Source organism: Solanum dulcamara, chromosome 2, assembly GCF_947179165.1.
Source record: "Solanum dulcamara chromosome 2, daSolDulc1.2, whole genome shotgun sequence".
Lineage (NCBI taxonomy): Eukaryota > Viridiplantae > Streptophyta > Magnoliopsida > Solanales > Solanaceae > Solanum > Solanum dulcamara.
Genome location: NC_077238.1, coordinates 78756234 through 78828322, shown reverse-complemented (window position 1 = coordinate 78828322; position 72089 = coordinate 78756234). Strand labels below are relative to the sequence as shown.

The window sequence follows — 72089 nt, the reverse complement described above, 5'->3', positions numbered from 1 at the left end:
ATTTTTTATTATTTTATTATAAAAAGAGCCTCCTGAGTATAGCCTAGCTTTCTCTTTTCTTATTCTTTTACTTCTGTAATTTTGGTGCTTGTTTAGTTGAGTTGTTAGTGTTTTGAAATATATATATTGTTAATATGTATTAAGCTTATGCTTTAGAATATGGAAACTTGTTCCATTTGTTTAGATTAACTGAAGCTTTACTTGCGCTCAAACACAACTACAAGTTTCAAAAATCTTAAACTTTAATATCTATGACCAAACGGAGTTTAGATTCATCGTATTATATCATATCTATACTATATTAAAAACAAAGGATATTAGAAATGTTGATTAAATTTTTTGTTCTTCATTAAACTCTAATTTATTTATTTTTGTGTGTGTTAGCTCATGAATTTTTGGTAGTATGACTTTCGATTAATTTTTTGTAAAATTTTACGGGACCCTTCGTATTGTAATGGGAGAACAGTACGTATCGCCTCGAAATGATCAACGCCACTCTCATACCATTTAGGACTTCTCAACAAGAATAAGGCTATTTTTTTAATTTTTTACGTGTGTTAGCCCATAATTTTTTGATAATATGTCTTTTGCTAAAAAAAAATTACAAATAGTTTACAGGACCCTCCATAATGACTTGGAGGAACAGTACGTATAGAATCGGCAAGATCCATGTCACATTCTTAGTATTTAGGAGTCACTTAGTAGAAATTAGGCGATTTATTTATCTTTCGTGTCTGTTAGCTCAAGATTTTTTTGGTGATGTGATTTTTGGTTAATTTTTTTGCAAAAAAATTGTGGGACCCTTCGAAATGACCTGAAGAAACACTACTTGTAGCCTCGCCATGATCAACACCACATTCATAATATTTAAGGCTACTCAATAGAGATTAGGCAATTTATCAATTTTTGTATGTACTAGCCTATGAATTTTTGGTGATATGAATTTTGGTCATTTTTTTGCAAAAAATTTACGGGATCCTCTAGAATGACCTGAGGGAACAGTATGTGTGGCCTCGACATGATCTATGTCACCTTTATAGCATTTAGGGGCTACTCAACAAAAAATAGGTGATTTTCTCTAATTTTTGTGTATATTGCCCATGAATTTTTGGGTAATATGCCTTTTGAATAATTTTTTTGTAAAATCTTTACGAGATCCCCCATAATAACCTAGGAGAACAGTATGTGTAGCCTCGGTATGATCCATGCAACTTTCATAGTATTTAAGGACGATTCAACAAGAATTAAGCGATTTTCTCCATTTTACGTAGGTGATAGCCATCAATTTTTTGGTGATATGACATTTAGTCAATTTTTTGCAAAACCTTTAAGAGACCTTCAGTAATGAACTGGAGGAACAGTACATGTAGCCTCAGATTGGTCCACACTATTTTCATAGCATTTAGGGACGAATTGAAAGATCTTACTAGCCAGAGGAGGTGATTTTCTCTAATTTTTGTGTATATTAGCCTATGAATTTTTGGGTAATATGTCTTTTGAACATTTTTTTTGTAAAATCTTTACGAGATCCCCCATAATAACCTAGGGGAACATTATGTGTAGCCTCGTATGATCCGTGCAACTTTCATAGTATTTAAGGACGATTCAACAAGAATTAAGCAATTTTCTCCATTTTACGTGAGTGATAGCCCATCAATTTTTTGGTGATATAACATTTAGTCAATTTTTTGCAAAACCTTTAAGAGACCTTCCATAATGAACTGGAGAAACAATACGTGTAGCCTCGAATTGGTCCACGCCATTTTCATAACATTTAGGGCCCACTCAACTAGAATTAGACGATTTTCTCAATAACTTGTGTGTTAGCCTTTGAAATTTTTTTGTGATATGACTTTTGCAAAATCTTTAATGACTTGAGGGAATAGTACACATAGCCTCGACATGATACACGTCACTTTCATAACATTTAGAGGTCACTCAATAGGAATTTGGTGATTTTTCTAATTTTTTTGTATGTGTTAGACTATGAATTTTTTGGTAATATGTCTTTCAGTAAATTTCTTTGCAAAACCTTTATGGGACCCTACGTGTGTCCTCGAAATGATCCACGCCACTTTCATAGCATTTAGAGGTCACTCAACAAAAATTGGGCGATTTTCTTAGTTTTTCATATGTGTTAGCCCATTAATTTTTTGGTGATATGTCTCTCGATCATTTTTTTTGCAAAACCTTTATGAGACCCTCTGCAATGACTTAGGAGAACAGTACGTGTAGCCTCAAAATGATCCGCGCCACTTTCATAGCATTGAGGGGTCACTTAAGAAGAATTAGACAATTTTCTCTATTTTTTGTATGTGTTAGCTAATGAATTTTTTGGTGATATGACTTTGGTCAATATTTTTTCAAAATATTTATGAGACTCTTCATAATGAAACGGAAGAACAGTACATCTAGATGCGACATTCACGCTACTTTCATATCATTTAGGGGCCATTCAACATGAAGAAGATTGTCTCAGTTTTTCATGTGTGTTATCCCATTAATTTTTGGTGATATGGATTTCAATCAATTTTCTTTGCAAAACCTTTACGGAACCCTTCATAATTATCAGGGGGAATAATACGTATAGTTTCGCCATGATGCACTTCAATTTCATAGAATTTAGGGGTTCCTCAACAAGAATTAAGCGATTTTCTTAGTTTTTTGTGTATGTTAACCCATAAATTTTTTGGTGATATGAATTTTAGTTAATTTTTTGTAAAACATTTTCGTGACCCTCTGTAATGAAGAAGGAGAATAATATGTGTAGCCTCAACGTGATCCATGCCACTTTCATAGTATTTTGGGCCACTCAAAAGGAATTAGGCTATTTTCTTAGTGTTGAGTGTGTGTTAGCCTATTAAATTTTTTGTTATATAACTTTCAATTAATTTTTTTGCAAAATCTTTATGGGATCTTACGAATTGAACCGGAGGAACAATTCATGTAGTCTCGACATGATCCATGAAATTTTCATAGAATTTAGACGCTATTCAATATGAAGTAGGTGATTTTCTCATTTTTTTCGTGTGTGTTAGCCCAAGCGAAATTAGGCAATTTTCTTATTTTTCGTGTGTTAACTCATTAATATTTTGGTAATATGACTTTCTGTCAATTTTTTTCTAAAGTCTTTATGGTACGTTCTGTAAGTACCCGGGGGAGAAGTATGTGTAGCCTCAACACAATCCACGGTGCATTCATGGTAATTAGTGGGTCGCATAAGTGGAATTAAGCGATTTTTTTATTTTTCATGTATGTTAGCCCATTAATATTTTATTGATATGACTTTCAGTTAATTTTTTTAAATCATTATGGGATCCTTTTTAAGTATCAGGGGGTCACTACGTGTAGCCTCGGCACGATTCATGTCATTTTATAGGATTTACGGGCCGTACAAGCGGAATAAGATAATTTTCTTATTTTTCGTATGTGTTAACCCATTAATTGTTTAGTGATATAACCTTCAGTCAATTTTTTTCAAAATTTTTATGAGACCCTCCTTAAATACTCGAGGGAGCAGTACATGTAGCTTCAGAACAATCCACGATGTATTCATAGCATTTAGGGGTCGCACAAGCTACATTAAGCAATTTTATCATTTTGCGTGTGTATTATCTCATTAATATTTTGGTGATTTGATTTTTGATCTAAAGAAGAATTCATGAAAATTCGAACTGAACCACTGTCACCTAAAAAATTTGTGGGCTAACACACAAGAAAATTTGGAAAAATCACGTAATTCCTATTGCGTGGCCCCTAAAATGCTCCCAAACACCGTATAAGCCTCGCCGGGGCTATTAGAGTCGTTTCTCAGGTAGTTACGAACGTTACTAAAGAAGGATTCAAAAAATTCAATCCAGACCCCCGGCACCTGAAAAATCTATTGGCTAACACACACAAAAAATGGGCAAAATCACATAATTTCTGTTGCGTCGCCTCTAAAATGCTCCTAAATGCTATAGGAACCCCACCGGGGCTACTGGAGTCATTCCCCATGTCGTTACGGACGCTACTAAAGAAGAATCCAAGAAAAACTTGACCCGGACCCCGGCACCTAACAAATCTGTGGCCTAACACACATTAAAAACTGACAAAATCACCCAATTCCTCTTGCGTCGCCTCTAAAATGCTTCTAAACGCCGTAGAAGCTCCGCCAGGGCTACAGGATAAAGAAGAATCAAAGAAAATTAAACTTAAACCCCCGGCACCTAAAAAATCCATTGGCTAACACACATAAAAACCTGACAAAATTGCCCAATACTTGTTGTGTCGCACCTAAAATCCTCATAAATACCATAGAAGCCCCGCCGAGGCTACTAGAGTCATTATTCATATTGTTATGGACGGTACTAAAAAAGAATCTAAAGAAATTTAATCCGAACCCCCAACACCTAAAATATTTGTGGGCTAAAACACATGAAAAACTAGCAAAATTGTCTAATTCCTATTGCCTCGTACCTAAAGTGCTCCTAAATATCGTAGAAGCCCCGTCGGGGCTACTGGAGTCGTTCCTCAGGTCGTTATGGATACTACTAAAGAAGAATCCAATAAAATTCAGCCCGGACCCCTGGCACCTAAAAAATCCATGGGTGTTACACACAAAAAATTGACTAAATCGCTTAATTCCTATTGCGTCGCCCCTAAAATTCTCCTAAACTGACCAAGTCATTACGAATGCTACTAAAGAAGAATCCAAGAAAGTTCAACCCGAACAGCCAGCAGCAAAAATATCTAGGGGCTACCATACACGAAAAACTAATAAAATCGTCTAATTCATGTTGCGTCACCCCTAAAATGCCCCTAAATGCCGTCGAATCTCCGCCGGGGCTAATAAAGTTGTTCCCTAAATCGTTACGAATGCTACTAAAGAAGAATCCAAAAACATTTGACCCTGACCCCGGCACCTAAAAAATTTGGGGCTAACACACACGAAAAAGTAACAAAATTGCCTAATTCTTGTTCGTCACCCAAAAATTCTCCTAAACGCCCTAGAAGTCTCACTTGGGCTACTAGAGTCGTTCTTCAGGTCGTTACGGATGTTAATAAAGAAGAATCCAAAAAAATCTCCTCGGACCCCCGGCATCTAAAATATTCATGGGCTTATACACACGAAAAATTAGCAAAATCGCTTAATTCCTGTTGCATTGCTCCTAAAATGCTCCTAAACGCCGTAAAAGCCATGCCGGGGCTACTAGAATCATTTTCTAGATCATTACGGAAGCTACTAAAGATAAATCCAAGAAAATTTGACCAGAACTCCCGTCACCTAAATAATTTGTGGGCTAATACACAGAAAAAACTAGAAAAATTGAATAATTCCTGTTGCCTCGTGCCTAAAGTGCTCCTAAACTTCGTAGATGCCCCACCGGGGCTATTGGAGTCGTTACGGAAGCTACTAAAGAAGAATACAAGAAAATTCAGCCCGGACCCCCGGCACCTAAAATATCAATGGGTGTTACACACGAAAAACTGACAAAATCGCTTAATTCATATTGCGTCACCCCTAAAATTCTCCTAAATATCGTAGAATCTCCGCTAGGGCTACTGAAGTTGTTCCCCAAGTCATTACGAACACTACTAAAGAAGAATCTAAGAAAGTTCAACCCGAACAGCCAGCAGAAAAATATCTGTGGGCTACCATACACGAAAAAACCGATAAAATCGTCTAATTCCTGTTGCGTCACCCTTAAAATGTTCCTAAACACCGTAGAATTCCTGTCGGGGCTACTAAAGTCGTTCCCGAGATCATTACGAATTCTACTAAAGAAGAATTCAAAAAAATTGACTCGGACCCCGGCACCTAAAAAATTTGGGGCTAACACATACAAAAAAGTAGCAAAATCGCCTAATTCCTGTTCGTCGCCCAAAAATTCTCCTAAACGCCTTAGAATTTTCACTAGGGCTGCTGGAGTCGTTCTTCAAGTCGTTACGGATGTTAATAAAGAAGAATCCAAAAAAATCCACTCGGACCCCAGCACCTAAAATATTCATTGGCTTATACACATGAAAAACAAGCAAAATCATCTAATTCTTGTTGCGTTGCTTCTAAAATGCTCCTAAATGCCGTAGAAGCCACGCCGGGCTATTGGAATCATTTCCTATATCGTTACAGAAGCTACTAAAGATGAATCCAAGAAAATTTGACCTGAACCCCCGGTACCTAAAAAATCCGCGGGCTAATACACAGAAAAACTAGCAAAATTGAATAATTCCTATTGCCTCACGCCTAAAGTGCTCCTAAACTTCGTAGATGCCCCGCCGGGGCTATTGGAGTCGTTTTCTAGGTCATTTCAGATGCTACTAAAATATAATCCAAGAAAATTCAACCTGGACCCCTGACACCTAAAAAATCTATGGGTGTTACACACGAAAAACTGACAAAATCAACTAATTCATGTTGCATCGCCCCTAAAATGCTCTTAAATGTCGTAGAATCCCCGTCGGGGCTACTATAGTCATTTACATGTTCATTACGGACGCTACTAAAGAAGTATCTAAAAAAATTAGACCTAGACCCCCGACAGCTAAAAAATTTGTGGGCTATCACATATAAAAAATTAGCAAAATTACTTAATTCTTATTGCGTCAGACCTAAAATGTTCCTAAACGTCGTAGAAGCCCCGCCAGAGCTATTGGAGTTGTTTTCCACGTCGTTATGGATCTACTAAAAATGAATCAAAGCAAAATTCGACCCAGACCACAGCACCTAAAAAAATCGTAGGCTAACACACACGAAAAACTGGCAAAATCGCTTAGTTTCTATTGCATCACCTCTAAAAAGCTTCTAACCACCGTAGAAGCCCTACCGAGCCTACTGGAGTCGTCCAGAGGTCGTTATGGACACTACTAAGAAGGAATCCAAGAAAATTTATCCTGAGCCTCTGGCACCAAAAAAATCTGTGGGCTAACACACACGAAAAATTGACAAAATCGCCTAATTCTATTTGCGTTTTCTCTAAAATGCTCCTAAACGATGTAGAATCCCCATCAGGGCTACTAGAGTCGTTTCCCAAATCTTAACTAAGGAGGAATCAAAGAAAATTCAACCCATACCTCCAGTACCTAAAAAAATCTGTGCGCTAACACACATGAAAAATTGGCAAAATTGTCTTATTCATGTTGCGTCGCCCCTAAAATGCTCTTAAACAATGTAGAAGCCCCGCTGAGGGTACGGGATAAAGAAGAATCAAAAAATATTCGATCCGAAGCCCCGTCATCTAAAAAATTAATGGGCTAACATACACAAAAAATTTGCAAAATCATTTATTTCTGTTGCTTTGCCCCTAAACTGATCCTTAATGCAGTAGAAGCCCCGTCGAGGCTACTGGAGATGTTTATCAGGTCGTTACGGACGCTACTAGAGAGGAATCTAAGAAAATTCGATCCGGACAATCGACTATTAAAAAATTCGTGGCTTAGGACACATGAAAAACTAGCAAAATCGCTTAAATCCTGTTGCGTCGCCTCTAATATACTCTTAAAAGCCGTAAAGGCCCCCATCGGGGCTATTAGAGTCGTTCTCAGATCGTTACGAATGCTATTAAAAAAGAATTCAAAAAAATTCGACTCGAAACCCGGTACCTAAAAATTTCGTGAACTAACACACATTAAAAAACTGGTAAAATTGCCTAATTCCTGTTATGTCACCCCTAAAATGCTCCTAAATGCCGTAGAATCCCCGTCAGGCTACTGAAGTCATTTCCTAGGTCATTACGGACGCTACTAAAAAAGAATCCAAGAAAATTCGATCTGTACAGTTGACACCTAAAAAATCCGTAGACTAACACACATGAAAAACTAGCTAAATCGCCTAATTCTTGTTGTCATGCCTGTAAAATACTCCTAAACGCCGTAGAAGCTCCGTCGGGGCTACTAGAGTCGTTCCCCAGGTCGATACGGATACTACTAAAGAACTATCCAAGTAAGTTCGACCCGAACCTCTGGTAGATAAAAATCCACGTGTTAACATACACCAAAGATTGGCAAAATCGTCTAATCCTATTCCGTTGTACCTAAAATTCTCCTAAACACCATAGAATTGGAGTCATTTCCCAGGTCATTATAGACGCTACTAAAAAAAATTCAAAAAATTTGACCAGGGCCCCCGACACTTAAAATATTAATGGACTAATACACACGAAAAATTAGCAAAATTGCTTAATTCTTGTTCGTCGCCCCTAAAATGCTCCAAAATGTTGTAAAAGTCCTTTTGGGGAATTTGGAGTCATTACGGATGATACTATAGAAGAATCCAAAAAATTCGACGCGGACTCTCGACACCTAAAACATTTATGGGCTAACACATACGAAAAATTGACAAAATCACATAATTTTTGTTGCATCACCCCTCAAATGATCCTAAATGCCGTAGAAGCCCCATCGGGGCTACTAAAGTTGTTTTATAGGTCGTTACAGACGCTACTAAACAAGAATCCAACAAAATTTAATGGGCTAACACACACGAAAAACTAGCAAAATCGTTTCATTTCTATTGTATCGCCCCTAAAATATTCCTTAACGTCGTAGAATCCCCACCGTGGCTACTGGAGTCATTCCTAGGTCATTACGAATTCTACTAAAAATGAATCCAAGAAAATTCCACCCGAATCTCTGGCACCTAAAATATTCATAGGTTAACACACATAAAAATCTGGCAAAGTCACTTAATTGTTGTTGCGTTGCCCCTAAATTGTTTTATAAAGCCGTAGAAGCCCCGCTGAGGCTACTGGATAGAGAAGAATCAAAAAAAATTGACCCGAACATCGTCACCTAAAAAAATTATGGCTAATACAGATGAAAAACTGGCCAAATCAACTAACTCCAATTGTGTCGCCCCTAAAATGTTCCTAAATGCCCTAGAAGCCCTGGTAGGACTACTGGAATCGTTCCCCAGGTCGTAACGGACGCTAATAAAGAGAAACCAAAGAAAATTCAACCTAGACAGTTGGCACCTAAAAAATCTGTTGGTTAACACACACAAAAATCTGGCTAAATCGCCTTATTTCTATTGCGTCGCTTCTAAAGTGCTTCTAAATGTCGTAGAAGCCCCGTCATAGCTATTAGAATCGTTCTCAAATCATTACAAATACTACTAAAGAATAATCTAACAAAATTTGAATCGGGCCCCGGCCTCTAAAAAAATCATGGGCTAACACACACGAAAAAAGACAAAATCACCTAATCCTGTTGCGTCGCCTTTAAAATGCTCCTAAACACCCTAAAAGCCCCGCCGGAGCTTCTTGAGTCGTTCCTCAGGTCATTACGAACGCTACTAAAGAAGAATCCAAAAAAAATTCAATCCGAACCGCCGACACCTAAAAAATCCATTGGTTACACACACAAAAATCTGGTAAAATCACAGAATTTCTGTTGCATCATCACGAAAATGCTCTTAAACGCCATAAAATCCCCACCGAGGCTATTGGAGTCGGTCCCCAAATTGTTATGGACACTAATAAAAAGAATCCAAAAAAATTCGATCCAAACACCTGGCACCTAAAAACTCTATGAGTTAACATACATGAAAAACTAGCAAAATCGCTTAATTCCTATGCGTCGCCGCTAAAATGCTCCTAAATGCCATAGAAGTTTCGCCAGGGATATTAGAGTCATTTCCCGGATTGTTACAGATACACTATAGAAGAATCCTAGAAAATTTACCCAAACCCCAGCACCTAAAAAAATCTGTGGGCGTTAACACACGAAAAATTTGTAAAATCGTCTAATTTTTGTTGTGTTGCCCCTAAAATGCTCCTGAAACCCGTAGAAGCCCCGTTAGGGCTACTGGAGTTGTTATTCGGGTCGTTATAGACGCTACTAAAGAAGAATCCAAGAAAATTTGACCCAGACACTATGCACCTAAAAAATTAATAGGCTAACACACGAAAATCTGGCAAAATCACTTAATTTTACGACGCCTCATCGGGGTTACTGAAGTCATTTCCAAATCGTTACGAATACTACTAAAGAATAATCCAACAAAATTCAATCCGGACTCCTAGAACCTAAAAAATTCGTTGGCTAACACAAATAAAAAACTGAAAAAATTGCTTAATTTCTATTGCATCGCCCTAAAATGCTCCTAAACGATGTAGATTCCCTGTTGTGGCTACTGTAATTGTTCACAGGTCATTACGAATGCTAATAAAGAAGAATCCAAGAAAATTTGATTCGGACCCCCGGCACCTAAAACATACGTAGGCTAACACATACGAAGAATTGGCAAATTCTTCTAATCCTTGTTGTGTCGCCCCTAAATCGCCCCTAGACCTCCGGCAACAAAACAATATGTAGCTATCCCACTCAAACAAATAGCAAAATCGCCTAATTCCTGTTTCGTCGCTCCTAAAATGCTCTAAAACACTAAAAAGTCCCGTCGGAGCTGCAAAAGTCGTTCCCTAGGTTGTTACGGATGCTACTAGAGAAGAATCCAAGAAAATTAGATCCAGACCTCCGGTATTTACAAAATCCGTGGGCTAACAGATACAAAAAACTAGCAAAATCGACTAATTCCTGTTGCGTCGCCCCTAAAATGCTATTAGACACCGTAGAAGCCCTGCCGGGGCTAATGGAGTTGGTACCCAAGTCGTTACAGATGCTACTAAAGAACAATCCAAAAAAATTTCACTCGGACCCCCTACACCTAAAAAATCTATGAGCTAACATATATGAAAAACTGGCAAAATTGCCTAATTTCTGTCGCATCACCTCTAAAAGATCCTAAACACTATAGAAGCCCCGCGGGGGCTACTAGGGTCTTTTTCAGGTTGTTACGAACACTACTAAATAAAAATTTAAAAAATTCGACCCGAACCATCGGTACCTAAAATTTATGGACTAACCTACACAAAAAACTGGCAAATCTACCTAATTCTTGCTGCGTCATTACTAAAATGCTCCTAAACGCCATAAAAGCCCAATCGGGGCTACTGAAGTCGTTCTCCAGGTACCTAAATTCTCTTAAATGCCATAGAAACCTCGTTGGGGCTATTGGAGTCGTTCTCTAGGTTGATACGGACGCTATGAAATAAGAATCCAAGAAAATTCAATCTGAAACCTCGGCTCCTAAAAAATCCGTGCGCTAACGCACACGAAAAACTGATAAAACCGCCTAATTTCTTTTGCGTCGCCCCTAAAATGCTCCTAAATTCCGTAGAAGCCCCTCCAGGTAGAATTAGTCAATTTTTTATTTTTCGTGTATGTTAGGTCATGAATATTTTGGTCAATTTTTTTGAAACTTTTATGGGACTCTCCGTAAGTATCAAGGAGAGAAATATGTGTAGGCTCGACACGATCCACGGCATATTCATAGCATTTAAGAGTTACACAAGCAGAATTAGGCGATTTTCTAATTTTTCATTTGTTTTAGCCCATTAATATTTTGGTGATATGACTTTCGATCATTTTTTTCAAACTTTTATGGGATCCTCCGTAAGTATCCAATGGAGTAGTACGTGTAACATTGGCATGATCAATGACGTATTTATAGCATTTAGGGGTCACATATGATTTTAAGACAATAAATATAGATATACACTTAATATATATGACTATACACATGTTATACATATAGAGTGTGATTGAAAAGAAGGAAAACAGTCAGATCTAGAGAATTTATTTATAATCTAGCAAAACAATATAAATTTTCGTAGATCTAATCTTATATAGTTTTATATAATGAGATACATACCGTAAAATTTATGTTGGATTATATATCTTTGAAACCTTTTTGGAACCCTCTATAAGTACCCGTGGGAGTAGTTCGTGTAGCCTCAATACGATCTACGGCGTATTAATAGCATTTAAGGATCGCACAAGCGGAATTAGAAGACTTTCTCATTTTTCATTGATGTTAACTCTTGAATATTTTTGTGATATGGCTTTCAGCCGCCTTTTTTATGTAACCTTTATGGGATCCTATGTAAGTACCCGAAGGAGAAGTACGTCTAGTCTCGGTACGATCCACGATATATTCATAAAATTTAGAGTTGCACAAGTTGAATTAGACATTTTTTCTCATTTTTTATGTGTATTAGCCCATTAATATTTTGGTGATATAACATTTCAAAAGTTTTATGGGATACTTCATAAGCACCCGGTGGAGCAGAACCTTTAGCCTCGGCACGATCCACAGAGTATTCATAGCACTTAGGGGCCGCACAAGCAAAATTAGGGAATTTTATCTTTTTTGTGTGTGTTCACCGAAGAATATTTTGGTGATATGGCCAATGATCAAATTTTTTCAAAATCATTATGGTATCCTCCGTAAGTACACGGGAGAGTAGTACTTTAGCCTTGGCAAGATCCATAGTGTATTCATACAATTTACGGGTTACACAAGCGGAATTAAGCGATTTTCATAATTTTGTGTGTTAGCCCATTAATATTTTTTTGATATGATTCTCAAACAGTTTTTAAAATATTTATGGGACCCTCCATAAGTACCTAAGGAAGCAGTATGTGTAGCATCAGCACGATCTACTACATATTCATAGCATATAAGGAACGCAAAAGCAGAATTAGGTTAATTATTTTTCAAAACCTTTATTAAACCATTCGTAAGTACATTGTGGAGCAATACATGTGACCTCGACAAGATCCACGGCGTATTCATAGCATTTAGAAGCCGCAAAAGCACTAGGCGATTTTCTCATTTTTCGTGTATGTTAGGTCATGAATAATTTGATATGACTTTTGGTCAAATTTTTTTCGAAACTTTTATGGTACCCTCCATAAGTACCCAGGGGAAAAGTAAGGGTAGCCTAGACACAATCCACGGCATATTCATAGCATTTAGGGGTCGCACAAGCAAAATTGATAATTTTTTTCATTTTTTGTGTCTGTTAGCCCATAAATATTTTTGTGATATGACTTTCGATCAATATTTTTCCAAAACCTTCATAGGACACTTTGTAAATACTAGGAGAGCATTACATGTATTCTCGGCACGATCCATGACATATTCACAACATTTAAGGGTCGGATAAGCGGATTTAGATGAATTTCTCAGTTTTCGTGTGGGTTAACCCCACATAAATATTTTGGTGATATGGTTTACAGTTAATTTTTTTGAAACCTTTATGGAACCGTATAAGTACTCATAGGAGCGGTACATGTAGCCTCGATATGATCTATGGCGTATTCATAGTAGTTAGGTGTCGCACACGAGGAATTCAACGATTTTCTCATTTTTAGTGTATGTTAGCCCATAATATTTTAGTGATATATTTTTCAATTAATTTTTTTCTGAAACCTTTATGGAACTCTCTGTAAGTACCCGAAGGAGCATTATATTTAGCCTCGACGATATCCACGGCATATTCATAGCATTTAGGGGATGCACAAGCGAAATTAAAATTTTTCACATTTTTTAGTGTGTGTTTGCAAATAAATATTTTGGTGATATGGCTTTCGATTAATTTTTTTCTGAAATCTTTATCGGACCTCTGTATGTATCCGAGTGAGCAGTATGTTTAGTTTCGGTACGATCCACGGCGTATTAATAGAATTTAGGGGCCTCATAAGTAAAATTAGGCAATTTTCTTATTTTTCATGTGTGTTAGCTAATGAATATTTTGGTGATATAACTTTTAGTCAATTTTTTTCTGAAATATTTATGGGACCTTCCGTAAGTAGTCGGGGGAGCATGACGTGTAGTCTCGATATGATCCACAGTGTATTCATTGCATTTAGAGTCACACAAGCGGAATTAATCGATTTTCTCATTTTTTGTGTCTTAGCCAATGAATATTTTGGTGATATGGATTTCAATCAATATTTTTTCTAAAACCTTTATGGAAACCTACGTAAATATTGAAAGAGAAGTACGTGTAGCCTCGGTATGATTCACGGTGTATTCATAGTATTTAGGGTTGCACAAGCAAAATTAGGCAATTTTTTCATTTTTCGTGTGTATTAGTCCATGTATATTTTAGTGATATCAATTTCGGTTAATTTTTTTCTGAAACATTTATGGCACCATTTATAAGTACCTGGGGCAGAAGTACGTGTAGCATCGACACAATCTATGATATATTCATTGCATTTAGGGGATACAAGCGAAATTAAACGATTTTCACATTTTTCATATGGGTTAGCCATAAATATTTTGGTGATATAACAATCAATCAATTTTTTTCGAAACCTTTATGCGTCCCTCCGTAAGTACCTGAAGGAGCAATACATATAACCTCGATATGATCCACGACGTATTCATAGTATTTACGAGTCGCACAATTAGGCGATTTTCTTATTTTTTGTCTATGTTATACCATTAGTATTTTAATAATAGGATTTTCGGTCAATTTTTTTCCGAACCTTTTTATAGGAAGCTTTGTACATACCTGGTAGAACTGTACGTGAAGCCTCGACATGATCCAAGGCGTATTCCTAGAATTTAAGAGTTGCACAAGCAGAATTAGGTAATTTTTTCATTTTTTATATATGTTAGTCCATGAATATTTTGGCGATATGGCTTTCGTTCAATTTTTTCCGAAATCTTTATTGAAACCTCCGTATGTAACTAGGGAAATAGTATGTATAGGCTTGGCATGATCCACTGCCTATTCATTGCATTTAGGGTCTCACAAGCGGATTTATGCGATTTTCTCATTTTTCGTGTGTGTTAGCCCATGAATATTTTGGTAATATGGATTTCGTTTATTTTTTTTCGAACCTTAATAGGATCCTCTATAGTACCCAGGAGAGCAGTAAATGTAGTCTTGGAATGATACACAGTAAATTTATAGCATTTAGGGATCATACAAGCAGAATTAAGCGATTTTTCTCATTTTTTGTATGTGTTAGCCCAATACTCTGGTGATATTACTTTCGATCAATTTGTTCTAAAACCTTCTTGGGACCCTATATAAATACCCAGGGGAGCAGTACGTTTAGGTTTGACATGATTCGCGATGAATTAATAGCATTTAAGGATTGCACTAGCGAAATTAGGCGATTGTCTCATTTTTCGTGTGTATTAGTCCATTAATATTTTGGTGATATGAATTTTATTCAATTTTTTTCTTAAACCTTTATGCGACTCCTGTAAGTACCAGGTGAACAATATGTGAAACCTCGATAGAATTCGTAGCATATTCATAACATTTAGTAACCGCACAAGCGAAATTAGGCAATTTCCTCATATTTAATGTGTGTTCGCACATGAATATTTTGGTGTTATCACTTTTGATCAATTTTTTCCTGAAATATTTATGGAACCTTCCGTAAGTACTTAGAAAGCAATAAGTGTAGTTTTGGCACGATCTACGATGAATTTGTAGCATTTATACAAGTAGAATCAGACAATTTTCTCATTTTTTTGTGTGTATTAGTCCATTATTATTTTGGTGATACGACTTTTGATTAATTTTTTTTGAAAACCTTTATGAGATCCTCCGTAAATACCCAAGAGATCAGTATGTGTAGCTTCGGCATAATCTATGGCATATTCAAAGCATTTAGCCAACAGAATTAGGAGATTTTCTCATTTTTCATGTGTGTTACATATAAATATTTTGGTGACATCAATTTTGATCATTTTTTTATAAAAAACATTATGGTACCCTCTCTAATACCCGGAGGAGAAGTACATGTAGCCTCGGCACTATCCATGGCGTAATCATAGTATTTAGGAGCCGTACAAATGAAATTAGGCGATTTTGGTAAATATTTTGGTGATATGATTTTCGATCAATATTTTTCCAAAACTTTTGTTGAACCCTCTGTAAGTACTCGGGATAATCAGTACATGTAGCCTTTATAGGATCCACGGTGTATTCATATAATTTAGGGGCCGCACAAGTAGAATTACGCGATTTTGTCATTTTTCGTGTGAGTTAGCCTAAATGTTTTGATGATATGACTTTTTATCAATTTTTTTACGAAACTCTTATAAGAACCGTCGTAAGTATCCGGAGGAGCAGTATATTTAGCCTTGATACAATCCACGGTAAATTCATAGTATTTAGGGGCCGCACAAGTGAAATTAAGAAATTTTTTCATTTTTCGTGTTTGTTAGCCATGAATATTCTGATGATATGATTTTTTGGTCAATTTTTTTATAAAACCTTTATGAAAACTTTTGTAAGTACCCAGAAGAGCAATGCGTGTAACTTCGACATGATCCACGGTGTATTCAAATAATTTAGTTATCGTAAAAGTGGAATTAGGCAATTTTCTCTTTTTTCGTATGTGTTAGCCCATTAATATTTTGATGATATGATTGTCGGTAAAATTTTTATGAAAACTTTATGGGACGCTTTGTACGCATTCGAGGAAGCAGTACGTGTAGACTCGACACGATCCACAGCTAATTCATGACATTTAGGGATCGGACAAGTGGATTAGACGATTTTCTCATTTTTCATGTGTATTAGCCAATGAATATTTTAGTGATATGACTATTGGACAATTATTTTCATAAGTATCCGGTGGAGAAATATGTGTAGGCTCGCACAATCTACGACATATTCATAGCATTTATAAGCCACACAAATGCAATTAGGTGATTTTTTATTTTTCGTGTGTGTTAGCCCACGAATATTTTAGTGATTTGGTTTTGGTAAAAAAAAAAATTAAACCCTTATGATACCCTCTATAAGTACCCGGGGAGCAGTATATTTACTCTCAACACGATCCATGGCATATTTATAGTATTTAAGAGCCGCACAAGCAAAATTAGATAATTTTTTTATTTTTCGTGTATATTTGCCAATGAATAGTTTGATAATATGGTTTTTGGTCAATTTTTTTCTGAAAATATTATGAGACCCTCCATAAATACCCGGAGGAGAATTACGTATAGCCTTGCCACAATCCACATCATATTTATTGTATTTATTGGCCGCATAATTGAAATTAAGCAATTTTTTCATTTTTCATGTACGTTAATGCATTAATATTTTGGTGATGTGAATTTCAAGTCCTTTTTTTCCTAACCTTTATGGGACCCTCCGTAAGTATGTGGGAGAGCAGTATGTGTAGTCTTGGTACGATCTACGATGTATTCATAGCATTTAGGAGCCACATAAATGAAATTAGATGATTTTTTCATTTTTAATTCATTAATATTTTGGTAATATAACTTACGGTCAATTTTTTGTCGAAACCATTATGGGACTCTCAGTAAGTAAACGGGAGAGAAATACATGTAGCCTCGGCGCGATCCACGGGGTATTCCTAGTATCTAGGGCCGTAAAAGCGGAATTGGGCGATTTTGTCATGTTTCATGTGTCTTAACCCATGAATATTTTGGTGATATTATTTTCGGCCAAAAAATTTTTGAAACCATTATGGGACCCTCAATAAGTAAATAGGGGAGAATTACATGTAGCCTCGGTATGATCCGGTCTAGATTCATAAAATTTATAGACCTCACAAGGGGAATTAGATGACTTTTCCATTTTTCGTGTGTGTTATCCAATTAATATTTTGGTGATATGTATTTGAGTCATTCTTTCCCCGAACCTTTGTGGGACCCTATTAAGTACCCAAGGGAGTTTTACGTGTAGTTTCATCACGATCCAAGATATATTTATAGCATTTAGAGATCGCACAAGTAGAATTAGGCGATATTCTCATTTTTCATATCTGTTAGCCCATGAATATTTTGGAATATGGCTTTCAGTCAAAAATTTTAGTAAACTTTTATTAGACCCTTTGTAAGTATCCGAGGGAGAAGTACATGTAGCCTCGTATCGATCCACGGCATATTCATTGCTTTTAGGGACCGCAAAAGCGGAATTAGGCGATTTTTTTTATTTTTTATGTGTGTTAACCCATTAATATTTTGGTGATATGGCTCACGGTCAATTTTTTCCTGAAATCATTACAGGACCCTACATAAGTACTCGGAGTAACACTACGTTTAGCCTCGGTATGATCCACATTATATTCATAGCATTTAGGGTCGCATAAGCAAAATTAGACAACTTTCTCATTTTTCGAATGTGTTAGCCCACAAATATTTGTAGATATTGCTTTTGGTTGATTTTTTTCTGGAACCTTTATATCACCCCCTGTAAGTACCCGATGGAGCAGTACGTTTATGGACCCTTCGTAAATACTCGAGGGAATAGTACATGTAGCCTAGTCACGATCCAAGGCATATTCATTGATTTTAGGGTTGCACAAGCGGAATTAGGCATTTTTTATGTTTCATGTATGTTAATCCATAAATATTTTGGTGATATGACTTTCGATTAATTTATTTTTGAAACATTTATGGAACCTCTGTAAGTATCGGGAGGAGAAGTACGTTTAGCTTCAGTACGATCCACGACTATTTATAGCATTTAGGGTCGTACAAACAGAATTAGACAATTTTCTCATTTTTCGTATGTGTTAGCTCAGGAATACTTTGGTGATATTGCTTTTAATCAAAAAAAAATTAAAAACTTTATGGAACCCTCCGTAGGTACACGAGAGAGTTATATATTTAGTCTTGGCATGATACATAAATTATTCATAGCATTTAGGGTCACACGAGCTTTTAAGATAAAGTAGATATAGATATACACTTATTATATGAGACTATACACATATTATACGTAAAAAGTGTGCTTGGAATGAAGACAAAAAATTATGTCAAGAGAATTTATATGTAATCTAGCAAAACAATATGAATTTTCGTAGATATAATATTATATAATATTAGATATTGAGATACGTATCAAAATATTTATGTTGGACTGTATAACTTTGTAAGCTACAAATTTTGTTCATAAATAACATTCAGTGAATGCGATTTATGCTTTATGATACATCTCTACATTTTTGCTTATATATATATATATATATATATATATATGAGTCGTGGTTGAATCATAGTTTGACATTTGGGTCAAAAGCCTCTAAGCGTAAGCATAAAAACATCCTCCATAAGCATTTAAGGCACCAAAAATGAAATTATGCGATTTTCTCATTTTTCGTATGCGTTAGCCTATTAATAGTTTGGATATATTGTTTTCGATTAATTTTTTTCCAAAATCTTTATGAGACTTTCCGTAAGTATCAGGGAAAGCAATAAGTGTAGCATTGACATGATCCACGACGTATTCATAGCATTTAGGAGCCTCACAAGCGGAATTGGGTGATTTTCCCATTTTTCATATGTGTTAGCCCATAAATACTTTGGTGATATTGCGTTCGGTTAAATTTTTTTTAAAACCTCTATAGGACCCTCCATAAGTACCCAAGAGAGTAGTACGTATAGCTTTGGCACGATCCATGACGTATTCATAGCATTTAGGGGTCACACAAGCTTTTAAGGTAAAATAGTGTGAATATACACTTATTATATACGACTATACACATATTATACATAAAGAGTATGCTTGAAATGAAGAAAAAAATCATGTCAAGAGAATTTATATATAATCTAGCAAAACAATATGAATTTTTGTAGATATAATCTTATATAGTATTATATATTAAAATACATATCGTAATATTTATGTTGGACTTTATATCTTTGAAAACTACAAATTTTGTTCATAAATTGCAATTAGCGAATGTGATTTATTCTTTATCATTCATCTCTACATTTTTGCATATATATATATATATTCGAGTTGTGGTTAAAGTAGAGTTAGGCATATTGGGTCAAAAATTGTCCAAAAGTAAGCATAAAAATATCATCCGTAAGCATTTAGGGGCTGTACATGCAGAATTAGGTGATTTTATCATTTTTTTGTATGTTAGCCCGTGAAATTTTTGGTGATACAATCTCGGTCAATTATATTTCAAAATATTTATGGTACACTCCGTAAGTACCCGAAGGAGCAGTACATTTAGTATCGACACGATACACGACGTGTTCATAGCATTTACGAACTGCACAAGCGGAATTAAGTGATTTTCTCATTTTTCGTGGTGCTTATTAATTTTTTAGTGATTGACTTTCTATCAATTTTTTTGAAACATTTGTGGGACTCTCTGTAAGTACCCGACAGAGCAGTACATGTAGCCGCAACACAATCAATGGTGAATTCATAGCATTTAGGGGCCGCACAAGCGAAATTAAATGATTTTTCTCATTTTTGTGTGTTAGCTCATTAATATTTTGGTGATATTGATTTCGATAAAAAAAAATTAAAACCCTTATGATACCCTCCGTAAGTATCCAAGGGAGCAGTCTATTTAGTCTCTGTTCGATCTACGGTATATTAATAGCATTTAGGGACCGCACAAATAGAATTAATTTTTTTTCTCATTTTCATGTGAGTAAGTCCATAAATAATTTGATGATATGACTTTCGATCAATTTTTTTGTCAAAACCTTAATGTGAACCTCTATAAGAATCGGAGGTGAAATACGTATAGCCTCATCATAATCCATTGTATTCATAGTAATTAAAGGTTGCACAAGCGGAATTAGGCGATTTTTACATTTTTCGTATGTGTTAACCTATAAATATTTTGATGATATGACTTTCGATCAATTTTTTCTAAAAACTTTATAAGACCGACCGTAAGTACTTGAGGGAGAATTACATGTAGTCTCGGTACGATCCATGACATATTCATTGTATTTATGAGCCGCACAATGGAATTATGAAATTTTATCTTTTTTCGTGTGTGTTATCCCATAAATATTTTAGTGATATGGATTTTGGTTATTTTTTTTGAACCTTTACGGGATCCTCCGTAAGTACCCGGGGGAGCAGTACGTTTACTCTCAACATGATCCACGATGTATTTATAGCATTTAGGGACAGCACAAGGGGAATTAGATGATTTTTTCATTTTTCATGGGGGTTAACCCATAAATATTTTTGTGATATTGCTTTCGATTAATTTTTTCTGAAATCTTTATGGGATCCTCCGTAAGTATCATGGGGAGCAGTACGTGTAGTCTCGGCACGATCCACGATATATTCATTGCTCTTAGGTGCCGTACAAGCAGAATTAGATGATTTTCTCATTTTTTGTGTGTGTTAGCCCATGGTGATATGATTTTCGGTCAAATTTTTTTGAAACTTTTAGGTGACTCTCCATAAGTACCTGAGGGAGAAGTACTTTTATACTCGGTACAATCCACAGCAATTTTATAGCTTTTAGTGCCGCACAAGAGGAATTAGGCTATTTTCTCATTTTTCGTATGTGCTAACCCATGAATACTTTGGTGATATTGCTTTTGGTCAATTTTTTTAAATTTTTTTATAAGAATCTTTGTAAGTACCTTGGAGAGCAGTAAGTGTAGCATCGGCACGATCCACGGTGTATTTAAAGCATTTAGGGGCACACAAGTTTTTAAGGTAAAATAGATGTATATATACACTTATTATATACAACTATACACACATATTATACATAAAGAGTGTACTTGAAATGAAAAAATAATCATGTAAAGAGTATTTATATAAAATGTAGCAAAGCATTATCAATTTTCGTAGCTATAATCTTATATAATATTATATATTGGGATACGTTTCATAATATTTATGTTAGACTATGTATCTTTGAAAACTATAATTTTATTTTAAATCGCATTCGGTGAATGCAATTTATGCCTTATCATACATCTATATATTTTTGCCCTTTTTTTTGATATTTGAGCTGATGTTAGAGTAGAGTTTGGTATATAGGGTCAAAAGCCTCAAAGCGTAAGCATAAAAACATCCTTCGTAAGCATTTACAGGCCGCCGCACTAGCAGAAATAGGCGATTTTCTCATTTTCGTATGTGCTATCCCATAAATACTTTGGTGATATTATTTTTGGTCATTTTTTCGAAACCTTTGTGTATGTGTAGTCTCGATACGATCCACGGTATATTCATAACATTTAGGGGCCACACAAGCTTTTAAGATAAAATAGTTGTAGATATATACTTATTATATACGACTATACACATATTATACATAAAGAATGTGCTTGGAATGAAGAAAAAAGAATCATGTCAAGAGAATTTATATATAATGTAGCAAAACAATATAATTTTTTGTAGATATAATCTTGTATAGTATTATATATTGAGATACGTATCGTAATATTTTTGTTGGACTGTATATCTTTAAAAACTATAAATTTTGTTCATAAATCACATTTAATGAATGTGATTTATGCTTTATCATACATCTCAACATTTTGGCCTTTTTAAAAATATATATTTGAGCTGCAATTAAAGTAGAGTTTGGCATATTGCGTCAAAAGCCTCCAAGTGTAAGAATAAAAACATCCTTCATACGTAAGTATTTAAGGCCCGGACAAGCGGAATTAGGTGATTTTCTCAATTTTTTTGTGCGTTAGCCCATGAAAATTTTGGTGATATGATCTCGATCAATTATTTTTTGAAATATTTATGAGTCCCTACGTAAGTACCCGAGGGAGAAGTAAGTTTAGTCTCCACATGATCCACAACGTATTCATAGCATTTAGGGGCTGTAAAAGCAAAATTAGACGATTTTCTCATTTTTCATGTGTGTTAGTTCATAATTATTTTGGTAATATGACTTTCGATTAAATTTTTTTCTAAATATTTATGGAATCCTCCGTAAGTACCCGGGAGAGTAGTACATTTAGCCTCGGTACGATACACAACATATTTATTGCATTTAGATATGTGAAATAAACGTGGTACGAAAGGTAATTTTGAAAACTATAAAAAGGACCTCACTCCTTCTCTTCTCAATCCAGCCCAATTCAGTCGAGCCCAACGAATTCTATAACTGGGCCTTAAGCCCATCCCTCATTCGCTAAATAACCCTTGCCCAATAATAAAAATTCCTCTCTTCTCCCTCAGCAACTAGGGTTTTAGGATTTTCTTCAGTTTGCAGCTCCAGAGTCGAAAATGGTGAAGGGACGCCAAGGAGAGCGTGTAAGGTATTGAATCATCTTCATTTATAATCTCATTTTCATAAAATTTGCTTATAAATTCACATTTTCACTATTTTCTACCTTTTTTCTTCATCCAGACTCTATACTAGAGGAACAGTTCTTGGATACAAGAGGTAACGTAACTAATTTGTTGTTATTGTCTAATTTTTAACTGAAATGAGTCTGAATAGAGCGGAATGAATATAAGTGAATTTGCAGCTGATTGATTGATGGAATTTGAAACTGTGAATTAGGTCGAAGTCGAATCAGTATCCGAATACTTCATTGGTTCAGATCGAAGGAGTGAACACTAAGGAGGAAGTAGATTGGTACTTAGGGAAGCGTATGGCTTATATATACAAGGCGAAAACAAAGAAGAATAACTCACATTATCGCTGCATTTGGGGAAAAGTTTGTAGGCCTCATGGAAACAGTGGTGTTGTTAGAGCTAAGTTCAAGTCCAACCTGCCACCAAAATCCATGGTACACTTTGACTGCTATACACACTTGACTAATTTAATGGCGTTGTAATGGAATTTTGTTTGCTTGGTAAAGAGGGAGGGTATATGATGTATTTGTATAGAAAAGTTTGTGAATTTATTTATTATCTTCCATTTTTGCAGGGAGCTAAGGTTAGAGTTTTCATGTACCCAAGCAATATATAAGGTACTGCATTTTATTTCGCGTGGATTGCCTGCTATAGGACATAGATTAATGAATAAAGGATTGTTGATTTGTGGTGATGGCGAAATAACAGTTTCATTATTGGTCCAAGTATTTGTAAAAGTTGCATACTTTGGGATTTTCTCTTACCATAAGATCCTTGTACAATTAGGGTCATTTGGTACGAGGGATAAGTAGTAATCATGGGATAAAATGCAAGATTATTTTATCTTGTGTTTGATTAGGGGTATTAGTTAGTTTCGAGATTATTTACTCCACTATTTATACTACAATGATGGAATATCCCAACCCACGGGATAACTTTGTCTATCCCATTCCCATACCAAACAATCCCTTAGGGTATTAAAACTATGTGGTTTCTTACGTGATAAATTGGAAGTTCATTCATTGTCATACCTAGCTGTGGTGAGAACAATCTTCTCAATGTTTGATAGGTACGCAACCACCGTTAACACTCATTCTATGCCAATTATCTACTATACTGCCCTTTTTTCTTCTTACACCCCAAAAGTGCATGAAAGAAAGGATTGTTTTATACGTCCTTTGTTCATATGGAATATATGCCTGTTCTTTCATTCCACATTAAACCAATAATTATAAAGAGGCTTATCACTGTAGTGTGTTTTTGTAGGCTTTTGAAGAAACATTATTCAACTCTGTTTTCTAGTGTCTGTTCAAAAGCTATGAAAAAACTAGGACCCGCAACACCTGAATGGATGGCTATTAGCTATAGGGTCTCAATTGGCGTTAGTTCCAACAAAAATAGTGCCCAGTTCCATCCCTTCAAGTAAGCACATTTCTTGAAAATCTACATGGAAGCATTAAGCAGATAGCTGATTGTGATCCCCTGCTTGGCAAATGTGGAAAGGGGAAGGTGTTCTAGCAAAGCTATTTTGACTTGTTATCACAATAGATATAATATGATGTTGAAATTGCTCATGTAGTATTTAACCTAAGAAACTGGAAAATTAGTATCTTATGATGGATTTGCTCTTACACATTGTTTTGATATTCTATCATTATCGGATGATCTTTCTGGTTCAAATTGTCTGGCTATTGCCCTATCACTATTCTGTAGAATCACCCTGTTGTTACCTTGATGTTGAGCTTTTGTATCTACTGACACCATTTGAAGGTAGTAACTGATTGTGCATATTTGTTGTTGCAGCAAGGTATTTAGTTGATCCTTGCTTTGGAGGCCCTTCGTTTGTCTATCGAGGTCATTTGTGGTGAAGGTTTGAATCTTTAAAATTTAGTTGGACATAAATTGTTTTGGGCTGTGTGGATTTACATTTTTGGTTTTTTTTGTTTATCATGTACTCTGAAATACCAAGGTTTGTACATCTGATTAGATGTCTAATTTTATTCTTGGAGTTCCATTTTTTTCTTTTTGCTCTTAAATTTTTGATGACTTTGATATGAAACTATCTCACAAATCATACGCCTGGTAATATCTCACCTTTGATGTTGTATTCGATTGCACTTCACCTTAGTTCCATAATTTTGAAAACAATTTCAGTGTTGTAATTATTCCAAGACATTCCAAGTCTCTTAGAGGTTCACTGGAAACTTATTCCACCATGGTACACAACACTTAAAATATGCATTTTGTGCTCATGGTGATGTTGTGTTGTCTATAGTTTTTTGCCAGGATTTCATTACCCAATTAACTCTTTTTCCTTTGAGCCGAGGTCTGAGGGTCTATTGAAAACAGTCTCTCTACCTCTCTAAACTTTCAACGTAGGGATAAGATTTGTGTACACTCTACTTTTGTCATACCCCTAACTTATGAGATTACAATAGATATGTTGTTGGTGTTGTGGATATAGATGAAATGGAGATTCCCTATGGTTTAGACGGTTGTTATACTTGTGTGTACATTTATATGCAATTATAGTTTTTCTAGTAGATAGATAGGCAACATTGGTTGGGAACAAGTTATTCCAGGATTAATTATCTTCGGATAAGGTGGGATAACTATCTCCCACCATGTATATTGGATAATTTGTCCCATCACTATGATATTAATGGTGGGATAAGGTATTTCAAACTTGCCAACCAAACAAGACATCAACATTTTATCTCTGAATTATTTTTTAATCTTATGTTTATTGCTCACATCAAATCAAATGACAAACCTAAGGTGACAAGAATAGTAGCATCATTGGTCTATTACTACAAAAAATGTATGAGGGCTAGCTAGCCAGGAGAATTGTACAGAAAAATGACTAGACATCTTGAGTGTGTTTGGGTAGGGAGGAAATTATTTTTTGAAATGTTTTCCAATTTTCTCATCTTGATTAGCAGTTTGGTTTATTTTCAAAAGGGCAGGCTTGTTACTTTGAGAAATTTTATTGAATGGATTATTGGTACACAATATAAATTTGAATTAATTTGATAAGTTTGATTCGAGTACGACACGTTGAAAAAAATATGTTGCCAGGATGCAAATAAGCATTAATTCCCAAATAGTTATCTTCCCTTCTATTGGTTTATTTTATGAAAAGCAAAAGAAATCTCATTTTCAAGTTTGGTTTATTTTCATTAAATTAGGTCTAGTTGTTCTCTTTTAATTTTTTAGAATTTTGTCGGCGATGAACCTTATGGTTGATCAAGTCGTCTAATAAATCACTACTATGCCCACACTATGAACAACTTTTTCTTTTTTATTCACAAGACATGTTTTTCTTCATTGACTAGGAAAATGCATGAAAATGACCATTCTATTTATCACCTCGTTATAGAAGTATTTTTTTTCCCTTGACGACTAAAAACATTTATTGATCATGATATTTTATGATAGTATAATTTGAAAAGATTTTTATCTCTAATTTTAATAGCTACAAAAATAAATAAATCAAGATTTCGCACTTCTAGTAAACTCTTTGTCAAATAGATTAAATGCCTACTGGAGTTTAAAAAACTCAAATTTTTTCATTCCATTAAATCACATTTCAAGGTTGATTTGATATTTTTGATGAGTTCAAATCTATCTAATTTATTAATATCTTGTACTATTTCTATGTAGTTTGCAAACAAGGCACAATAGAAAGATGACAAGGAAGAGAGTCGAGAATACGAAGTCTTGGATTCACATTTCAATAAAAATAAAAATACTAAGTGATTTTTAGAACTGGTTAAGTACGTACAAGCTAGTTCATAAACAACGATTACCAAAAAAGAAAATGCCAACTAAAAATGAACCACTGCCACAAAAGACAGCAAGGATGTTTAATTATTTGTTACTTCAAAAAAACAAGATATTTATAAATAATTTGTCTACTTTACTTTTTGTGTTATTTAAGCATAATATTTTCAAATTATTTTTGACAGTAAAATTCTCCAAGACACATGTAAGTTGGCCGGCTTGCACGAAAAATGCTCAAAAACAAAAAACATTGAATTCAATAGAGTAATAAATAAAGATACTTAATAAAAGTCAAACAAAGTGTCCCTTTTTACATTCATATACAAGTCTACCAAAGTGCCCCTTTTATTATCACTAATTTCAATTTTAAAAAAGCTGAAATTTTATTGACCTTTTATCAATTTCCTTGAATTGGGTATTTCATTTCTTACTTTATGTTAATTTTGTGAGGAAAAAAAAACGACATACTACATTCCGATTGGATTTATAGAATATCATTATCGAGAATTCAATAACTTTTAATTAAAAAATATGTATATGTATTAAAAGAATTATTCAATATTTAATTGTAACTCTAATTATTATTATTATTATTATTATAAATTAATATAACAATAACAACAACAACAAACTTAGTATAGTTTCAAAAGTGGGATATGAAGAAGATAACATGTCACTACCTTGAGAACATAGAAATGCTATTTTTAAAGGACCTTCGGGCTCAAGTAACGCCTTATCACTACCTTGAGAAGATAGAAATGTTATTTTCGAAAGACCTTCAGAGCAGCTAACTGAACAATACAGAAATAAAGATGTCATAAAAAATAATAAGAAAACATAACATAACATACCAAAGAGGAGCAACAATCACAACCAACTAATGTAATAACTAAAGCACAACTATAAAAATCCACAAATTTTTAATTCGAAATCCGTCTTAACGATCAGGTCAACAATAACAACAGCAACATACCCAATGAAATTTTACCAAATGAAGTCTGAAAAAGATAATATACATACAAATCTTATCATTATCTTATTAAGATAAAGAAGTTGTTTTCGAAAGACCACCAAATTAAGTTCTAATTTTACTATGTCATCTTCTTAACTTCTCTTTCTTACCGTAAGCCGCAAAAAGAAAAATTCAAAAAACAAATAAAAGAATCCACCAAAACTTGGAGTCCTTTTTATTTTTATTTTATATAAATGTAAAATAAAAACAAATTAATTAATTTACTAAATTAAAAAGATATTAGCACTACTCAAACACTTCCTTTCTCCCACGCGTTTACCCCCTCACCCCCCCCCCCCGCTAACCCCGTTCTCTCTGCAAATTCGTCGGTCGTCTTTCTCAAACGCCATTTTTCATTTCTCAAAAACCTCTCTCTTAGTCTTTCTATATTTGCTCCAAAATTTCCAATTTTTTTTAGTTTTATTTCTTCAGTACAAGTAAAAGTTGTCTGTGTATTTACTATTTTTTAAAGTTTTTTTTTGGGTGTCTAATTGAATTGATTGTTGCTGAAGAAATTGAATCAGATCCAATTGATGGTTTCAAAATCACTTCTTTTTTTCTTTTTTTCTACTCCTAGAAGATCCATTCTCCTTTCTCCTCCATAATATTTCTAATTTTTTTTCACTTTATTTCTCGAAATTCTTGTATGTTTTTTTTTTGGTTTTGGTTATATTTGATTCTATAGAGTTTTTCCTTTGTGGGTTTTGTTCTTTGTGAGATTTTGGGTTGTGGGTATTGATTAGATCAGTTTATAATGTCTGGAATGAAGAGTTCAGGTCAATTCTTTACAATTGGGCTAGTAACAGCTTGGTATTCATCAAACATTGGGGTTTTGTTACTGAACAAGTATTTGCTTAGCAATTATGGGTTTAAATACCCAATTTTTCTTACTATGTGTCATATGACTGCTTGTTCTTTACTGAGCTATATAGCTATTGCTTGGATGAAAATGGTACCAATGCAGACTATAAGATCTAGGGTTCAGTTTATGAAGATCTCTGCTTTGAGTCTTATTTTTTGTACATCTGTTGTTAGTGGCAATATCTCACTTCGGTATTTGCCAGTATCTTTCAATCAGGCTATAGGTGCTACTACGCCTTTTTTCACTGCTGTATTTGCTTATTTGATGACATTCAAGAGGGAGGCATGGTTGACTTATGTCACTCTTATTCCTGTTGTGACCGGGGTTATCATCGCCAGTGGGGTATGCCCTTTTTTATATTTTCATCAAATTTGTAGTTGTATTGTGGTACTGTCTAATGATAATGATAATGATACTTCATCAATATTGTAGTTGTGTTGTGGTACTATGTCTAATGCTTTTGATCTGTTTTTGGTTAGTTTAATCAACTAGACTTTAAATTCGTGCTCTTTTAATATAATCATCTGAAACTTTGGGGAATCATAGTGGTGATTCGGCCTAGTGGTCAATGAAGTGAGTTAAGAACCATGAAATTGTTGGTTCAAATTCCAGTAGAGACGAAAAATACACTAGGTGTTTTCTTCCTATCTATCCTAGCCTTGGTGGACCGTGGAATTAGTTGAGGTGATCGAAAGCTGGCCCGAACATTACAGTTATAAAAAAATAATCATAGTGGTGATTCAGCTGCATACCACCAACTTCTTAGCTCAATAAACTGGTATAAAAAAAAATCATAGTGGTGATTCGGCTGCGTATCACCAGCTTCTTAGCTCAATAAAGTCCGATTATTTATTCAGTGTCCACAGTATATTTAGAATGTGGAAAAAGGAATATCTTCTGACTTAGGCTTATAACAAGGGCTGCATTAATATTCTACATGACCAGGTTTAATTAGCATTTTTGTTTTAGTAGTCTACTACTGTGGAAGAAAAATCTGTCATGTCTACTTTATAAACGAACATAGTTTCTGTTGCAATTTGTTTTCCTTTTCGTGGTTCTTTTTTCCTTCTTTCTTTTGGGGAGTGGAGGGCTGGGATTGGTGGAATATACAAGAGGGGGGTCTTTGTGTTAGCTGTGAAGAAATACCAAGAAGTCTCCTTGTTATTTCATGATCAAGGGTGCTATCCTGTTTGTAGAACTGGTCCTTCTATATATAGTTAACATAATATGGTCAGATAAGTTGTGCTATGATGAATGAATTTGCTAAACAATAAGTGCTTTAGTATTTATTTCCTTGTTATGGGATGGTTCTGGTCAACCTATGATTAAGAGCAAGTTCCTTCTTCAGATTATATTGTTAATTGTAGCACAAGGATGGTTTAGGGAGTGAAAGAAGTATCTTCTGACCTAGGCTTGCGACAAGGATTGCATTGATATTCTATGTGACTAAATTATAGCATTTTCCTTCATCAAAAATTGTATTAGCAGATTCATTTTATTTGCAAAATGCTGATGGAGAAATTTATTTGTGTCTGATTCATTCATTTTATCTTCTCAGGGTGAACCAAGTTTTCATCTATTTGGATTCATAATCTGTATCGGTGCAACAGCTGCAAGAGCACTCAAGTCGGTGCTTCAGGGGATTTTGCTGTCTTCTGAAGGGTAATTACTACATATTATTTGTGTATTTTATATACTAGTGAATCTGTAGCCAAATTTTGTGCTTTTTTGATGTGAACATATTGGGCGTAGGATATGAATGCTGAAATGTTTCTTTTTGAATTAAGGGAGAAGCTGAATTCCATGAACCTTCTACTCTATATGGCTCCCATAGCAGTTGTATTTCTATTACCGGCAACACTTATGATGGAAGAAAATGTAGTTGGCATCACATTGGCACTTGCAAGAGATGATAGTAGAATCATCTGGCTTTTGCTATTCAATTCTGCGCTGGCATATTTTGTGAATCTGACCAACTTTCTGGTGACAAAACACACCAGTGCCCTGACACTTCAGGTATTCTTCCTCATTTACTAGTCAGATTTCTTTTCATGTGAATTAGTCTTTAGTGTTGTCACTTGTCAGATAAGGTCGAGTGTTGCTCTTTGAATTCATAGATCATTGCTGCATCTGATAAAGAAATTATGTTGTGATCTTTTCTATATGAATTTCATGATAACTCCACAAATTATGTGTGGACCTACTTATTCAAAAAATGTCTCTTTCTTTGCTTCATTAAATATAGCTTTTGTCTTGGTTTGATCATTTTATTTTCTGGGAGGCACTTTCATTGTCTTCGTTTCTCTTCAGATTGTAACTTCTGATAAACGTTAATTTTTTTAATTCTATATTCTTGGATAGCTTCTGCATCCCTAGTAAACAGTCTGCATGGAGGTTCGATATTCATGTATGATTTCTTTTTGATGTTTACTTTTTCTTTCTGACATTTAGTTGTCATCATTTTGTTATTTCAAACATTTTGGATTCCATTTCTATGCTGTTTTTAATTGATTGTTCTAGACATTCAGTGCCAGGAATTGTATGTGCAAATGAATGAGCTTGCATTTCTCCCCTTATTCATAGTAGAAACCACAAAGTGGTGTACCAGACAGGTGATTCAAACATGGAAAAATTATACAAAAACACAAATAAAGGATAAAGATTATGGGGGTGGTGCTGGGCACCGACTTGAAGTTTGGAGAGGATTGGGAGTACTCAAGCTTAGCCTCTTGTAGGGAATTTTCTCTTCCCGTGACAAACCCGTAAATGGAAATAGCTCTTCATTTCAGAATGTTCCTGTGTTTACTTGTTTGAAAAAAAAAAGAGTTTCACTTCAAGACTCATCCTCTTAGAGTTCAGTGGGGATTGTCATGTAATGAACCACGAAGAAGAGTTATATGTAGGTTTCCACCTCCATACCTAAGAAGGGGAACTCCTGTAATTAGCACATACATTACACAAAGAAGTGAAATGGTTCGTTTTCGTAGAGCTTGGAATATGTTGTAAACGATAATCCATTTGTATATATAGGAAGCACAACATAGCAAAACTATAGTAAAACATTTCATGATTTGTCCCTAACTAGTTTTATGCAAAGAAAAGAGTTGAAAATGTTGCTGTTTCATGGTATGGGGAATATAGTGTTATTTGATGAAATAGGATATACTTTGGCCAGGAGAAGTTGAACCTTGTAATTTTTTGTAGTTATACAAAAGGTGCTAGAACTTTGTGTTCAAGGAAAGTGGACGCTAATTTGAAGTAAATTCATTTACATTCTGGAATTGAAGATTTTATCATTTGAATAAAGGTGTCAAGTATTTTGATGGACTAGATAGGATACTGACTAAATTAAAATTGGGATAGCGAGAGGATAATACGAGAGAATTGGTTTCCTAGACCACTTATAATTCTTTTTTTAGTTTTATGTCCTTTTTACAAGAGATCTTCATTTTTACACATAAGAGATTTTCATTTTACACAAGAGATTTGGAAAAGTCATTTTCTTGTATTCATTTTATAAGATGGCATCGCCTATAGTTATATCTTTCCTTCGGTTATTGTGTTCCGTGGTTCTTTGCGTTTACCTTTTTCTTTTTGGTTAAGGAGGAATGTGCCTCTTTTATCTCTTCTATAGATTCTTTGCCCTTATAACAAAAATTGCTTGCTTTTACAGGTCCTGGGAAATGCAAAAGGAGCTGTAGCTGTTGTCATCTCAATCTTAATATTTAGAAACCCGGTGTCAGTTACAGGGATGCTTGGCTATGCACTTACAGTTTTTGGAGTCATACTCTATAGTGAAGCGAAGAAACGTAGTAAATGAACATGGAAAATTTTCCACTTGTGGCGTCTGAAATTAATTGTTTGTTCAAGAAATGATTCACTTTCACAAGGCAAGTCGTGGATCATGCTTACAAATTTTCTCGTCAAATTTCTATCTTTTTCCCAGAAAAACCTGCGAAACAGGCTTCCATCTGTAACAGCCAAGAGACAGGAATAGGCTGAATAGCAAATCTTAAGAGGTGACTTGATTTGTCTATCTTTTATTCTTTCAGAAAGATTGTAAAATTGAGACTACACACAATATGTTACTATAGTTGTCAAATTGATTTATTAATGAAAAGGATCTCAATATTAGAAATTTATAAATGAATGAATGATAAAGGATCTAAGGATGAATGTTTGGACGACTATCTGAATTACTTACTTTCTCCATTTTAATTTATATGACATAATTTGACTGATATTGTGTTAAAAAAAATAATAATTAAAATCTGTGGTCTTAGATATGTCATAACATTTTGTTTACCAGGAAAACGGTAGAGTTGAATTTGCATAACGTCAAGATACGTATCTTGGCTTAACTTATTATATTCGATTTATTAGTAGTTGAATATGTTAGCTTAACTTGTTATATTCGATTTATTAGTAGTTGAATATGTTAATAATAGCTAGTAAAAAAGAGAGAAAGATAACAAAGCAAATAAACGAGAGTTCGCTTAAAGCGTAGGAGCTTCGATGTTTAGTGTATGCTACATATGTTATTTTCCTTCAAATAAAGAGCTATACCATTTTGTGAAAGATACTATTTATAGGTTATAAAAGTAATATATCACCATAGAAAAGCTTCAATTGAGCCCTAAAGTAATGCGACCAATAATTGTTTTTCACCTGTAAATGTTGTTAGTGGTGTCAGCTAATATTTCTTCTAATAATTAGGATACTATATGATTATCTCCATGTATTCATTCTTTTTTTCCTTTTGGCCACATCATTGGGACACAAATCACTTCGTGTCTTCGGGCCACGAGCTCTCAATCCTTCTTTGGTGATATCCCGACCTTGCCATTCCAGGGTCTTGTCGAAGTCGATCCTTACTGAACATATTCCTTCTACACTCTGTGTTGGTGCCACATGTTTATTCTTCACGTCGGCACATAGCTAAGCTGCTTTTTATCCAATACACATTTATATCATGCGATTAATGTTTTTTTTTTTTGGAACATGTGTCTTATAACATTTGTGTAAGTATAAAAATTTATCTTTCGGGGATTGATTGTTTGGTTTGTGGGATAAGGAAACATAATCATAAAACAAAATGTAAGATTATTTCATCTTGTATTTGATTATGAGTATTAATTAGTTCGGAGAACTATTTTGTACTAAAATGATGGAACTAATTATTCCATATAAAAGATGACTATCCTAACCCATGAAATATCCTTGTCTATCCGACTATCCCATTCTTGTAAGTTGTAACAAAACAACTCAAATACAATGGAAGTTTAAGCTATATATGGAACACAGTCTTGTGCGTTCGAATCCTCTTCGAGGCATAATATTAAAAATGCTCATTATAATAAGTGAACTCGGATCGAATTGTTATATCAATACTAATTCGATTTAAGTTCTCAGAATAGATTCACTAAAGAATCGTAAAATCTTGTTGATCTTCTCAATGGGGAATCCACTTTGAAATCTTTCACCCAAGTGTTCTTCAGATATATGCTTCAAAAGAATCACACAAATGTCAATTACAGATCTTCAGAAAAATGTCCGTCCATAATCCACCAAACAAAATACATTACATGGACCAGGAAGTTGGCATAATGCACTAAATTTTGATCATTTCATGAACTTCTATGAGCAGAATAATGTGCACCATCTTGCTGTTTTTCTCCTTTTCTTCTGGGTTATATTTCCTTGAACTTGGAGAGGAGAATGTCAAACCTGTCCACAATTATATTGATAAATATCGGAGAGGAGAGGAGCATTGGATTGGTCGCGACACCCTTTTTCCTGGGTGTCGCGACCAATTATATTGATAAACATCGGAGAGGAGAGGAGCATTGGATTGGTCGCGACACCCTTTTTAACACCAGCAGGAGGATGTGTTTACTTACACCTAAAGTCGTTTACAGAACGAGGTTCTTTTGCTGGTGGTAAAAGTTACCCCTTAAGTAGAAAATACCAAGATTGAACTCTAATAGTACACCACCTAGGGTGTGGTCGAATATTTGTGATCCTTCTAATCTTAACTAGAAGTCTTTGATTCAAACCTTCTTGGTAAGCATTTGCACTGGGTCAATCCAGTGCAAATACAGATTAGTTAAGCTAGTTGGTTTTGGTATCAGATACAGGATACCTAAAACATTTAAAAGAAGAATCTAATAGTAATGCAACACTAATTATTACTAATTAACCTATTAGAATCTAATAATTGAAAAGTGCATATCAATAACTCAAACCGAAAAAAAGATAAAGAACAGCATGAGAGGACGATCATGTAACAACACTGGTAAGAACTGCACGACAAAGGTCATGAGAAAACAGCATGAACATTTAACATCCAAAAGTTAAAGTAACAATGACAACAACAGGATAAGTTTTCACAGTTGTGGAAATCAGATCACACAGTAAACCAAAATGGCACACCAATTGGAGATATACGGGGAAAAAAAGAAGAAAAAAAAAATATAAAAAGATCAAGCCCTCCTGGATAAAATAGTTGATGGAGATATAGTTTAAGAATCTGGAACAGTTGCTGCTGGACGCTTCATTGAAGCAGACTTGATTAAATGATTGTAGCTGCCTTTCTCCTTGAAAAGCTGTGAAAAATGAGGTTTGCAGTACAAAATACCATCAAGGGCAGCATAATTCGACGGATTTAAAGAGCATCCACCATGAGAACACTTGAAACACGACTTGTGATAACTTTGGTTCTCCACTGTCACCTGAAAAAATGGTCAATCAACTTAGATATATGTCAAGAAATTGAAGTGTTGCACAAGTTACATCTCAAGAAGATAAATATATTAACAATCTGTAGTCAACATTATACACCTCTTCACCGCCAGAAACTGGCAACGGAACAGGGACCAATGTTGTCAACAATTTAAATGATGAAAAGAACCCAAAACCCAAAAACTCTAAAATATAAACAAGTCAATGTATATGTAGTTCAATTTGAAAATTTCCAGGTTCGGAGATGGCTACACATTTAGATATCAAGACAATCACATAGGTTAACAATAATCAGATCAACTAACTTCCTAAATAAGCATATAAAAGGTTCAAATGACTCTTCTTTTCATTTTGGACTTTTTACCTAGCACACTGTGGACATTTACCTAATAAAGTTCAAGGTTCTTTCCTACCTAACAACTCAAAAGTGGTAGAGTTCACTGATGTGAGGCTGCTGAGAAGATGGGGTAGCGCACACAACTCACCTAGTAATTTTCGAGTTAGTCATTAGTGAGATGTCTAATGAGGAAGTAGAATAGAGTGGTGCACTGGATGATATCCTTCATTCAAAGAACTACTAATGATTATTCTGTGAGGAAATAAGCTCAAATTTTTAGGGAACTCTGAACATCTATGCTTAAGTTAAATTTCTGCAAGTCTTAAGAGGAAAGACGACACATTTTCTGTCACTACCATGAACTGATCATACTGGTATTTCTTACACTGTTTTATTCTATATTTATTTAAAAAGAATACGGACACATTACAACATTTCTCAACCATGCAAACCTCAACCACGCTAAATTATCTTTTAGCTACCATCCATTCCCTTTCGGGTCATTATATTGTTATCCATCATCCTGCAGTAACATAGCATGTTCCGATTGAAAGAGAGATAGTCCACCTTTGAAACCTGGCTTGCATATTTACATTGAGGAGACACCTAAAAGATGAACCTGTTTTCTTGTGCCACTAGAAAATGATTGAAATTACATGAGTGCGCATAATATAACAACAGAAATCAACTTTAGCCAATGCTTGTGGAGGAAAGAGATGAAACTTTTTGACTCGCAAGATTAACTCCATAAACAAAAAAGTTATTATTGAAATGAGCACTCCCACCCCTCAACACAAAAACTCTTCCCCGGAAAAGGTTCACAATGTGGACCAAAGCCAATTAAAGGATAAGTACAATTTATCCCTCAATAAAGACATCAAAATAGGGTGAAATTATGAGAATTGGGTATCTGTACCTTCTCAAGTGGATAAGCCGTTTTACCACAGGTGGCACATTTTTCCTGTGTCCCAGAAAACATGCCGGCAGCTTTGCTAGGAGATTTTGTCTGTGTGGTGAAAGCAAGAGGAGAGAATAAGAGGCACAACATTGCATCAGATCTAAAAAAAATACATTATTCGTCTCTTTCAGTATGTTAATCTTAGGTATAAAAAGTTGCAAAGAAAGTTACCAGTGTTGGAGTTAACTTCTCAGCTGACTTCACAGCTTTCACAAGTAAAATGCATTTTCATATTAGATAAAGTATTGTGGAATTTAATGTTGAATAAAGAATTAAGCAAGAAATATACACTTACGGGATTGAAAGTTCTTGTTGAAGTTGCCAGACTCCTTGTAGAGCTGCTCAAAATGAGGCTTGCAATACAGAACACCTTCCATTGAGGAGTAACTGCTCAGCTAAGAAAGGATCACATAAACATATAACATCAGTTGGTATGCATCAAAACACCATAATCTTTTCATATTGGAACTATACATATACTACATACACCACTGGTGGAGCCACATGTATTCAAGGGGTGTCAATTGACATCCCTTCGTTAGAAAATCACATTGTGTAGCTTGGTAAAAAAATCTTTTATATATATATATATATATATATATAGTGACTCCTCTTGGCTGCTTCAAGGTTTACTCCTATATATTTTGACATCCTTTAATGAAAATCCTGACTCCACTACTGACATACACTAAGATAATTATTCTAAATGATTGAGCCAGTAGCGACTAAAATTACAACTCCTATTGCATCATGCTCCAACATCAGGATAATAGAAGTTTACCCTTTTGTCAAATTTCAAACTCAAATCAAGGAAAAACCAGGATGGAAAATTGTAATCTATCAGTTAAGGGTTTGCTCCACATTAAAAGTCAAGATTTTGAATCTTTGCATCTGTCAGTGGTGGAGCTAGAGTATAGCTTATGGTTTTATGAATCCAGTAGCTTTGGTCAAAACCTGTGTTTGTCTTAAAATCCGTTGAATATGAACAAATTATTAATTTAGAACCTGATAACTTAAAAGAACTAGAATCCCGACCCCATAAGCTTCAAATCTTGACTCCATCTTTGGCTTCTACCTCAACACATTAAGAAAAACCCAATAATCTCTGGTGCTCTCTCAGCAAAAATCAACTTTTTAATCAATCAACTACGACTCAATCCCAAACAAGTCGAGCTCAATTGTATCACTCAGGCAAGAAAGAAACACTAGGTAATAAAAACATAGCAAGAAGATTATAATGTGCAACACTTTAAGTAGGATGAAAAATTGTAATCTATCAGTTAGGGGTTTGCTCCACATTTTAAGTCAAGAGTTTGAATCTTTGCTTCTGTGGAGCTAGAGTATAATAGCTTATGGTTCCGTAAATCCAGGAGCTTTGGTCAAAACCTGTACTTTATCTTAAAAATTAAGACGTACAAATTATTAATTTAGAACCCAATACTTAAAAGATCTAGAATCTGGACCCTATAAACTTCAAATTCTGACTCCACCTCTAGCTTACCCAGAAATCTATGGTCCTCTCAGCATAAAAGTCAAGTTTTAATCAATCAACTACGACTCAATACCACACAAGTTGAGCTCGATTGTATCAATCATCTAAATCCATTCTATAATTAAAACATAGCAATAAGACTATAATTTGCAAAACTTTAACTAAAGTACCTTGAGAGTTCCTTTACAATGGGTACATTTGAAGCAAGATTTGTGATAATTAACCCCATCAGCTGACAAAAGTTCAACTGGGTAAACTGTCTTTTCACAAGCCTTGCATTTCTGTTGAGTGCCTGTAAACGACATGACTTCAAACACAACAAAAATAATCCTAGATCTGATCCTCCAAGCTATTTACTCTACAAAAATCCAAAAACAAAGACGAAAAAAAAATTAATCATTCATACTATTTTTCATATACTGATTACACAATCAATACAGAATTTGAGCAAAATCTAATAAGTTCATGTAAATCTATAGATCTGCGTCTGCTTAATTTTTACGCAGAAGCAGATCTATGCTGTGAAAAAAGTAAACATCAAAAACAGTTTTATTGGTTCAAAGATGCATACATTGGAAGATCAAAACAAAGAATAAATGCTGCAAGTTGTTGATTATGTGTAGATTGAGGTATTTTTCAAGTTTTGTGATGCGGCGGGCGTTAATGGCGGATGAAGAGAATGTTTTTTTGGGAGAATGAGCCAAAGAGAGAATGATGAATGGGAAAGAAAAAAGCAGAGAAAGAAAGAGAGAAGGGGCCAGTAATATCTTAGTTTATTTAAAGAAAAGTAATTGGCTCCTCGTTTTGACTATAAATCATGTAATGGACAACATGTAGACTCCTATCAGACTTGATACAATAAATCATTTGTTTTGTCAACTAATCTTTTAATATATATTTGGAGATAAAATTTGAATAGATTTTAATTTTTCAAGTCTCATTTGAAATTAATTTTTTGAGATTTGCACTCAAAATTTGAAAAATTTTAAAATAAAATGCATGGTCAAATTTGAAAAATCTTAATAATTTAATTGGTTGATTAACTGAGTTTTCACTTTTTTGATAAATTTTTTATTTCCCATCTTGTAATCACTTTCTCATTTCTCCCTTTCATACCCTTATTTTTTTGGTTAAAAGAAACTCAAATTTTTAAGTTTCAAGTTTCAACGTATTTCAAAATCTATAGATGAACACGTAACTTTTTTGGGAACACCAAAAAAAGACTACAAAAGATTACGATCTTTTAAAAGTAACACCGCTAAATTTATTGGGAGAAGAAAACTCCATACTCTTGAGTTTCAAGTTTCAACATATTTCAAAATCTATAGTTGAACGCGTAATTTTTTTGGAAACACGAACAAAGATTACAAAATATTATGATCTTTCAAAAGTAACACGCTAAATTTGTCGAGAGAAGAAAACTCCATACTCTTGAATTTCAAGTTTCAACGTATTTCAAAATCTATAGATGAACACGCAACTTTTTTGGGAACACAAATAAAAATTATAAACGATTACGATCTTTCAAAAGTAACACCGCTAAATTTATCGGAAAAAGAAAACTCCATACTCTTAAATGCAGTTTCTTAGATTGTTGGATCTTCATAATGTTTGTCTTCTTCGTTTGTCGAAAAATCGACCTCTCTATAGATATTTAATTACCCAAAAAATTAACGTGAAGGGCATTAACTTATAATACTTATTTAGAAAGATAAGATAAACTTATGTATAACTTATACTATGCCTAACACGGTATTAAAAGTTAAAGATTAAAAATATAATGCATCACTTTATTCAAGAATATGGACTAATAGTGCTCCATTAAAAAGAAATAAGATTACTTTAGACCTAAATCGAAAGCTAGTGGACTATTTTGACTTTTTCTCTGTGATATACGAATCAATTTTTCAAGTTGATGATAAATGTCTTAAAAAATTAAACAAAGTGAATGATTAAATGGCAATTAAGACAGACACCGCATGCAAATTGCAATATGCCTAGCACGTTATCAATGTTTTTGTTGACACAATGAAGACTTAATATAAAGCTTTACATACCGATAAAAGTTCTGATAAAGCGATAAATATTTCTTCACCTTTAATTAGAAATTTTAAATTTGAATCTCATTAGATACAAAGTTTCATTAACAGAAAGCATGTTCTTTATTCCCTATATATGATTTATCGATTTGAACTTTGATTTAGTCGGATTCTAATATAAATATTGAATATTTTATTGAGAAATAAAAAAAAAATTATAACGCTTTACATGAGGGAGTAGCATTTAGTTATTTTCCCAATTTTGTTAACAATTGATCTTATTTTTTTTAAGCTTTCGTATTATTTCTTTTTTACTTAGCTTGCGCTTGGACATGTGATATAAAATCATAATTTTAAATCAATATTTGAATATTTGATTTGAAACATGATCTTAAATCTCAATTTTTTCAAAAATATACTATTATATTAATATAGTATAATATAATATAATAATTTAAAATTAAAATTGTGTTTGAACATGAATTACACTTGAAATAATATATTATAAGTTAAAAAGAGATATGAGTGAAAATCATTCTTTCATTTGAATCATATTCTTCTATTCCAATATATGTGAATTGTTTTTTTAGTATTAGAGTCAAAGCACTTAATTTTAAGTATAAATTTAGATACAAAATCTTCAAATTTTAAAAATAAAATTATATATTTTAAAATTATAAGAAAAGTATTATTCAATCAATTCATTTGATGATTTAAAATATCTTTAAAAAATCATAAAAATTATGATTAAAAAAAATTATTTGACTCAAATAACATTCCGTCTTAGTTTATGTGATATTCTTTTCTTTTTGGTTAGATTTTTTTAAAAGAATGACACCTTTCTAAATTTAAATTTTTCATTTTACATTTTATCCAAGACTCTAAAGATTTCAAATAAAGTAGGACCAAAACAAAGTATTAGGATTACAAGTTTGGTGACATGGTACATGCGGCGAAGGTGAAAGCGAGTATTTTCTTTAGTTCTATTCTAGAGACAAAGACATTGTGACTGTAATTTCGTTCGTACTTCAGTAATGTATTAGTGGCTTGTACACGTGACAACCAGTCTTGGGGGATTTTGAGATTATTTATTTGTTTTAATTAAGTTAAACCTTGCTTTATCTCATTTACTTCCGCATTTATTTTCTATTGGGTTTTAGGCTGACTTGTCTTGGTGGGTTGAGATGAATGTCATCACACCCGAATTCGGGTCGTGAAACTTTTCTTTTGAATCAAGAATTTATCGAAAACAATCTCTCTGTCTGCAAAAATAAGAATAAAATATGCGTACATACTTTTACAAAAATCTTTTGATTTTTAAATTTTATGTCCAATCAAATATCTTTATATAAATTGAAACGAGAGGAATAACCATGGAAGAATTCCCTGACCAAAACAATATTTTAACATTACAACAAGTATTTGAAATACTCAAAACAATGTTTGAACATCAAAGCTCTCCAGAAATCTCAGGTCATTCTCTCCACTTTGCTCCAGCAAAATGCTTGTACTCTTCAACCACATCATCCAAAGACCAGTTCTGCAATTTCCTCAAGCATCCAACAAGGCAACCAGTTCGATGTTTCCCTCTCTTGCAATGTACTAAAACCAGGTAAATTCTCTCATCAGTTATCACTCTCAAAACATCCATTATAATTTCACTTCTAATTGACATGGTTGATGCATCCTTTGTTCCATCGATACCGAATTGGTAAAGCTTTATGTTGTTAATTCGTAGAAATTCGATGTTTTCTTCTGGGTAAGGTACCGTGCATAAGTATATGATAGAATGAAGATTGAGTGATTGGAGGAAATTGAAATTGGAGGGATGAGGGAATCCAGATCTGCAAATGTAGTTATTTTCTACCGCAGAAAAGTTTGTTGGTGGTAGCTGTACTAACAGATCATCATCACCTTCTTCTTTCAAACCCATAATCATACTCATATTTCTCTGTTTTTTTATTTTCGAAAACAATCTCTCTGCCTATAGCCTATAGAGGTAATGTTAACGTACACTTGATATGTTATTGTTGAATCTCAACGATCGACATTATTTTACTCATAATGGTTCTACCAGGACGGCATGGAAGTTGCAATTGTGGGGGGAGGGGGGAGTAGGGTAAGGGGGTGTTTGGATGATTGTAAAAAAAAAAAAAGAAGAGAAAATTAAGAAAAAAAGGGTATGATTTGTGAGTTTGTTTTTTTTCAATTAAGAAGGCATGGAAGTTGCAAGAGAGGGATGTAGGGTAAGGGGGTGTTTGGATGATTGTAGAAAGGAGAATCAAGATGGGGGGAAAATATGATTAGTGAATTGATTGATCGAGAAAGCAAGTATATTATATAGTTTGATTTTGGAACATTGAATTTGAGTTGGTTTATGACTTTGATAAACCAAATTCTAAACAATTTAGGATTATTAATCTTGATTTATATCCAACATATGTTGTTCTAATAAAACCAAGGCTCACACAAATATATAATATTTACATCTCAGCATATACATAATATTTGAATGATTTTACAAAAAAATATTTGCACACATTTTACCACATAAACTTATTTACATCTCAGGGCACATATTAACAAAGATACAGACTATACCACAAAATACACAGAAGAGCAAGCTTGCCAATCATGGTAAAATCCTTATTTTCCACAAACAGAACAAACCAAAACGAACTCACATTTAGATAAATTCGAAACGCATAAGTAGCTTGACAGAGTTGTATTTCTCTCCCTTGCGGCTGTGGAGTGGTACTGCTCGGATACCTTGTTTTAGTTCTGCAACAGGCAAACAAGTTTGTCCAGCAAAATCATCTTTTTCAGACATATCATACTCATGAACTTCTACGCGGAGTAGAGCCAATTCAGGAACTGTTAATGGGAACTCAAATTGTTCATCCCAAGTTGGTATCCAATTGTCCTCAAGAGTCTTTGTTTTCTTCATTACAACATCACCAGGAACTCCAGCAATTCCTATCTGCATACACCCAAACCCAAAGTGTATTGAGGGAAAATTATCGCAAATACCGAATTTAAACAAGTAAATTAACCAAATAATAATGAATTGCAAAACCTTACGGAAACCCTAATATTCTTCCAGAATTTATAGCTAATTAACCAAATAATAATGATAATAATGAAGGTTAAGTATATCCATCTACCCTCGCGTAGAAGTCTGGAGGAGAGTATGCATCAAAGTGTGTGTGTTCAAAGTCATAATACCACCCTTCCCCCATAAATACTGTGACCTTCAATGTAGTTTTGACTGGCAAATTTGCTTCAGGATCGAAGACCTCATTGTTGGGACCTGCTTTCAATAGTATATCTGGTTTCTTAACATATCCACAACCACCATTGGCTCTGAACATACCATGCATTAACCAAAGTGATCTTCCGTAGCCCTGCCACAAAACTTTTGTTTATGCATTTTCCTTAGGAAGACTGTGACAAATGAATTGATAAAGAAAACGATATTGGGAACAATAAAGTTATACAGTGAAAATCAGATGTGATAGAGTAGAACTTAGAACAAATAACCCACCGTCCAAGAAAGTGACCATTTTAACTATTTTGCTTCTTTTCAGGGGGTGCTTAAAGGGGTATTTGGCGCGGGGGGTAATATTACATAGTCACACCAACCATTGAGCTCTCCCTTAATTACTACATATTGTTACTCTTCATCCAAGTTCATTTCCGGACAGATCATTTAAAATATAACAGATCTGAGGCTTCAATATAAGAAACATCACACTCAGTGTAATCACACAAGTGGGGATCTGGGGAGAGTAGGATGTACGCAGATTTTAACCCTACCTTTGTGGGGTAGAGAGGTTCAGATATTGGAGTCACGACACATATGCAAGTGTGAAGAAAGCTTCAAATAAATTCTAATGTGATATGTGTCAGACGACAAAATGATCGCAAGTGTAAAAAAGTCTTGGGATTTATATGCATGCTTGGGGGGGATAGGTAACTGGGTTCTGATAGGTATTTATAATTGCTATGTCTTTCACCTTGAGAAAACAGAACAGAGATTAACAGTTCACTCATTCCTCTAAATCAATGTTACATCATGAAGGGAAAGCCACATGTAAATCTTGTAATCATGAACGTAATATCAGCAATGGTGTAATCAAGAAAAGGGTCACTGAGATCAAACAAACGCACAGAAGAAAAGATCAACATTGCATTGGGATTTTCTCCTACGAATGCTGCCTCTTTTGCTTTCCAGGGATGAAAAGAGAAGATTAACCTGCATATTGAATGCCACCATTTGAGCTCCATGTGTCCATGCAACGAAAGGATTGTAATTGGATGAGTCAAAACGTATGCCCTTTGGGTATATTCTCAGAATGTTCCTCTGAGTGAACCTGTAAGCATACCATAATTATGCACATACAGTCTATTACATGTACATGGCATGAATACAACAACAACAACAACAACAACCCAGTGAAATCCCACAACATGGGGTCTGGGGAGGGTAGAATGTACGCAGACCTTACTCCTACCAAGGTAGGACGGCTGTTTCCTGGAGACCCTCGGCTCAGTAAAAGCATAAATGCATAAAAAAAAATGTTAGATAAGAATAGAAAATTAAAAGCTTTATGAGAAAAAACAACAAACAAATAACGAATAGATGACAAATAAATATAAATAAATATAGACTAATAACAAATAACGATTAAATAAATAATGTACATGGCATGAATAAATTGGTAAAATCTTAGAAGGCATACACACGAGTGCTGTAGATCAATTACATGAAATGTTATGACAAGTAAATCTGCAACAATATTCCAGAATTTGAAGTATCAAATGAGTTAGATTGTGTCATCTGAAACACCTTCGATCACACATGACAAACAAGAACACCACCAACAACGACGATGACATCGCAATAGCTAGTTGTAGTTGAAAAATCCAATGTCCATTTTGCTCCATTTGCACTTGTTTCATTCCAATAATCAATAATATGGGGTTCCTTAACACTAGAGGTTCTCACGTTTACTAAGGGGCATACAAATCTCTAATATGACAAAAAAGATCCTTGCAAATAATGAAGGTAATGTAAGTGTACCTGTATGACTAAACCTTAATCTCAACTATTCTAAAAGAACAGGGTTGTACTGTACATAGTTAATTTGATGGATGGAGCAAAATAATATACCTGATAATTTCTTTTCCATGAGTAACTACAGCCTTTCCAAGTTCTTGCTCACTCAAGCTAAGTCGTCTTACTTTATCAGGATCAACCCTCAGCCAATCAGACAGTCCACCTTTCCCCTTTCCAGCATGAATGGCAATTAAACGCTTGTATTCTGGTGCTGTATTTTGCTGCGAGGTGAGATCTTCTTCGTCATCATCGTCAGCTTCACCTTCATCAGAGTCATCCTGCTTGGAACAGTGTCAGAATGTGGCAAAAATAGAGTTTAATTGAAGAAACTCACATACTCAAATGGGTCAAACGAATTAGTAATGCATTTTATTACACCTTATCATTGTATCTGGCTTTAATGTCTGAAACTTCCCTTCCCCAAGCTTCTGTACCACCTTGATCCGTTCCTTTCGTTGTGTCTGTTTCCTTAACTTCCTTTGCCTGAAGGTACTCTTTGGGTGGCTTGGTTGATATCAGAACACGTCTTTTCAGTGATTCTGGGGATGGAAACTCTTTCAAACATGAATCGTCAGAAAACAGCATATCTCCAAATGTTTGAGTGATCATCTATTATTTTTCCACAAAAGCATTATTAGGATCAATAAAGGTCGGATCATATCCAGAATATGAACATACACACCTCCGCCGTTTTTGCCTGAAGATCTGTAGTTAGATGATCTTCAAGTGTTATCACCACAGGATACTCAGAAACAGAAAAAGCATGTTCCTTGATAGACCTCAAACATTTGATGAGCGCAACTGGAGTGGTCAACGTTCTGTATGAAAACAAGTACATTTACAAACTACAAAAAGTACAAGAACAATAGAGAAAGCTCAATAATAGAGACTGTTTTGCTGACTCAAAAATTCATGAGAAGTATGACATGAAATTCAAATTCCAATGCTAGTCCGGTAGAAACATAACACAGCAAAGCTTAAGAGCATCAATGACATACCCTCCATGAAGAACTTCCACATCATCTTTAGCGGAATTTGGCCATATATCCAATTCAATTACTCTTACACCTCTGTTCAGGGCCTGTATTATGGGGACATCACTGCAGTCACTACTCAGCTGATTCCCAGTTAAATAAGAATTGTGGCCTGTGTATATGAAGTAATGAGACAAAGGCGCCTTCATATCTTGGTGAATCTGGAAAAAAAAGGAGAATTATTACTGAAAATAATACATCAAATATGCTACTATAATTTATGAAATGAAATAAAAATGATACTTCAATTGGATTATCCGTCTTTTACATTCTTTTAACTAAGAACATGTCCATTACATATGGATTCCTTTCCCTAGCAACCTAAAGAATGATACAAGGGAGGCTCACTTACTAAAAACCTCCACAAGAAATTAAAAAGCATTCCATATAGATCAAATCAACGGGAGAAGCACCTGACGATCAAATCTAAAAGCTTTTGCGATTCAAACCCCTGTATTTGTATAATATTTTTTATTTACTATGTATAAATAATCTATTCAAAACCCAGTAAACAAAAGGAATTGTAGTCTAGAACTCATAAACTAAAACTTCTAACTCCGCCTCTGAATGCGCTAGTTACTAATTTATATACAAGTATCCTCTTTAGGACCTTATAAAGGGAAATTAAAAGAAAAAAGCTTAAACACAAAGAATTTGACATTTGGTATGAAAGAAAAATGTTCTCAACTGAAAATGTTTTCTGTCAATGATATTTTACCTTGAAATTTATTTTTAGATCAATTCCCAATGCTTAGTCCTATATATTACTACTAAATAATGTGTAAGGCTGCCTTGGCTGAGCCACCTTAGGCAGTACGGTGCATACCCTTTGCCGGAAAATTATATGGTGTACAGATAATAAATGTTAGATATTATGAGTGTGTATTCAATTTAACACTATCCTTCAATCACATGAAAATGTTTTTTCAGAACATCTTCTACTATATCAAATACACATACAAAATCAATCAAATTACACAGCGACACCAGTAAATCGAAACCAGAAAAACTTTGAAAGAAGAAAAATCAGCAACAGTATCTTACCCCAAGCTTAGAATTAAGAGGAGGATTGATATCAGCGAAAAGATATTTGAAGAATGCGTCAAGATGAAGACCTCTCCGATGGAAAATATTTAGGATCTTAAGGTCATGAAGATTATTCATAATACCATGAGCATCATCTAAAGTTGAGTTTTGCTCCTTTTGAACCTCAATTAAAAACCGATGTAGGTTCTCCGCGTTCATCACTCCATTATCGGAGTACCGATTGAACAAATTCTTCACATCCGCCGGAGCCTCGGCGGCGACCACCCGAAACCGCCGCCGGAAACAGAAACAAATTCTGTAAGTCTGCTTCGACATTATTAGGAAGTAAACGGAAAATGGAAAACGGAGAGGATGATTTTTGTAGAGAAAAGAAATGATATATTTATGTGAATGGTGAAGTATAACGGTTTTCCATTATTTTGCTTAGATAGAAGGGAAGGTATAAAAGTTTTTTTTTTATTTGGTGGTTAATTTATTGCGCGGATTTAGGGTATGTTCAGTACGACCAAAAATATTTTCGTGAAAAATATTTTTCAAAATTTATTTGTCTTTTTTTTTAGTTTGTTTTGAAAAAAAATTCTTTTATTAATATTATAAAATTAAAGAATATTTTAATATATTTGACATATTTTTAATTTAAAATCATAATATTTAAAAGTCATGTTTATTTTTTAAAACTTCATGTTACATTGAAAAATAACAAATAAATTAAAACACATAAAATATTTTTTTTTATATTTGAAATAATATTTTTTTTCATTCGTAAGTAATAATATCCTAAGAATATTCGTAAATAATGTAGGCGGCAAATATAGTGAGAGATTAAATGGGGGGCTCCCTGGGAATGAGAGTTGTAGGTGCGGGAATAAAAGATGAAATGTGTTGCAAAGTGTGAAAGATGCCATTAATATAAAATGTTATTTGTTAGATTTATTTTTATTAAAAAAATTATTTTTTACATTTTTAAAAACTTATTTTCTTCGAGAAAATATTTGAATAGTTTTAGATAATTTCGTTGATTTCAAGAAGTAAGTTGGGGCCCACCAGTCTAATTTGGCTTTATTTGATTGGGCCAAGTTGATAGATGCTTACAAGTACATATTCCTAGGGATAATTTTTTTCAAGAGGAGAAAATATGGTACATGTGTATCCAGGTAGCAAATGTATACCCTCCATTTGGAACCTCCAAGTGGATGTTGATTTCGTGAGGAAATTTTTTTCATAATTAAATTCGTCGTTTGAAATATTATTCTAAATTTTTTTATAAATATTCTACACAGATAAATGAGAAACGAAAAGTCAAAAGAAGGATAAAGTAGGAGCCCGTTTGGATGGGTTTTAAAAAAAGTAACTTTTAGATATGAAGTGTTTTTAGAATTTTGAAGTGCTGAAATTTATTTTTATAAATAAGCAGTTGAGTGTTTGAATAAAAGTGCTTATGTTGAAAATAAGTGTTTGAATTTTAGGATTAAAAGAATAAAAAAAGTAGTTTGGGAATTTAGTTAAAATATAAGGGATATAAAAGTAATTTCGATGGTCAAACAAAATGGCTTTAAGCACTAGAAAAAAATAAATTAGAAATCCTAACTTTTTATTTTTGACTGACTTTAAGAACTTTATGGCTTAAAGTTAGCATTAGGCAAACACGTCCAAAAGCTAAAAAGGGACTTTAAGTTGGTTTTGACCAACTTAAAGCCAATCCAAACGGGCTCTAGATCAAATTCCAAAGGTACAAAGACATTATATCTTTAAATTAATTAGAAGTTAAATATTCTTAATCGAATAATAAAGAAATAAAAACTTAACTAACCTAATAACTCATGGAATTACATCGTTATTTTCCTTTTATATTACTCTCCTCATTTTAAAAAAAATTATCTAGTTTGACTTGATATGAAGTTTAAAAAATTAAAGAAGACTTTCAATTTTGTAGTTCCTAAATTAAAGTTATGTCGAATGTATCAAAATGTCTTTTAATGTTGTGGCCTAAAATATGTCACGTGAAAAGCTGAAATTAAACTGTTGTAAAAAAAAAGGATCATTCTTTTTAAACAGACTAAAAAAAGTAAGTCATTTTTTTTTAAAACGAAGGAACTACTAATTACAATATATCAAATAAGTTAATATCATTTTTCTACATGTACTAAATTAGCAACCTTTGGAAACGTAAGTATTATTACTAACAGTAATACTAATAGAGATGTTAGTATTGTATTTACTAATTCTGCTGTAGTGTCTTAAATTATTATATATTAAATATCTCTAGTTACCAAAAAATAATAATATATAGTTACATGAAAATTGAAGCACGTACATAGGATTTAATGTTGCTATCTTTGATTGATCTGTTTGATTTGCTTTCAACCAAAAGTCATACAAGTTTAAAGTGTCAATTTAATCGGTAATTAATAGCCATTTAATTTTACCAATAATATGTATAGGTTTGGTACAAATTGACCACACATAATATACACTCCACCTTTTTCCCCCCATTTGTTAGTATTCTTGATCTGGGAACCTGTAACTGTTCGTCCTTGGGCGAACAGAGTACATATGTTCCAATATAACTGCACGCAAATCACACAATAATTGTAAATTGCATTAGATAAATTTGCGCTAGGTAAATTTCATTTGTGACAAGAGAAATTTCAAATTTGAAACTCCTTATCTGGAAAATCATATGCTCAATTGACTCGGTCAAGCAGGATTTTATATGATTCAGTTGATGAGGTAAAAAAGTCATCGATTTCATTAATTTTTAAGACCAAAATCTATAAAGCTTCTATCAGTGATGAAATGAAAAGTTTTATTGAGAACGTTCAAGTTATATATGTATAACATTTTAAGATTTTTAGTTTGTTCAAAATGAAACTTTAGACCATAATCTAATTAAAAGATCATAAGTTGCAAATGGACTTTAAAAAAAAAATTATTTACTAAATGATTGTCTCAAAATAGGATGACCGGCAAAAAACTCTGCTAATATTACACAATTGGAAATTATTCCTTGGAATTTCCTGCAATTGGGAGAAAACCAAGAATGGAAAAGAGGAGATTTGATGAATTGGAAAATAAATACTTTTAAAACGATTTTTGCTTAGGAATAAGGAAAGGTATAAAGGGTTTGGTTCTTAACTTGTTACACTTCAAAAAATTAAACTATTAATAGTAGAATAATTAACTTATTACAAGAGATTACTTATCATTTATTAGATTGGGATCGGCTTCACGGACCAAGTTGATTTTGGCGACTCTCATTTAGGGGTAGCACTCATAACGTATGAGTTTATGAGCCCGTTTGGATGGGCTTTAAGTTGGTTTTGACCAACTTAAAGCCTCTTTTTAGCTTTTAGACGTGTTTGCCTAATGCTAACTTTAAGCCATAAAGTTCTTAAAGTCAGTCAAAAATGAAAAGTTAGGATTCCTAACTTTTTTTTTCTAAATGTTTAAAGTCATTTTCTTTGACCATAGAAATGACTTTTATATTCCTTATATTTTAACTAAATTCCCAAACTACCCTTTTTATTCTTTTAACCCTAAAATTCACATCATTTTCCTCATTTAAAAACTTTTATTCAAACACTTAACTGCTTATTTATAAAAATAACTTTTAACATATCATACATAAAAGTTATTTTTTTTAAGCCAATCCAAATGGGCTTTATATTAAACAATTTCCCTATTTGATGATAGATGCTTGTATATGACGGTCCACTTTGTTGCATCAGCAATTGGTGGTATAGGTTGGCAGGCCCAAATAGAAAGAATGGTCCATATAATAGCCCAAGAGAAATACTCAATCAAACTTTGAATTTTTGCTTGGTTACAAAACTAATTCATATATAGTAAGTTTGATTCCATCTGAGCTACACATCCAAAAAAAAAAAAAGTGATACTTTCTCCGTCTCCGTCTCAGTTTATATGATGCTTTTGATTTGACATGAAGTTTAAGGCAAAAGAAGACTTTTAAAGCTTGTGGTCTAAAACAAGTCATGGATGTTTATATGGCTAAATCATCTTATTAAGGGTTAAATTGTTACTCCTCCATTTCAAAAAGAATAACTTAGTTTGAATTGACATTGAAAGTAATAGTTTAATTTACAAGATCTGCTCTAGTTTTGCCTCTATCACTTAGATATATCCAATTAGACCTTTTTATAACAATCATCATTTATATAAACATATTACTGTAATGATCAAATTCTTCTGAAACACATTTTTCATGTTATATTATATATAACAACATTTTGCTATAGCTTCCAAATAACATTCATACCAACAATGTCCTTACAAAAAAGTTTGGTTGTACATGGATAGGGACGATTTAGAAGTTTGGGTACGCACGAATTCACGTGAACTCAATAACTTTTGCTCATATCAGGTACATATATTAAATATTTATTAAATATTTAAACGTGAACCCAATTATTATTGTAATATTAACTTGACGTTACTATAAAAATTCATAAATTTTAAATTCTGAATCCGCTCCCGTTTATAAAAATGCGCTTGCTTAACTCTAAAAGAAGACATGATGGTTGGTGGTATGGGGCACCCAATTCTTCCGCGTAACAGAACTTCTCCGTGTGTAATTCGTGTAAACATCTACGTCATTACTCTTTGTTTAATCAAACTTTAGGTTATATTAAACAAAAAAAAAAAAACTTTAGGTTATACTTTTTTTTTTGTTTGTATAACAAGACAAGAAAAGGATATTCCAACACAGACAAATTAAAGTGACTGATTAATTAACATGAGATGATAAGTACTATCAACATTTGGATTATTTTATGAGTGTTAAAGTTTATACTAAGATTTTCCAGTGTTACGTGGCTGAAATTCCCCAACAATCCCTAGATAACACTCAAAAATCTAAATTGGGGCCTAGATGTTTCTAACTTTTTATCAAATATATTGATGTTAAGGTTTTGATGGAAGTTGTTGCATCAATGAGAGGTATACATCACATTGTTCATGACACATTTTGAGAAAAGTCATTTTATCATGAAAAAAATATTCAAATACATTATCGAACTATGATTCATTCATGTCATCTGTTAATAAGCTCTAAGGCTCAGCTATAAACAGATAGCATGGATCGATAAGTCATTTTTAATAGTTCCATGCATATTTAAACTTCTTTTCTTTTATTAATTATTATTATTATTATTATATCACACCAAACATATATACGCTTAACCAAAAAGTGTATTTACGACAACAATTTAATGATGTGGCTAACAAACATTATAATTGAAGCCAATTTTTGATGTGGCTAGCAAACATTATAATTGAAGCCATTTATTTATTTATTTATAAAATCTAACTAATTTATCCAATATCGACCCAATCCGATTATAAATAATTTTTTTACAGCAAACTATAGATTGGTAATTTGGGTAACATGGTTACTTAAAAGTTACGGTATACAAACTACTGTGATAATTATAAGTGACATATTATAGTCGAAAAGATGCATTGATAGATTATTCAAGCTTATAATTTAAATTGACATGATAAAAGATATCGTTAATGCATCTTCATTAGTACTTTTAAGAAAAAATTCTACTCAATGTTTGGAGTCCATATAAGAGTCCCAACTAAATTTGAATAACGCATTTCAGGGTCCATTTGAAGGTGACACTCCCAACATGATTTTCTCCATATCTAGACTTTGAATACAAAATCTTTAATTAAATATGAAATAGTCTCACAATGCGCCACAAACCATGTTTGTATATTCATTTATCTTTTTACATACCCATTTGTTATTCTCTCAAAATATTCTCTTTGTTTTTATGTTAAAAAAAATCACATAATAATTAAAAAAACAACTTTTACATAAAGTAATCTTTTGCATGCTAAAGACGTATAATACTCTCATTATCCTTCTGGATATATATAAAGAGAATAAAATAATTAAAAAATTAAACCAAACACTAACTAATGTCGCATGCTAAAGCCTAATCCTTTCTTTATCCTTTTTTTTTAAAAAAAAATAATTAAAAAACTGCGTCATTGCTTTCGTCATCAACACAAAAATCACAATAAAAAAAGATCATGGATTGGTTGACAAAAAAGGGAAATATCTCATTTTTATATATATATATATATATATATATATATATATATATATATATATATATATATATATATATATATATATATGTTATAAAACAAATTAACTTAGCAAATTAATAAAAAAAAGAGATAGTAAGAAAAAGAAAGAAAGATATGTGGCGGAAGAAAGAAGTAGAAGAGCTATGTTTCTTCTTAGTGTGTATTAATTCCATAATCTGTAAAGGTTATTTATAGCCAAGGATATCAAAGGATAAGAAACAGAGACGACAATTTGCCATTAATAGGTCCTATTATCTTAAATGGGGCATCCACTATAGCCCAGGATACAAAGGATAAGAAACATGATTTATTAAGTAATTACAGAAAAAAATTCTTGATAAACATTAATTGGTGAATAGTAACTAATATGTGATACTGATAATATGAAAAAAAAGTATTTATATTATTAGTATATATAATTTAAATTCAGTTATGTTATACAAAAGTCTGAATTCATAAGCATTGTTCTGGTTAGATTGGAATTAACAACGGTTCATATAGGGGTTTTCTTTGATACGTAGGATAAAATAAATAAAGATATCTCATTGAATTGAAATATTTTATGAGATTATTTTTTTTTATATATGAGATAGTAATTATTTTCACTATTTCAATATATATGATGGGATATATATAATAATTTTTCACTAAAAATCAGTGAAAACCTTTAGTAGCGATATTTTGAGAATTTAGCGACTTTTATCACCGCTAAAGGTCTAGTTTCTTGTAGTGAATTTTAGTTGGCAACGCTTAGGTGGAGGGATTAGTTTCACGTGACTTGCCACATCACTAAAAATTTGGGTTGTTAATTCTTGAGGATATTTGTGGTCTCTTGAAATAATAAAGGGGATAGTTTTTATTCCAAAATATAACGGAGAGTATAAGTGGTCTATTTCGCATAGTTATAAATGGTCTATTTCGCATAGTTCAAAGCAATTTTGACCTTTTTTCCATTTCAAAAAATGTTTTTGTTTTTGATATGTTATATATCATCATCATTATAAAAAAATATTAGGTACTAGAGTATCGAAAGATATAAATAGTCTATTTTACATATTTCATATCTATCTGAATATTATTTTGTTTTATTATTGAAGATTTCTAGATTCAGATTTTCAAAATGTCTGAAAAGCTAAAAAGACCTAGGTGTCATATATAGTTAAAGTTTTTCAAAAGTTATTATGAAAAATAAGTTTTGATCAGTTTCTGGAAAGTCTGGAGTACGTAGCATGCCTTTCATTTTCTCAGTCAATCAGTTGGAAAGAAAGATCTAAATTATGCAAAAAATAAATTAAAATTTACAAGGAATTCATTTTAGGAAACAAACATCTGACACTTGGCAATTCATATTTGGAGCCATCGTTGGCCGGAATTAAATCGTTTGATTTGCTATTTAAAAATCCGTATAACTAATATATATATAACATGATAGAATGTAAAATATAATTAATACATGAATAACTAATACACGCATAATTAATACATGTCGTTTGATAGTTGGTTAGAGTTAGACATTTATTAATAATATACGGATTAGTCATGAGTGAATATATACATTATCTTATGCATTTCTTAATTATGCAGAGATTAATTATATATGTATTAATTATTTTTTCTTTTATCTTACATAAAATAATTCATAAATTTCCTCATATCTTATACATGTGTTAGTTATGCGGATTTCTAAATTATCGATCAAATGTCATACTAATTTTATACATGAATAACTTATTTCTTATCTGCCTATCAAATGTTGTATAAATTATATAAAAATAAATACATGCATAGATAACTTCATTTTTTATCTATCTACTAAACGATCTCGTATCATATAACCTAAAAAGGATCAAATATATCTTTGTACTATCAAAAATAATTTAAATATATTCATCGTTAAATTTTTTGTCCAAATATACCATTTCGTTTCAAATATAACCCTCCCACTATACTTTGACAAAACTTTCGTTTCAAATATAACCCTCCACTATACTTTGACAAAAATTTACCCTTAATTTTAACGAAATTAATTAAAAACACATGATAAATTCAAAATTAAATGACTCATTCCTAATTTTAAATATTCAATTCTTTTAATTTATTTTTTCTCTCTCACTAAAACCTTCTCAAGGACGTAGAAAAAGACCTTTTTTATTTTATTTATGTATTTCTCCCCATCTCGTAAAAAAATTGCTAACAAGGAAAGAAATTCCTTGATGTGCAACATATACAATTGTTTTCATTTTACCCCTATGATATAGATATGGGTTATATTTAAAATATATATGGTCAAGAGTTGAATAATTCAGACTTTTCCTTTTCGTAAGTAAATCCACAAGTAATGTATATTTTCTTTGAGGATCATATATTTAATGTGTTGATTTTTTCGTTTGAATTTTATGTATTTGATGTGTTGACTATGTAAAAAAACTTTATTGCATTCATTAATGAAGAGAAAATAAATTGCTATCTGCATTTGTCAACGACTCTCTCTGTCTCACCAACATGGGTTATGGTGCAATGATAAGATTGCTTCATCCTTAATCAGAGGTCTCGAATTCGAGCTTCTGGGTGTGAAGAAAATCTTGTCGGAAGCGCCACCCCCAAATGGGTTTTACAATGTGCGATCCAGATTTAGTTGAACTCCAATACAAATTCCGAACATTGGGTTAAAAAAACCTCTCTCTGTCTCGGACATGTGGTGTAGAATATTTGTACACTTCACAATCAAAGGTGTGCTTTGGCTTCATTAGTAAACTATATTGGACAATTTAATTGCATTTTCATTTCTATTGCAATGCTTGACATATATAAGATGTTATTTTAACTTCTTCATTAGGTATAAATTATAATACATCGATAAATATCTTAATCTAGCTTCAACCGATAGCCCTATATTCAAATTTTGAAAATGCACATATCAATTCGTTTTTACTATGTCTCGTGAACACCTGACACTGATATGACACATAAAGTTTGGAGGTGTCTACGTGATCTTTTTGCAAGTTAGAGTGTACAACTGACATTGTGAAGACGAGTTGAGGTGTCTAGATGTACATCTCAAAATTAAAGTGTTTAATTGTCAGTTAATTAATACCAAATTAAGATGTCTATGCATTATGCCTTAAAGATGGAGGGAAACAAAATTTTCTTTTAATACGAAAAAAAAACTTTTCCAAATCTTTGTTTCTTTCTTAAATTTACTCATAGAAAGTTATAAACACTTCTTAGAATATTATTTAGTTCATTTCTTGATTTTCTTAAAACATCAATTATTTTGGACTAAATAAAAAATGCTAAAAAGTCAAATGAAAAAAGACTATAGAATTATTAGTATTTAGAAAAGTTTCCTCTGTCTAGAAGTAATGCCTTCTGGAAGCCTAATATTCTCTAAATTACGTTTCAGAAAACGTCAGCATGTAATGAAATTTCTTTGTTGTTTCTCTTTAGTAAGACGTCAAAGTCTTATTTTACATTTCATATTTGCCTAGTTATTATCTTATTTACGTATGCCATATTATCTTTTTAAAATACATTTGTCTTTGATCGTTAAATTCTCAACTACCTAAAAAAAAATGAAAATAAAGGGAAGAAATGTAATTCATTTTTTAAATTAATAATATTAAGGTAATCACAGATAAAGCGCATTCAGAATTGTCTTTCATTCTAAGGCATAATTTATATCCATGCGCTTCATATTCGCCCGAAGTTCGCTCTCAAAAATATAGTTATCCCTGTCCCATTACGCCAATCTCATAAGCCTCTTAGATTAATATTACAAAAACATGAATAAATTTGACCTCAAGTATTTATAGATGATAAATTTCGACCATTTTTTAAAATTCAATAACAAATTTGAATATTTTCCCATATATATATATATATATATATATATTGACCCAATAAGTCTCCAAATAGTCTGACAGCAATGTCTCAATAGCAAACATCTCAATATACTAGTAGCACAATTCAAATGATCCGTTCATTTTTAATTATCATATTTGGAATTGATATATTCATTAAAAAAAATAAAATTAATATAACTATTTTATTGCACGTTGTGGGATTTCACTGAGTTGTTGTTGTTGTTGTTAAAAATAAAAAATAAAGATTTTAAAATAGTGAACAGATTAAGCAATAAAACATACCAAACCAAACAAGAGATTTGGAAGAACCAAAATTTTGCATGTGTCCACATGGTGTCATTCAAATTCCAAGACAAAAATCATTGTTGTAATTTGTAATCAATCTAGTTAATTAAGAATAAACTAATCACCATTCATCATAAGTTTTGAATGAAGACAATTTTGGTCCAATATTATTTCATGTGTTCCAATATTGGCGGCTGGCCATTCCTACAAGATTCATAGAACTAGGTTAGGTACATTGCCTAGATGAATCGATTTTTGTGATAATTAAAACACTAAAATTTCCCCAATCAAAGGCATATACTGTGTTAATTTTACGTAATATATATATATATAGAGAGAGAATTTCTTGTGTGTTAAGAGTTGTTTCATAAAAGGACAAAATAAATCGATCAATTCTTTGTCATTTCTTTTGTTTCTAGAATCATGGAACTTAGTGTATAAGTATTTAGATATATAAAATCGTAATAAGTTTTGAATTAATGGCGATTTAACTTAAAAGGATGTTCATCGTGAACCTTGTTTTAAGCAAATCATATATCGAAATATGAGGAGGAAGTATATGCTTTGTAAGAATGATTTCGTAATTAAATTGCTGAGGCGTCTTTTGAGTTAAAATTTATCATACTGATTTTTTTGTGTTTTTGAGTTATTTCATAAAAAGGCAAAATAAACCGAACAATTCTTTGTCTTTTCTTTTTCAACTAGAACCATGGATAACTAATTAATATATCAATATTTACAAATAAGAAAGCGTAACAAATCATGAATAGTTGGCGGTTGAACTTGAAAGGATATTCGTTATGAAACCTAGCTTATTTTAAGCAAATCATACATCAAAATATGAGGAGGAACTATGCGCCTCGTAAGAACGATTTTATAATTCATTTGTTGAAGTGTTTTTTGAGTTAAAATTTAAGAAAATAAAATTGTGAGATCTAAATATATTGATGCGACACTAATAGACTGAACCAAAACAAACAATATCTTAACAATTGAGTTCAATCTGATGCACTTGGTTTGAAATTCATAATTCACAATTATATACTGATAATTGAGTTTGGATTGTAATCGTTGATTCGAAATTTAAAATTCACAACTACATATATATATCAAAAGAATTTACAACTATATATAGGTTCGAAATTAATTCACAATTTGTTGACAGCTATCAGTATTATTACATTTATTATAATCATCTTAATTAAAATTTTCTAATTAGATATATTGTGCAGTTTACACAATAAGTTAACACAATTATAAATAATTACAAAAATAGCTACGTATAGTTTTATAGAGTTAAGTTTTGAATTTAAAACTTTTCTGTCACGAATAAACTAAGTAGTGGTTAGGATCTTAATGACATAATTATGACTTTATTTCTTAGTCAACAACCATTAATTTAATTTTGACCTAATAAAGTCTAAAATTTGTGCTAATTAATTAATTAATTAATGACTAATCTACATATTGGAGATTCTAGCATCTATGCAAATATTGAATGTTAGAAAAACAACAACATTAGTGCGTGTGATTATCTCTTTTGCCGTGTACGACCGATAGTGACAGAATCAAAATTTTTGTTAAGCGAATTTAAAATACAAATATGCAAACAAGCCAATTAAATTTAACTTTTATTTTTCATGATTTCTTAGACTTAGCTTGTATACCGTCTGATAATTTCCAATTCAATATCTAACAAATCAATATTATCAATTGACCAACACCTATATATAAATCAAATCGTTTTGCATAATAATCCCCTCGATAGGTAACCCTACATTAGTACGTGTGATTCTTTTGTTAAGTACAACTTACAGTGATAGAGTCAAAAATTTTACCAAATAAAATATTAAAGATGTACGAAAATAAATATACAAATAACTGAATAAGTTAAGAAAATTTAACATTTACTATATATATTTTTTAAAAATATTTTACTTTTATATATAAAACATAATTTTTCAACAAAGATAGTTTGAATAAAGTGTTCCACCTTATGGCCCATAAGACAAGAGCAACTAATTTCCTTCTTTTAATGATTTCTCTTTAAATAATTTCAGATTCACGCAGGTTGATAATTAGACCTAATATTCTGAAGGTAATTATTAGTTGTGAGGAAATTAAATAAATAGGGAATAATCAAAATTATTATAGGATTAATATAGAAAGAAAAACAATTAGTATTCAAACTTGTGATGCTACAACTAAAATTATTGTTTTTTCTTCAAATTGAGTTTTTCCTACAAGTCAGAATGAAAAGTTTCCAGAAAGAATTGTAGCAAATTTTGTTTAGAATTTTAAAAGATAATTTATGAGAAAAATCACACGTTTAAAATGTCAAGGTCATCTTGCTAAAGCGATTTGCACATATTTTATAAGCGGAATCAAAATTTTAACTTATAAATTTTGAAGTTTCGAATCATGACTTCATATGTTAATGACTAAATTCTAAACTTAATATTTGTACATTTAATAAATAAATTTTTACATAAATTTACTATTTGAACAAAAAAATTTGGATTCGATTAAGAGCCCGTTTGGATGGGCTTAAAAAAAGTAACTTTTATGTATGAAGTGCTTTTAGAACTTCAAATTGCTGAAAGTTATTTTTATAAATAAGCAGTTGAGTGTTTGGATAAAAGTGCTTAAATGAGGAAAATTATGTGAATTTTAGGGTTAAAATAATAAAAAGGGTAGTTTGGGAATTTAGTTAAAATATAAGGGATATAAAAGTAATTTTCATGGTCAAAGAAAATGACTTTAAGCACTTAAAAAAAAAGTTAGGAATCCTAACTTTTCATTTTTGACTGACTTTAAGAATTTTCTGGCTTAAAGCTAGCATTAGACAAACACGTTCAAAAGCTGAAAAGGGGTTTTAAGTTGGTTTTGACCAACTTAAAGCCAATCCAAACGGACTCTAAATCTGTATTTGAGCTTCTAACTCTGCCCCAGCATATTCTTTTTCCAAGAAACTTAGACATATATTATAGTTTTAAAATTATAAATTTAAATTTACTATTAATTATAACTTTAGTCAATTTTAAATATTCATTGAACACAAATTTTGCAACAGTGAAACGCCACCTCCAGGCTCCAACATTGACTAATATAAGTATTTAAAATTGTGCCAATTAATAATTCATCAAATCTATTCATGTGAGATTCTTTTCACTTTAGTGTATATCTCAAAATATTTGCTCCACTATTTTAATTTATATTTTACCCTTTTTTTATTGTTTAAAAAACAATATTTCTTATATTGAACAAATTTTAATAGCTAAGTTAGTTTATCTGAACTTTTATCTTATTGGTGAGGATTTCCCCAATTTTGAAAAAAATAAATATTTTCTTATACCTAGTAAATTTTTAATTTCAATACTCTTAGTTTGTTTCTAGTACAAAAATGATATAATACATTTAATTCCACAAGATTAAAAGATTGTTTTAAATTTTAATATCTATTATACTATATAATTTTAGTTTATAATCATAAAATTCTAAAATATTGAAGACTAAATTAAAGTTGGAGAAGGAAATCAATCTTATTTGGGATTTAGTATTCACTAGTTTATTTAATTTATATATAAATATAATTTATAATCAAAATAATATTTAATAATTTTTTTAATCTCTAGTCAAATAGATCTCACACTATTATAAAATAAGAACGTCATGCAATTTAAACTTCTCTATAATAATTATCTTCTATAACAAGGTATAATACATAAGTGTGCCATTTAATTTGACATCAGTTGACAATTATGTTCTCTAATTGTGATTGTGTATAAATAGACACTTAAAGTATCGCAAAGTTAAACAAGTAAGCACCGTGTCCTATATGACAAATCGTGTGAGATGACCGCGTCCTACATGACAAATTGCATGAGATTTTTCATACTGAACGCGTATATCTACTTGTTTAACTTTATGATAATTAAATGTCTATAACAACATTTCACTATAACAATTTTTTTTTTTTTCTGAAATAGATTTTTCATGTTATGTTATATGATCCATTTTCTTCAACAATATTTTGCTATAACAATATTCGGATAAACGATATTTGGAGTTCAATTAATTCAGATTCATGCCGTGTAAGGCCTAATCATTCTACAGCAAAAAAAATTATATCTAAAAATCTGATAAGCATCCACATGATCATTTGGTGGGTAAGAAAGTTAATTCGGTAATTTGCCGTTAGTCCACATAAGAAACCCAAACCTTTTTTATAAGTAATATTTTTAGGCGCAATGACACAATAAGCAGCCGAATGCAGCTTCCTATATTTGACTGGTACCTTTTGCGTGCATATTTCAAGTCATCTTCCTAATTTTTTCTCTGAGTCAAATCATCAAACACTTGGCCTGCCTTTCCCAAAATTCTCCTCTTTTAACCCCTTTTCCCACCATTTCTCGGCACCAAAAACCCACACAAAGAACCCAAAATCTCTCATCAGAAAGGAAAAATTCAAGATGGGTTTTTTGAAAGAAGATAGAAGAACCAAAGTTTTGAGATGGGTCAAAACTCTTTTTTTCTTGATTTCTATGTTGATATCATTTCTCCTTTTTTCTGCACCAATTCTTCTTGTAATTGCAGATACACTTCTTCCTTCACTCTTATTATCTGCTTCTATTTCACCATATTCTCTATCTTTTCAAACTCTTTCTTCTTATCTAAGCGACTACGATTTTCGGTTTTCACTTATTGATATCCCTCTTATCTCCATCGTTAGGTCCGTCATCATTCTATGTAAGTAAAAACATTTCATAATTTGTATTTCTCAGCAATTCACACATAGTTCAGTTGACGGAAAATAGTTTTGGTTGTTTTTAGTATTTTGAATTTGGTTCAAACATTTTGTCAAACGGGTTATGATCAATTGGTTGGGTGGATGGGCTATTTATGTTAATCGTTCTGTTTTTGAATTGGTTAGCTCAGATTCGATTATTTTTTCGGAAAATCAAGTATTTTGTCAAAAGGGTTATTATAAACTTATGATCAATTGGTATGTTGAATACTGAAAAGAATGAATTTTTTGTTGATTTGGTTATAGGTGTTTATAGCTTATGTGATGGACCAAGGCTATCAAGAGGGCCATACTTGGGGATTGCAACAATTTGTTCAGTTTCATCTTTGATGTTTGTGTCCTTGAAGGCTTCATATGTATTTGCACATAGTTCGAGTATAGATCGAGGAGGATATGCTCGAGCTATGGAGACGGCGTTGTTCGTATGCTCATTAGCGTTGGCTGTTGCTCATGTAGTGGTGGCTTATAGAATTAGCTGTAGGGAAAGAAGAAAGCTTCTTGTTTACAAGATTGATATTGAAGCTGTAAGTTATTAATCCCTTTAATTTCTCCTTGATCTTAGTTAGTTTCAAATTTGGTATACTTAAAGTCACATGGCCAGTTCAGCAAGTTCTTTATTTACTAGGAATAGTACAACTAATTTGAAAAGTGGGGACTAAGGAAAATCATATTTAGAGACAACATGGACATGGAATTGCAAGTTGTTTGGGTCCACAAGTCTGAGAAAGGAAGACAACCTTTTGTATACATGCTTTCTTGATCAGTACACTTGAATGGGAAATTTGAATAGATAGATTTGAAAATAGAAATGAAATAGGACTTTGATTTTTGCATCTTGAGAGGAGCACTTCGCTTGAGCCGAGGTCTTTCGGAAATAGCCTCTCTATCCTCTCCAGATCCTATTTAGTGGGATTTCACTGGATATATCGTCTTCATTGTTGTTGTCCAGACTTTAATGGACAATGTTACCTGGTGTGCCTATGCTAGTGTGAGATAGTAGGTACCTGTGGAATTGGTTGAGGTGTGCGTGAACTAACTCGAACACTACGGTTATCACAAAATAAGGAGGAGTCCGGCAATACATGGTTTTTGTCCTCTTGCCAATTGCAACTTCCATGTGCCTTTTGACTTGGTCACATTTGGTGGAACAATACTTACTAAGATATTGATTCTCTCCTTAATTGATAAATTGTAATAAAATATGCGTTCATTAATCATGATTAAGTGCTAAATCTTTATAAGAAAAGCACATGTCACTCATTTATTAGGCGTTATTCTATTTTCTGTTTTTTAACTAACATATTAGCACATGAATGCAGGTCTCAGCATTAAAGACCGTATCATTTTATCGATATCTTAAAGTTACTCCCAGCAGAAAGACTGAAATAAAACTCAAATCTACAGAATCCATATGCACATGAAGTTGTTATTGTATTTTCTTTGGACCAAATCCAGTTTCCGCAGAGCAGGTTTCAGGTAATTAACTCATCTTTAATTTTTTGAAAGAATATTCCATTTTGTACCGTAAACCATGTGATGCCACCAAATTCATACTCATAGTATGTTTGACCAAACTTTCAAAGTCTGTTTATTTTGAGAAGTGTGTCTTATCGGAAGTATTGGAAAATAGCCGTTTGTATTTGACTAATCAATTTGAGAACACTTTTGCCAATATTAGAACAGTAATTTGTGTTTGGTTAACATCTCAAAAGTGTTTTTGGGGAAAAGTTACTTTTTTCAGCTTCCCGAAAAACTTCTCCTACTACTCAAAAACACTTTTTTTTTCCTAAAGCTTGTCCAAACATCTCAACTCAAGCTTGCAAAACCTGCTTATTTTGTAAAGTGTTTTTCGAAAAAAGAGTAGCAATTCGTGTTCAGCTAATCAATTTGAGCAGAAACTTTACTTATTTCATCTCTTAAAAAAAAACTTTTGCTACTAGGCAAAACACTTGTTTTTTTCCAAAAAGCTTTGCCAAACGCCTCAACTCTCTAAAGTAAACTTTTCTTCAAAATAACAAATACTTTTGACTTCTCAAAAGCTTCTTATTAGTACCACTTGTTTTTTTTTCTTTCTATTTACTCTTTTATGAATGGATTAGTTTACTTTTATAATCCTTTTGAGTCATGGTACATAACTAACTTACTTTTTTTTTTCCTACTGTTCTGTTTTTGCAGATATATCCAAAGGAGATCTGAAGCCTAATTGGTAAAGAGAAATAGTCTATATATACTAAAGTTTATTATAAAAAAAAAACAAGATTATGTATATGTGTGCAAATGTGGTGTGTTCTGTATCAGCAATTAGTTTATACAGGACAAGAGCATTATGATTCAGCACCCATTGCTCTCTGCTTACGCAACTTGTACAGATATTTGTTCTATTTTTATGCCAATTGTGTATCATCATGGATTAGAAGATAGCATTTCTTGTTTTGTCATGTATCAAATGTCATCAACTTTAGATTTTTTTTATAATGGTCCGTGGAAGCAGTAACTAATGCTTGTATTAACATCTTTTGAGGTGCGGACTTTTTTTGGACCCTGCTAACGCGGAATACTTTGTGCATGAGGTTGCCCTTTTTAAAAACGTATACCTTGAAAAGCTCTTGCAAGCTCTTATCTTATCTAATAGAGTGACCAAAATTTCTCCTTGGGGTGAATTCTTTCTCAATTGATTTCTTGAAGGTTTCATTCTATTTATCGGTTCGTTCAGTTAATGAATTGCTAATTTGAGATTACAAGTATCTTAATCACACGTAAGACTCGATTCTAAATTATTTTATTTGGGACGGAAAGAACAAGATTTGCCTTTTTTGGCGGGAAAAATCACTTGAAAGGACGGAACTAACCTTCTCTTCCTTTTACATCATCCACCACTTTATCTTATCTACTCACCACAAATTTGTACTCATAATTAAAGAAAAGAAATTTTTTTAAAAATTAGTATTTATTGCATAATACAAGCATGATTCACATAAAGGTATTGCAGACTCAAATGTCAAAGGGTGGAAATAAGCTTTTAAAAAGCTAGAAGCATCGAGGGGGTCTTTGTGGTCTAAGATAATTAAATTATCAAATAAAAAATGTCAAAATTATCTTTGAATTATTCGAAATAGCTCAAATATACTTTTTAATTATTTTTGGGATCAAATATATCCTCACTGTTACCAAAAGAGACCACAAATACTCTTTCACTTAACGGTTGGCCGTTAAAGCTGACGTGGCAGTGCCACGCAAAAAACAATATCCACATGGACGGCCACGTTAGCCTCTCTGCCTCTTCTTTTTTAGTTCAGAATTATTTTTAACCCCCTTTTTATAATTTTAATTTTTTTTAAATTTTCCTACACCACCATATACCCCTCCCTCCACAACCTCCCTCCAAAAAACTGTTTTTGAAGTTTTACATTTTTTTTCAGGAAGTGAATACAGAGAATCAAAAATAAAACCTTTTCAACATTTTTTTGGAGGGGTGGGGTGTATCGGTCGTGGAGGAAGGGGGTCGTGGGCTAAAAAGTAAAATAAAAAGTCAATCTACTTCATATTTAATTTATCTTTTATTAAAAAAATTATAAAAATTAAAAGTTTGAGTGGTTAAAAATTTAAAATTTTTGAGGGGATGGTGGGGTGTGGGAGAGGGGGGGGTCATGGGGTGGGTGGTGAAAAAATCCAAAAACAACTTTAAAACTTCTTTTAGGAACTTTTTTTTGGGGTGAGGGAGTGGGGGGCTGGGTATGTGGTGGTGTAGAAAATTCAGAAAAAAATTAAAAATTTTTAAAAAAAATTGGGGCGGAGGGGGGTTTTCGGGGTAAGTAATGTTGTAGAAAATTTTTAAAAATAATAGTTAATAATTTTTTAAAAAAAGTGGGCGGGGTTGTGGAGGGAAGGGTTATGTGGTGGTGTAGGAAATTTAGAAAAAAAAGTAAAATTATCAAGAAAGGGTCAAAAATACCCCTGAACTAAAGAGGAAGAGGGAGAGAGACTAATGTGGCCGTCCATGTGGATATTTTTTTTTATGTGGCACTGTCACATCAGCTTTAACGGTCAACCGTTAAGTGAAAGGATATTTGTGGTCTCTTTTGATAACTACGAGGGTATATTTAATCCAAAAATAGTTGAAAGATATATTTGAGCTATTTCGAATAATTCAAGAATAATTTTGACCCTTTTCCGAATTATCAATAATAACAATGTAAGCATAAGACTTTTTAATAGTACGGGTGAACCAGATAGTCGCGATGATGATATTTGGGAAGAAGGACTTGTAGAGTTTCTCAAGATCTGGCAAACGAAAAAACACTTTCACATAACTCGAGCGGAAGCTGACTTCTGAGGCAACTCTTGCTTTGCAAGGTGAGCCTTGTAATTGTGAGTTGAAGTTGTCATAACTTATGACTATAATAATGGGAGGGCCCTAAAAGAGAAAAAAAACCAGGATAACTAGCCTCCCCCCCACCCCCCACCCCCACCCAAATAAAAATTGCTTTTTACTTGGTCTTTTTCTTTGGTTTTGTTTTTCAAGCGGTGTCCAAAATTGCTTTAAAGTTTAACTAATTCAGATTCGTCTTGGAAAAGGACGGGGAAATTGTAAATCTCTTCCAATCAAAGACGACTCCATATCTAAGAATTCGCGAGACCTCTAATTAAGAATGAATAAGTATTACCACTATACCCATCCTTTGGTGGTCCTACTTTTAGTCTTTTGGATGTGTTACAAGTGGTTTCTAGAATGCTAATACAGATAGATATAAACAAAGATATGAACAACAATAACAATACACATCTTAGTTGTCCAATTTGATAAAACTCAATAGTAGTATCAAAGAAACCAACAAGGTAAAGTATCATGACTTAAAAAATGTTTAGCCAAAATTCAATAAATATTATTAGAAATAACAACTACTTTAACAATCAACAAGAAGTCCAATAATATGCTCTATAATTTCCTAGAGAAATCAATAATTAGTACTTTATTATAATTGAGAGAATCTACTAACCACCTCTTGTTGTATAATTCCTTGAGAACCTTTTTTTTGCAAGACAATTCAAAAGTTAAGAGCTAGGCTGTATAGCTTTAAAGAGTGAATAATTAACGACCCACCATTGATAAAGGATTTCAACTTGATATAGCTATATATGCTACTAAAAAAGGAGATTGAAAATAATAATAATAGAATTTTACAGATCATACTAAAGTCTTCTATAAAGAAAAAGATAATGGCCCTCTAAGTAAGAAATAATAGTAGGAGAGTAGAAAAATTGAGTTGGGTTGAATCTGGCCGATCAAAATGGGTTGAGTTAAGAAATGAGTTGATTCAGGTTATTTAGGCTGAAGTGAGTCGAGTGAAGAAAATAAGTTAAATAATGGATCATGGCGAGCTGCCCACAATTACCACGTACCTTTTAATTTTTTTTATTTGTTTTTTCTTATAGTTTATTTACCTAATTTTTTTCGTTTAACATATCAAACAAAAGAATTCTTTTAAAAAGTATCTTGACAAGTTTTATCATAAATTAATTTGAGTTGCATGTCACCCTAACTTGAAGATGGATTGAATTAGCATATTAAAATGGCTAAGTTAATAAATTGACAAATGAATTCTTGAACAGATTAGACATATTATATTTTCATAGGCTAATTTTATCATCCTTAAATAATAAGGGCAGTTACACATTTAGCCGTTTGACCAAATTATTTTACATCCACTAGCCAATAATACCTAGTATATACATATATGATATGCATATTATATATCTGTCTCAAGTAGAGCATGAATTACCCTTTCATTCCTTAATCAGAAGTTTCAATCTCCATTCATATTGAAAACGGAGTCGCCTCCGTTAAGGAATACATTAGGCCTAATGATGGTACTTCCCGGGTCGAATTCAATTTTAGTCAAATCCTAATACAAATATCAGACATAAGATTAATGTGTACCCATAACACCCCTAACCCCCCTCCCCCATGAAGTAGTTAGTTGAAACGTTATGCAACTACTACCTACAATATGTCCAAGGCCCACCTCAAAGTTTAATTACTCCCACACCTAAAATAACAAACTGTCATTGCAAATGGAGAAATTTGGACCACTTGATCAAGATCAAATCAGTTAGGGTTTTTAGGAAGACTTTGCCTAGTACTTTAGTAGCTCAAGGCATTAATCTTCATCTGTGTAGCTTGTCTTGTCCTAAACATGTGGTTTAGGGAGCATACAAAAATGGCTACATATTCATCTTCCAAATGCTTCCTTTTTAGTCAACTTATTGACAAACCTCATCACCTCAGTTACAATCAAACACAAACCTTTTTATAACGGCATCGTTTGTCTAAATATATATAAAAAATATTAGTATAAAGAACATATAATATAGTGTAAATATAAAAAGTGATTCTGAATAAAACTTGACTGTAATTGTAAAATATTATAAAGGATGATTGTTATAAATAAGCATGACTGAACTTAGGGATGAAAATGGTATAATAGAATCGAATATCATATCAAAAAATATGTTTTTTGATATTGTGATTCCAATATTATGGTATTTGGTATGTATTTCAAAAAGTATATATTAGTATTCGATATGATATTTTGTATTTATAAAAAAATATTATTAAAATACTTAATACCATCTATATTATAATACTAATATAAAAAAAATATTAGTATTCGATATGATATTTTGTATATATTATTATAATACTAGCAAGTATATAAAATACAGTTAGTACAAACCTAATAATTTAGATGTTGAAATTTTGATTATAATATCTTGATCGAAATGTTCTTTCGTGTAATTTGATTAATAAAGGGAATTGCTTGTATTTTTTAAATTTTTTTTTGAATATTTTTTCATGTGTAAGATGTTAGTATGATATAATTTAGACATTTCTTGAAAAGTCACAGTCATAATCTTTTATTATATGAGTGTAGTAAGTCGAAGTCGAACAAACTATGATTAATGATATACCATACCGAAAATATCAAAATTAAACTTTAAAATACCAAATCATATCGAATCAATTAATTTCATATGATAATAATATAATACTATTTTAAAAAATCAAAAACTGAAACTACCAAATCAAAATTATCAATATGGTACCATGTCCACCTCCTAACTATGCTAGTAAAGGAACTATGGAAGTACAACATTTGCATATATAGGATCTCTCAAAAAAGTGAAACTCATGTCTATTTGAAAGAGATGTTACATCCAATGAAGCAACTTTTATTACATTTTTTTTTGTTGGTGCACAGTTCACAGGATATTATGTCAATTGACTTAACTGGCTAGATCTGAAGTATGAAGAAACATTATAGAGAGTAAAGATTAATTACAAATCGTATGAATGAGACATGAAAAAGAAATAGGCGGCCATGTATCTGCCATTAGTTAAACCAAAAGACATCTCACTCAAGGTAGAATAATTTATCTGTTCTGGTTAATTAAGAAAATAAGTGGCCCTTGTGCATTTTAGAGGGAAAAAATGACCCTTTTGACTTGAGACTCTAATTTATTACTACCAAAATTTTGCTGGACAAGGCAAAAAATCCAAAAGTTTATACCGTGCGAAATTAAGTCATGTTTAACTCACAATATTTCATTAAATGAGAACTAGAAATAAAAAATAATGACCACTAATTTGAAAAGCAAAAATTAAGGAAAAATAACCTAAATACACAACTTATTTTAGCATATTTTCTAAAATTTCCTACCATTAAAAAAATTTTACAAAATTCCCTACTCTCTCCTATTCTCGAATACATCACTTTACTCGATGTATCGGTCAGATACATCACTTTACATGATGTATCAGGATGTTTTGGGATGTGTCCAGATTCCACCAAATTTAAGAGATTTTTGTAATTTAGAAAAAAATAGAAATAAAATGTAATTAACTCTTAAGATTATGGAATTTGTGTAATCCTTCCAAAAAATTAATGACTACACAAAATAGGGCCAATTCATGGGAAAACTTAAAAGGGAAATTTACATAAATGTACTATATTAAGAAAATATTTACCATTTATAGCAATAATATTTTTTTTCACTGAACACTTATAATACAATTATAATACAATTTTAATACATATTAGCTAGAATAATTTATAAAACTCATATAATACAAGTTTTATTCATGGATAATATATTTATCACATACTTTAATACACTTATAATACATTGTGTCAATTTCTTACCAAACAAGTATAATATATTTTAAAACGTTTATAATACATTTATATTGCATGCATAATTCACTTTTAATACATAGTAGATATATCATAATATTTGTATATATTGCTATAAATGGTAATAAATAAAAAATATCGCTAAAATCAATAATTATTTATTAAAAAGTGTTTTTTCTAGTAATTTTTCCTTCTTAAAATGTAGACACAAAAAAGAACCGGCCCAAAAGGAAAAGAAAGTTGGACTATATTATCTTAAGATGGGCCTGGCCCACCAATCTCAAAGTTTCCGCCCGGGAGTTCGAAAATATATTCCTTTACAATGTGAATAATAAAAAAAATAATCATATAAAAATCTCGTGTTTTAACTTAAAAAATATATATATAATTAAAAATAACGTTATGTAAAGCTACAAAATCTATGGATGTTTGGGAACCCTTCGATAAACAAAAAGCGATGAACTAACACCTTGTTTGGATGGTTGTTACAGGTTGTATTGTATTGTATTGCTATTTTAAATACAATGTTTGGTTTGATTGTTATTTAAATTATATTATATTATATCGTTTAAATCCATCGTTAGGTAATGACAAGAAGACTCATTTTGTGTAACTACTGATTTGGTGTGATCGCGTCATTACCTTAATTTTTTTTCTCATTTTGTATTTACTTATTATTAAATAATTTTATTTTATCATTACTCTACCTTTTCATAGTAGTTCTGCCCCATACCCTACAATTTCTTGTACGTTTATCATTCAAATTATGGATGTTTCACAATATGTAACAACGGATAACGATACAATCTATCCAAGCGTTGTATTCTGAAAACAATACAGTACGATACAATACAATATAATACAATATAATGCAATACAATACAATACAATACGATACATTATGATACAGTACCTAACAACCATTCAAATATAAAGAAAGAAGAAAATAAAAGGAATTTCAAAATGTTCAACGAACTAATCATAATACAGATTTAAGTTTAATACATCGATAGCGAAGAAATATTTATACAATGATATATATGTAATTTTCTGCAATAAACAATCTATTGTTAATATGATAAAAATGATAATAACCTGCTCTATATTTATATATCGCACACGCTAAACTACATTGATAGTGCAAAAAGATTAAAATGATTAATGTATTTAACTAATTAAATTCATCATCATTACTTATAATTCATACTCCATCTGTTTCAAAAAAGGATGACCGTTTTCTTTTTTGGCAACGCATTAAGATCAGTTTTACATATGACATGTTTGAGACCACAAAATTAAAGGATATCTTTGTATATTTGATATAACTTTAATTTAAGACTATGTCACGACCCCAACCCGCCGTAATTGACACCACATTAATCCTTCGATGGGAGAACCACTATTACAGTTCATCTAACAACAATAGCAAGAGATAAAATAAAATAAAGTTGCGGATTCAGATTTAAATACTTAACATAAGACTGGGTTCCCATCAACTCAAAAAATCTAGTCAACAAAAGCAAAAGATGCGGA

At 32.4% G+C, this 72089-nt stretch overlaps 5 protein-coding genes and 1 pseudogene across 5 annotated transcripts; 3 read left to right on the top strand and 3 right to left on the bottom strand.

Annotated features, from left to right (window-relative positions):
- Nucleotides 1–22716: 22716 nt before the first annotated feature.
- LOC129880898 (60S ribosomal protein L35a-3) lies at nucleotides 22717–24885 on the top strand. Its single transcript, XM_055955135.1, has 5 exons — nucleotides 22717–22822; nucleotides 22915–22950; nucleotides 23071–23299; nucleotides 23440–23482; nucleotides 24669–24885. The coding sequence occupies exons 1-4, from the start codon at nucleotides 22791–22793 to the stop codon at nucleotides 23479–23481; spliced, it is 339 nt and encodes a 112-aa protein (XP_055811110.1). The 5' UTR covers nucleotides 22717–22790; the 3' UTR covers nucleotide 23482; nucleotides 24669–24885.
- Nucleotides 24886–27902: 3017 nt separating this feature from the next.
- LOC129880896 (probable sugar phosphate/phosphate translocator At3g11320) lies at nucleotides 27903–32672 on the top strand. The gene is made up of 4 exons (XM_055955133.1): nucleotides 27903–28864; nucleotides 30081–30184; nucleotides 30310–30538; nucleotides 32196–32672. The coding sequence occupies exons 1-4, from the start codon at nucleotides 28415–28417 to the stop codon at nucleotides 32340–32342; spliced, it is 930 nt and encodes a 309-aa protein (XP_055811108.1). The 5' UTR covers nucleotides 27903–28414; the 3' UTR covers nucleotides 32343–32672.
- A 2166-nt stretch (nucleotides 32673–34838) lies between these two features.
- Nucleotides 34839–38834, bottom strand: LOC129880895 (LIM domain-containing protein WLIM2b-like). Its single transcript, XM_055955132.1, has 6 exons — nucleotides 38622–38834; nucleotides 38221–38408; nucleotides 36854–36953; nucleotides 36730–36764; nucleotides 36517–36606; nucleotides 34839–35253 (listed from the first exon to the last, which is right to left on the bottom strand). Exons 2-6 carry the CDS (start codon nucleotides 38353–38355, stop codon nucleotides 35044–35046), a joined length of 570 nt encoding a protein of 189 aa, XP_055811107.1. The 5' UTR covers nucleotides 38356–38408; nucleotides 38622–38834; the 3' UTR covers nucleotides 34839–35043.
- A 2597-nt stretch (nucleotides 38835–41431) lies between these two features.
- On the bottom strand, nucleotides 41432–42412 carry LOC129880894 (tyrosine-protein phosphatase DSP3-like; annotated as a pseudogene).
- Nucleotides 42413–42553: 141 nt separating this feature from the next.
- LOC129880893 (phosphoinositide phospholipase C 2) lies at nucleotides 42554–47725 on the bottom strand. The gene is made up of 8 exons (XM_055955130.1): nucleotides 47287–47725; nucleotides 46207–46403; nucleotides 45891–46026; nucleotides 45587–45817; nucleotides 45263–45486; nucleotides 44345–44462; nucleotides 43254–43493; nucleotides 42554–43069 (listed from the first exon to the last, which is right to left on the bottom strand). The coding sequence occupies exons 1-8, from the start codon at nucleotides 47602–47604 to the stop codon at nucleotides 42776–42778; spliced, it is 1758 nt and encodes a 585-aa protein (XP_055811105.1). The 5' UTR covers nucleotides 47605–47725; the 3' UTR covers nucleotides 42554–42775.
- A 14082-nt stretch (nucleotides 47726–61807) lies between these two features.
- On the top strand, nucleotides 61808–64919 carry LOC129880892 (uncharacterized). The gene is made up of 4 exons (XM_055955129.1): nucleotides 61808–62306; nucleotides 62611–62888; nucleotides 63684–63840; nucleotides 64540–64919. The coding sequence occupies exons 1-3, from the start codon at nucleotides 62030–62032 to the stop codon at nucleotides 63783–63785; spliced, it is 657 nt and encodes a 218-aa protein (XP_055811104.1). The 5' UTR covers nucleotides 61808–62029; the 3' UTR covers nucleotides 63786–63840; nucleotides 64540–64919.
- The last annotated feature ends 7170 nt before the right edge of the window (nucleotides 64920–72089 follow it).

Excerpts from the sequence above, each read along its gene's own strand:
- LOC129880893 (XM_055955130.1), bottom strand. The coding sequence starts at position 47,604 with ATGTCGAAGCAGACTTACAGAATTTGTTTCTGTTTCCGGCGGCGGTTT. Across the intron at positions 46,404-47,286 it reads CTCTTAATTCTAAGCTTGGG|ATTCACCAAGATATGAAGGC; the intron begins GTAAGATACTGT and ends TTTTTTTTCCAG. Across the intron at positions 45,487-45,586 it reads AAGCCAGATACAATGATAAG|GATGACTCTGATGAAGGTGA; the intron begins GTGTAATAAAAT and ends TGTTCCAAGCAG.
- LOC129880895 (XM_055955132.1), bottom strand. The coding sequence starts at position 38,355 with ATGTCGTTTACAGGCACTCAACAGAAATGCAAGGCTTGTGAAAAGACA. Across the intron at positions 36,765-36,853 it reads CAACAAGAACTTTCAATCCC|CTGTGAAGTCAGCTGAGAAG; the intron begins GTAAGTGTATAT and ends TACTTGTGAAAG. Across the intron at positions 36,607-36,729 it reads AGAAGTTAACTCCAACACTG|ACAAAATCTCCTAGCAAAGC; the intron begins GTAACTTTCTTT and ends TTCACCACACAG.
- LOC129880898 (XM_055955135.1), top strand. The coding sequence starts at position 22,791 with ATGGTGAAGGGACGCCAAGGAGAGCGTGTAAG. Across the intron at positions 22,951-23,070 it reads ACAGTTCTTGGATACAAGAG|GTCGAAGTCGAATCAGTATC; the intron begins GTAACGTAACTA and ends ACTGTGAATTAG. Across the intron at positions 23,300-23,439 it reads ACCTGCCACCAAAATCCATG|GGAGCTAAGGTTAGAGTTTT; the intron begins GTACACTTTGAC and ends CCATTTTTGCAG.
- LOC129880892 (XM_055955129.1), top strand. The coding sequence starts at position 62,030 with ATGGGTTTTTTGAAAGAAGATAGAAGAACCAAAGTTTTGAGATGGGTC. Across the intron at positions 62,307-62,610 it reads TAGGTCCGTCATCATTCTAT|GTGTTTATAGCTTATGTGAT; the intron begins GTAAGTAAAAAC and ends ATTTGGTTATAG. Across the intron at positions 62,889-63,683 it reads ACAAGATTGATATTGAAGCT|GTCTCAGCATTAAAGACCGT; the intron begins GTAAGTTATTAA and ends ACATGAATGCAG.
- LOC129880896 (XM_055955133.1), top strand. The coding sequence starts at position 28,415 with ATGTCTGGAATGAAGAGTTCAGGTCAATTCTTTACAATTGGGCTAGTA. Across the intron at positions 30,185-30,309 it reads ATTTTGCTGTCTTCTGAAGG|GGAGAAGCTGAATTCCATGA; the intron begins GTAATTACTACA and ends TTTTGAATTAAG. Across the intron at positions 30,539-32,195 it reads CCAGTGCCCTGACACTTCAG|GTCCTGGGAAATGCAAAAGG; the intron begins GTATTCTTCCTC and ends TTGCTTTTACAG.